Raw genomic sequence first — 71,304 nt, forward strand, 5'->3', positions numbered from 1 at the left:
TTCGCCGCACCGCCCTGGTGGCCCACCTTGCCATCGGGTACCTTCATGGGCCTCCACCTGGGCCGTATAGGGTAGAGCAATAGTGGTTACCCGAAGGGTAATGCCCACGTCAGTAGCCCCCGAGTGTCTAGCCGAACATAGTTCTGGTAGAGACTGAAGCATGTCTTCTTCCGAACTCCTTTTCCTTGATCGTTCTGGCATTTCTTCTGTCTTCTATTGGGTGCGCGTCAGCGCTCCCGATGGGAGTAGCCCCCGAGTCTAGGTACGGATGCTCGCAATCCGTGCGTAGACTCAAGTTGTACCACTCGAATATCTTCTTCTGCAAGCCTCTTGTAGTGCATCCGATACATTTTCTTTATGCAAGGGATACCGAATAACATGCCCAACTTTTGTTGGTTAACTGCCGATGGCAAAACAACGTTACCCTACACAGAATCAAGTCCCCGGGCATGATCCTGGAGTTCGAAAAAAGTTCTGTCGGGTGCGCATCCAGCGCTCCCGATGGGAGTAGCCCCCGAGTCTGGGCGCGCGCGTATTACGCCTGGGCGCAGACTTGAGTCAATTATTTCCTTCGAGTCCTCATTTTATCGGGTGCGCGACAGCGCTCCCGATGGGAGTAGCCCCCGAGCCTAAGTGCGGATGCTTGCAATCTGCGCATAGGCTCAAGTCGATCACCCGATCTTTTCTTATCCCTTCGTATGCAATCATTCTCCATGACGTCATTGATGACGTTTTTCTGTCCCCTTGATTCTGACTGATAAGACACGACCTGCCAGCCTTGTTTTCAAGCGATTCCTGCTCCTCTTTACACGGTTAACAAGGCACCTCCTCGATTTCCGCGATCATTAGATGGGGAAAGGCCCATTTAACAACACGAAGCCTTCCTTAAGTTCCTTAAGAGATAAAAAAATCCCTTTTATTCTCCTCCATTCGTCTTCTTCGTCGTTCTTGCTCTTCTTGTTCGCAACTGGAGCTCGCGCCGCCACCACTGTCTTTCCGATTCGTTCAGATCTCGCAATGGTGAAGAAGAAAATCCCTAGTGCCGCCGCCAGCTCCACGAGCGTCGGTGCCGCCGCCAGATATTCTTCGATTCTTGTGAAGGAGGTCGCCCCCAATGCTCCTCCTCCAACTCCGGCGCCGCCGGCGCCACCAAGTTCATCGGCCAAGCCTGGTGATTGGACAGCCTCGACCGTCACCAAGCGTGACGAAAAAAGGTCCTGAAGCCTGGGACTGATCTCCTCCGATGAGGGGAACGTAATCTTTCCAGGTGCGATTTCTCGACCTAACCCTCCTGCCGGCTTTACCGTGATGTTCCTGTCGTTCTTGTACCGAGGCCTTTCCCTTCCTGTTCACGAATTCCTCCTCTATCTCCTGCGAACTTACGAAATCCAACTGTGGCAACTCACTCCCAACTCGATTCTTCACGTTGATGTGTTCATTACCCTCTGCGAAGCATATCTGGGCGTTGAGCCCCACTTTGGTTTGTGGAAGAAGATCTTTTACGTGAAGAGATACAGTAGTAGCAATGGATCTTTTGTCACCGGAGGAGTAGGATTCGTAGCTCGTTCAGATGTTAATTACTTCAATTTCCCGATGAGAGAGTCCGTACAAGGGTGGAGATTAAAGTGGTTCTACATCAAGGATTCTCCATCACCCGAATGCCAGCTCCCTCGCTTCGTCGACGTCCTTGAGGCCAAGCCTAAGAATTCCTGGAAAAATATTCTCTCTCCCGACGAAAAAACAGCAACCGATGAATTATTTGCCAGATTCCTTCGGATCAAGGAGGCTGACGGGCAAACCATGGTCGGTACAGAAGTAGCGGCAGTGTTTCTGAAACGTCGAGTCCAACCAATCATGGCTAGGGTTCGCCCAATGTGGTTGTACACAGGTTCCAAAGATCAAACTAGAATCAACGCTGCCGAATTATCGGAAAAAGAACTGCTTGATGAAGTCCGTCGCCTCACTTCCTTTAGTCAAGAGGATTTGATCCCGCTGATATCTCCATATATTCCTTTCGATGCTGATCATCCAGCACCAGAGGTAATTTCCTCCTTAAACTCTTGGTATGCTGCTACCGACATATATTACTGTTATCCTCATTTACTTTTCCTTTCGACAGACCTTCGCAGCCTCCGAGGATTTTCATAACTTGCCAAATGACACTTCCGAAGGAAGAGGCTCTTCAGAGCCTGTTAACTTTCGTACTGTCGAACACACAAGCCCATTCAACGAGCCTGGTGACCCGATAGATTCTGAAACTGCCCATGCCAATCTCCCCCCATCAGCCGGTGATACTTGCGACACAGAGGGATCAGTGCGCAATGACGACGCTGATCACAATGCCTTTGTTGATGCAGCTGCGGAGGAGACCAGGGCTTCTCCTATGAAGAGATCAATCGGCGGTTTTGCCGACGAAGATGACCTCCTTGATTTGTAAGTGCTTTTCTTCTTACTATTTTCAACTTTCTTGACTTTTTCAAGTTCTTCTGATAATCTTGATTAATCGAATCTTCCTTGCAGTGATGATACTTTCATTGAGCCTCCGCCCAAGAAGGCCAGATCTGATGCTGTTTCACCGGCTGCCGCAGCTTCCGAAGCTTCGGCTCTTAAAGCGGCTCCCGTGATGCAAGCATCGACAGCCTCCTCCCTTTCCAAAGGGAAAGATGCTCCTACTGCTGCTGCAGCTCATCCTTCTGTAAGTCTTTGCTGAATCTAACAAGAACCTTTCAAATCATGTCTTTTCTTAACGATCCTTGTCAAACATTTCCTTTTTTCAAGGATCTGCGAGGTGTGATATCCTCTTTAGAGGCCTTCGCCTTTCAATTCACCTCTCTAGAGGCGGACAAGATTCGGCTGCAGGAGGAGGCTAAGTCTTCCTCTTCAAAGTTGGAAGGTGCCATCAAAAAGGCCGCCATAGCTCGCCAGGAGGTCGACTCCCTGAAAGAAGAGCTAAACAAGCTAAAGGAGCGGCTGAAGGAGGAGGAAGCTCGGACGGCAGAAAAAGATGAACTCCTCCGCCAATCTGCCTTGGCCTTGCTTGGTAAGTTCCTACGTCCCACGTAGATTATTACTTCTTTTCTTTTTTTATGGATCTGCTTCTTCATCAACGATTTCTTTTGACCACTTGCAGAAGCTGCCGACATCCCTGCTACTGCCTTGGATAAAATTCCGAGCAACTTCCCGGCAAACGGTGTGTCGACGGTTCTCGCCGCTCACCAACTCACCCGGGGGCTCCTTGACAAGGGTGCTCTGGCGCGGATGCATTCGATGATATTCCCCAAGGCCACGCAGGAGAAGACTCTGGGGCAGCTAATTGATGCTTTCGCAGTCGACACCAAGGAGGTCATTGAGGTATTCAAGCGTACCTCGCGTACCTATGGCGCCCTACTTGCCTTCCAACTTATGATGGGTTATGGCTTTAAGGCTGACATTGAAGAAATGACTAAGGAGCTGCCGAAAGGAAAAAGATGGGCGATCTATTGATCTGAGCACTTTTACGGCATCTGCCCGTACTTGTGCTCGCCAGCTCCTTGATTTAGTCTTGAGAAAAACATCGGTTGGCCCTAGCCTGTCGACCCAGACTCAGGCTCCTTGATTGTTGTAACATTTTCACCCTTGGGCTAGCATGAAACATTATTCTGCTGCAAGAACTTTAAGTTTGTAATGAATATTATGCCGGCAATGTTGCCAGCATGTTTTTAACGTAATATCTTCACTTGTGCTTCTCCTGATAGGGATTGCTTATACCTCTCCCGATGGGAGTTTTGCTGAATGTCTAATTTGACCATATTATCCTCTTTAACATTGTTGCCTGCAGGTTTTCCCAGTGCCCTCGTTTGTTGATGACTCCTCTGGTGTTGTTCCCGAAAATGATCGGATCCAACGGATGAAGGATCGGATCACCCAGATGGAGAAAGACCTGCGCAGCACTTATGCCCTGGCCGCGATTATCAACAAGAAGAGCGAGACTGCAGCCGACGTGGACCGGTATGCCCTTACTGAGCTGCATAAGGCTACCGAGAGTTTGAACTGTGAGTCCTTTAATCTCTTTACCCTTTGGTTGATAGCGTTTTCTCTGATCCTCTTCTGCTTCTTTATCAGTCATAGCTCTGAATCGTGCGAAAGAGAGCAAACGGATTCACGAGCGTGTGAATGCCTTGGTCGAGTTATCCTCAGCCGAGGAAATTTTCTGGCGAGAGCACTCGAAGGCATCGGCTGTCGCACGGTTTCAGGATCGAGTCCATCAGGTCCACCATTTCTTCGACAAGTGCTATAGAGCCATGAGGGTGGTTTGGAAGACGATGTTTCCTTTGAACGCAGTTCCCCCCACGCTTCTTGCGTTAATGTCGGAGTTTGGTAACGCCAGGAAGATCCGGGACTTGGTGCGCGCGCAAGTTTTTGCAGGAGCCAAGTTTACGCTTGCTCTTGTACTTGCCCGCTATCCTTCAGCAGGTTTACTTTCGATTGCCAACGTTACTGGAGACTTGGAAGCGCTGTATCCGAAGGTGTTGTTGCCTGCGAACATAATTGTCGACAGGCTCGAGAAAGATTCAAAGGTACCTGAAGAAAAAGAAACTCCGCAAGGGTGATCTCAGGGTTTTAATAACTGTTTGTAAATAGTTTGACAACTTCATCGAAGCGTGTGGATGACGCCTTTTCATTCGGTAGATACATGCGTATGTACTTTTACCACGTTATTGCCGTTGGCAAGTTTCAATTTAGAGCGAATCTTGGTTGCTCGTTTTTAAATGTATGTATATTGGCTGTTTTAGCAAATCATGTGAGTGATCAGCTCGTGTTGCAGGTCTTGCTAAACCTATTGTATGCGCAACTTTGCTTTCAACCGTTTTAAATTTCGACAGGCACTCCCAAATATTTCGGGTGTAGTGATTCTGCCGATGAGCCCGTTGTTCCTTGATATTTCCATAAGTGAAATATCGAACGTGGGTTGTTGTTTGTGTGTATTTCCAAACTCTTGCTATTTACGGCACTCGTAGAGGCATCTATAGCAGAGGGAAGGGTGAACGTCTTTCCAGCGCTCGTAGAGGCTTTCTGGAGCTGGATCTTCCGCCCTGTACTATGTTTGTATAGTGATGGGGCTTAGAAGTTTGTGATCACTGCAATGCTTAACAAAAAATTGAAGCTTAAGTTCTTATTGATAAGGTAAGCACAATGCTGGAGGGCGAAAGGGAAAGCCCTGTTTATACTAAAGGAAAAACAAAAATAAATGCTGATAAACTGCTTAAGCAAGGAAGGGGTTCTTTTCTTCCTCTGGCTTCTTCACCATGTTAGGAGTAGCCGCGGCGTTGTTGATTTCACCAGGGGTTTGAGCAGTGACTGCCAGCGTCTTGCTTTTTTCTATGTCTTCTGCATCATCAACTGCCGAACCTTTGACTGCCGAAGCTTTTGTTGCCAAAGCTCCTGCTGCTGAGGCTTCTGCTGTCGAGGCTTTAAGAGCAAGGTCGGCTGGCTTCTTTTTGCTTCCCCTGTCATCCTTTTCTTCCTTGATTTCACGCAGCAACAACTTAGGTGGAGGCTTAATAAATTCTTGCTTGCTCCCAAACTTCGCCGCGGTCCTCTGGAAATCGCGGTCGCAACTGTCGGAGCGCAAAAAACTTCCATGGACTGTGATGTTTGTCCCTTTGTTGCCAGGCATCTTCAGCTTGAGATAAGCATAGTGTGGCACGGCCATGAACTTGGCGTAGGCTGGTCTCCCGAGTATGGCATGATACTGTGACTCCCAGTTCACTACCTCAAACTCGATCTTTTCCTTCCTAAAATTGTCGGATCTGCCGAAGACAACGTTCAGATAAATTCTTCCAAGGGAATAACCTGGTTCAGTTGGCAAAATCCCATGAAAGCAGGTGTCTGTCTCTTCCAGCATTCCCATGGTGATCCCCATACTCTTGATCGTGTCGACGAAAATCAGGTTTAACCCACTCCCCCCATCCATGAAGACTTTGCTCATCTTGAATCCCCTTATCTGTGCCTCAACTACCAGGGCGGCATGTCCTGGTTTTGGTATGGTCATCGGGTGGTCTGCTCGACTGAACGTAATGTTCTGAGAGGACCACTCGACATACTCAGGGATGTTTGCCATGATGCTTTCGGCCAGATTAATTTCTCGAGTGAGCTTCTTCATCTCTCTTCTCGAGACGCCTGTCTTGTGGATCATGCTCATCTGCCCACGTGGTGGTGGGAATGTCTCGTTGGGTTGATGAGGTTGGGCCTGCTGGACTTGGTGTTGTGGTGGAGGTGGAGGAGGAGGTGGTAACGGTTGCTGTCCTGACTGCTGGATGAGTTTATGCATGTCAAGGAACTGTCGACAATCCCTGAGAAGGTGACTTGACTTCGTTTTGCCGTCCTTGGAGTCGACATACGAGTGCAAGTAACAGGGGGCGTTGATCTGTTCAGCATAGGGTAACTCGGGAGCCCTCTGTTGCCGTGGTTTATAATTGCCGCGGTTTCCAGAGTTGTTTCGGTTGCCATCTTGTCGATCATCTCTTCTTTCATCATACTGATCATCATGTCGGTCGGAGTATCCTGCGGCTACCAGATTGTTGTCGTCGTAGTTGCGATTTTTCCTCCTTTTGTTCCGATCCCTTCGGCTGCCCGATTCGTGTTTTGGCTGGTCATCGTCTTCGTCATCACTGCGCTGTCGTGGTCTTCGCACGTTGTCCTCGCCATCAGCCCAACTGTTGGCGATTTCCATCAGCTTGGTGATGGTTTTTGGCTTTTTGCGTCCAAGTTCTTCTATGTAACTTTCGCGCCGGACGCCATCGCTGAAAGCGTCGATTGCTCTGTCTACAGATACATCTTCGGCAGCGTTTAGGAGTTTGGTAAACCTCCCTATGTAAGAGCGCATCGACTCCTTCTGCTTTTGCTGGCAGTTGCGTAACTCCTCGATCCCGACAGGTCTTTTATATGTTGCCTGGAAGTTAGCAACGAAGGCATCTACCAGGTTGTCCCATGACTTGATGGAACCTTTCGGCAGTCCTCTTAACCAGGCCCGTGCCGAGTCCTTTAAGTAGAGCTGTAGGCACTGCATTGCTGCTATATGGTTCCCTTTGTGCAGAATCACAGTCTGCAAGTAATCGTCTATCCAGGATCTTGGTTCGTGCTGCCCGTCATACTTGGCAGCGTCAGTGGGAGTAGGCTTGAATTTTTTGGGTGGCATCGACTCGCGGATTTTGTAACTCAAGCAATCGGCTCCCCTTAGTTCACCACCGTACTCTTGATCCTCGTCTGAGGAATCGCTGTCGTCATCCTTCCTGGCGGCGCGTCGTCGTCTTGCTTTATCAATTCGGCTCTGGGTGATTTCATCCCGAGCATCTCTCGCCCGATGTTTCGAACCACTGGCCTGTGCCGTGGTTTTCTCCTTCTGCGGGACTAGATTGTTTCCCAATATGGCGAGGCTTTCTAGGGCACCGCGATGGGCTTGCGCCATGGATCCTTCGGGGCGTTGGTTGATGAGGTACGCGGCGAGATTGGCTGTTGCTCCCGCAACGTTCTTCGGCCGTGGCATGCCTGCAGTATCCGTGGTCATGAAAGATTTGGTCAGATTCGACGTTATTTCTCTGGCATCGTCTTTTGAGAGCCTGGATATCCTTGATCGATGTTTTCCCGCCCCAAGAGAACTTCGGGGAGCGCTTCCTTGTGAAGCTCTCCGCCGCTCGCTGGATCGTTCTGCCGCGGATAGTCGTCTCTCGAGCGTGGCTTGCTCTCTCGACAAGTGCTCCCGGTTTTTCTCTAGTATAGAGCGGTATGCATTTAGGGTTCCAACCGAGGTTCCTGCAGGGAGCGGGGTGTTGTTGAGCACGGCTGTCCTAGCCGCAGCCCACTCTTCATCCGTGATGGTGTAGTCGCTGTCACGATTACTAGCGCTATTTTCGAAGCTCGCCCTTCTGCTGGAACGAGGCGTGCGGTCTCCGTCTCCTCCGTGCCTTGTATTTCCTGTGTTGTTGGCGACGTAGACCTGATGGTGTGCTGTTCTTCGGGTGGTTCTCGGGACGATGCTGCCGACGCTGTCTTCTCCTGACGAGTATCGGGCATTGCAGATGAACGGTGTGTCGCTTGATCCCAAACCGTGCCTGGCGTCACAGTTTGAGCAGTAGTAGGATGTTAGTTCTGAAGTCATGGGTTCGTCAGATCCCACCGACATTGAGGACGGTGAACGGGGAGTCGAAGGCGCGGGCGAGCCCATCGACTCTGCCAGGCCAGCCAATAGATCGGACGATGACGACGCACTAGGACTCATTGATCCGGAGGTGGGTGACTCTAGCAGCTGGAGGATTCCCTCTGCGTTGACGTTGTAGTGGACGCTGCCGATGGTCATCTCCATGTTTCCTTGCAGATCTGAGAAGTTCGAGTGAGAAGAATCGCTATGCGGGGTAAACTCGTAGGAGCCGAATCGGATCGGACTTCCCAGAGCTGGTGATGGCGAGGCCGATGAAGATGTCGACGACATGATCAGATATGCCGATGACTGATCTGGTGCCTGCAGGTTTCCCACAGACGGCGCCAATTGTCGGGGGTGTTCCTCGACAATGTCCTCCGATTGGGACTTAGGGTTGATGGAATCCTGCAAGCTGATACGAGGCATCGGTATACAGACAAACGGGGGGAGCGATTTACCCAGGTTCGGGGCCCTCGATGAGGTAAAACCCTTACGTCTTGCTTGTCTGTTCTTGATTATGAAGAAAATAGTGTTACAATGGGGTGCCGAATAGTTCGGCTGTGATCTCGTCGAGACAGCTAATCGCTAGGGTAACCTAGTTCTAAGCTCATGTTGGCTAAGATCGCTAAGATTGGTTGTCCCCTCGATAGCCCCTCTCCTGGCCTTTATATAGGTGGCCAGGTCCGAGAGGTTTAATCGAGTACGTGTAGGTTTACAATAGATCTATCTCTAATCTTTCCTTCTTCGGCTCTTTCCGTGTCTTGTACTTCAAGTAATCTTTCGCCGCACCGCCCTGGTGGCCCACCTTGCCATCGGGTACCTTCATGGGCCTCCACCTGGGCCGTATAGGGTAGAGCAATAGTGGTTACCCGAAGGGTAATGCCCACGTCATAGCTGGAAGAAAGATATCATATACAGTAACATATTACTTAGTATTGCATTGATAAGAACTAATCTTCCGTCTAGGATAGTAATTTGCCTTTCCAACTATATAATCTAGTTTGTAACCTTCCCTCCACCAATTTCCATTCTGCATTGGTACGTCTCCGATAATGTATCGGTATTCCCAAATAGTTGGTAGGAAATTGGCCTTGTCCGCAGCCAAATAAATCAGCATACAAAGCAACATGATCTTGGGCCTCGGCCAAAACAAAACAACTCGCTCTTATGGAAATTATTTTTCAGACCCGATAATTGCTCGAACGCTGAAAGAATTAACTTCAGGTTTCTTGCCTTTTCGATATCATGTTCCATAAAAATAATTGTGTCGTCGGCATATTGAAGAATGGACAATCCGCCATCCACTAGATGGGGAACAACCCCTTCAATTTGGCCTTCAAACTTTGCGTGTTAAATCATGATAGCGAGTATATCCGCAACTATATTAAATAGTATTGGCGATAATGGATCACCTTATCTCAGTCCCTTCTTGGTTTGAAAGTATTTACCAACATCATCATTGACTTTAATGGGAACACTTTCCCCGAGACAAAACTATGAATTAGAGCACGCCACTCTTCAGAAAAACCTTTCATTCTGAGAGTTTGTTGCAAGAAAGACCACTTCACCTTATCGTAGGCTTTTTCTAAGTCAATTTTTAATAAAACCCAATTCAACTTTTTTTCGATGTAGTTCGTGAACTGTTTCATGAAGGACAACCACCCCATCCAGGATGTTACACCCTTGCATAAAAAGCAGTTTGTGAAGGTCGAACTACATGGTCAGCCACCGTGTTCAGCCTAATTGTGGCAACCTTAGTGAAAATTTTAAAGCTAACATTAAGGAGACATATAGGCCGATATTGTTGAATCCTTTCTGCTTCATAAACCTTAGGCAGTAAAATGATCTCATCAAAGTTTAGGCGAAACAACTCATCAGCGAACAAATCTAGAAGATCAGACTTGATAACATCCCAAAAAGACTGATAAAACTCAGTTGGGAAGCCATCAGGGCCCGGGGCTTTGTTGTGTTCCATTTGGAAAACCGCCTTTCTTATTTCGTCCTCAGAATAAGGCGCAGTAAGAAAGTTATTTTCCTCATCAGAAACTTGGGAAATATCATATTTTCTAGCCTCATCCAGAGAGAAGTTTCCTTCCACTGTTGCGCCAAACAAACCTTTATAATAATTAGTAATATACGACTTAAGATGATCATGGCCTTCAATCGTGCTATCTTCTTGTACCAAAGAACGGATGAGTTTCTTCCTATGCCTGCCATTGGCAACACAATGGAAGTATCTTGTATTCGAATCTCCTTTAAGAATAAATTGAGCTTTAGATCGTTGGTACCATTTAAGCTCATCTTCTCGCAGAAGTTTTGCTATATCTGCATTGCATTGGCTTTTTAGCTCAATATCCTCTGCGGATAAAAGATGAACTTCTGAAATAGACTCGAGGTCATCTATGATAGATGTAAGTCGTTGTTTTTCTTTCTTAAGTAAACATGTTGTATGACGAGCCCAACCAGACAGGTGTTTGCGTAAGGCACGCATTTTATTGTTTCACCTCTGTATCGGGGAGCCATGTGCGACAGGTCTTTCCCAAATCCTTTTAACCATAACCTGAAAACCTTTCCGTTGTAGCCATCCGAGTTCAAATTTAAACCGGCAGGTAGACGGTGGTCTAGGTGTTCCAGTGGTCAATAGGATGGGAGCATGATCCGAAAAACCTACGATACGTTCTAGAGCACGTACTGTGACCATTGGAAATTTCAATTCCCAATCGGTGTTCATCAATACACGATCTAGTTTCTCGTGTGTAGTTTTCGGAAAACTATTTGCCCAAGTAAATTGTCTTCCAACTATTAACACCTCTCGTAAATCCAAGCTGTCAATGCCAATGTTTAGTGAAGAAAATGTCAATGCATGTTATCTCTAAATGACTAAGAACAACCTGGTAAAATGAAGATGGTCAATGCATCTACAAAATTTAGACATTAAATGTATGAATATATAATTCGCATTTTCTATATAACAACGGACTGTGAATACAATACATACGTATTGTTATGAACTGCCTCTTTGAAAAACAGTGAGAGTACATGTACAAAAATAAAGTCCGAGTTAAAACTTACACAAAGCATGCACGTAGCTCACTCTAGCGAGCAAGAAACCTCACAAAGAAACCTAGTAATTCTCGGAACAGGATGGAAAACCCTGCTCATCATAAACTAGGTCATTAGGTTATTCTAGGAAGGTATAAAATGCAGATATTTCACACTCTTTGACAAAATTTTATTTCCTTTGCTCGCCTATAGCCAGAGGGCGCCTGCGTTCCTCAGCATTGGGACCAGCTCGCCGGAGAGATGCAGAGACATGAGCCTGTTTGTCCCGCCGACAAGCTTCCCGCCGATGAACACACCGCCGGAACAGACGGGCCTTTCCCCAACATTTTGAGGAGAGCTCTCTCCATCTCCTTTTCCCTAGGGTCCTGGTCCAGCTCGTGCACAAGCGCATTGACACCGAGGTCACAGAAGAGCCGCGCCACGGCGTGGCACATGCAGCAGGAGCTCTGAGTGAAGACCACCACCGCACGCTCCGACGCCAGCTTCATCACACGGTCCATATCTGTCTTCTAATTGGTGATGTGTATGCGCTATAATTGAAGAAAACAGAAGGGGAACTTTGAAATGTGCTCTGAGTACAGCTATAGCTTGTTGTTGCTACCGGAAGAGGAAACTTGGATGGTTTGATAGAACAAGGGTTGGCTCCCTTTTATAGATGTGCAAAAGGTGTGTTTCTATCAACTAGTGCGTCCTTCACGAGTTGGAATCTCCGGTGCAAGTACGATCAGGAATTGTTTGGAAAAGACTAGTGTGATCTAGCTATCCATCTTTAACATCGTACACCAGTACTTTGGGTTTTTCTAGAGAAAACAAAACAAAGTTCTTAGCTATAGGCCCAGGCAAGACAGCATGCATACCTTTGGTTTTGGTTGAAAGCATATTGGTCTGGAGGAGATCAGATTGGATGATGCCTGGACCCGTCTCTTTTCATCAACAGGGCCCAAACACTACTGGAATAATTCCTTTGTGTTGACCTAGAGGAAATCCCATATGCATATGGTCATACATATGCCTATGGAAAGATCTTTTTCATATTAATTTGGCCGTTTAAGCTTTCACTACATGCATGTGCAAAATCTTGAGGATAACTAATTAAGAACTTCCAAGGAGTGGTCCATCTTTAGTTCAACAACTTTGTCAATAGATGTATATATATGTCGTGAATTGAATCGCGCGTAAAGGACTAATCTACTCGGAGTTATGTGCACACATTATAAGTTTCTCAGATATACTGTCATTAACACATGGTTGAGATCGACGGTTCAAAGAGTTCAATTATGTACTTTTTTAGATAGACACACAACAAAATAAAACCAAGTGAAAAATAGTATATATGATCATCAGTCCTCACGTAGATCACCGTACAGTCAGCATCGGCAGAAACTAATCACCCTAGCGAGAGAAATTGAAATATTCATACCATACCAGGGTGGTTGCTATTGGTTCATGTGTTCACATATACATCAACAAGTTGGTTTTTGCCCGGTTTTTCTTAATAAACAGGTCCACACTTTTCTAGATTAAAGCTCTTCCTCCTGCAACCTTCGTCCACCTCCCCCAACATAACCCTAGCCCACCTCCGCAAGGCGGTGCAGAGCCGCGCCACACCAAAGCGCCCGACGACCCTTCCCCAAGACCCCCCACTCTGCGCATCTCCCCTCTCGTTGCTCGGTCTGGGCCCGTCTGGGCCTGGATAGGCGGCAGGCGTTCATGCAGTTGCTCTCGTTGCTACTATGTCGGCCGTCGGCGGCGAGCGGAGGCACCCTTGGGCTACTTCCGCAACACTAAGGATGCCTGGGGGAGCTCTCCGGACTCCGGGCATGGTTGTGGTGGTCTCCTCCTTCACGAGAGGCGGTTGGCCGGTTTGCGGCTGGGTGTGGCGGCATCCCACATCTAGTTCCGGTGGCGAGATGGGGAGGCACGGCCGCCGGTGAAAACCGAGCTCTGATATCGGTCATGGTGAACGATGGAGACGTCTACGCGTCGTTACCTTGTTGAAGGCATCTCCATCATATCTGTTGTCTACTCACTCGTCCTGCTCTAGGGAAAACCCTCTTGGGGCATCGCCTTTGGAGCAACAGCGGGATGGTCGAGGAAAGAGGTGGTGTCGTGTGCATCTTCCGAGTCAATGTTTGTAAGTCTCAGTAGCGTGGCGCAGTGGGGCCTCGGTGGAAGATGTGGCTTGATGGACTCACGTAGCATGGGGATGTTGTATTGCGTCATAGCGGTGTCGACGGCAGGTCTAGCAAGGGCTATGCAGATCTCTGCTCTGAAGGTGGACCAGCGGCTGATGGGGGTGACTGCTGCTGAAGCAAGTGCATGAGGTGCTCATCGAGGGTCTACTAAACTGGATGTTTGCTCCTGTTTTGACCATAGGGTGAGTTAGTGAAGCCCCCAATATTTAGCTAATTGGGTGTGGTTTGTGTTTTTAGGGCATAAGGCCATGACTAGATGTTCTTCACCCATCGTTGGGCTTGTAGGTGTTGAATTATATGCGCTACAGCCTAGGTAGGAAGCCCACATAGCCTACAAAGCCTCAAATCTCAAGGGCCATTAGGATGGCAGCTTGGACTAGCTTTGGGGCCTAAAGGTAGTCTCGCATTGTTAGTTGGGATGGACTTGGAGTTGCTTATAAGGGTTGATGTTCTAGTCCTTGTAAGTGATTGAGAAGAGAAGAGTTCACGCGCACTCCTCCTTCTCCGTCGCTCGCCTCCCCTCGCCATGCATCGCACGCGTGTCGCCTTTTGTGACTCGAGTTCGAGTTCAAAACCGCTTTTGTGGAAGCCTAAAGTTTTGCTTGGTGCACCACCTGAGTTGGGTACATGTCAGCCTTGCGTGCCCTGACTTCCTATGCGTGGTGGTTCGATCGCCACTTCATTTCAAGGCTATACCAAAAGATGGGAGAGATAGAACATATCTAAAGTTCTCTACTCGTTTATGTCTCTCTCTCTCTAGCACAGTTCCTTTTGCTACACCGTCCTCTAGTCTTCCGCATCCTAGCGACTGCGTGCATAGCCCCTCGGGAGAGCATGCCTCTGAAAGCCCATCCGTCGAGATCCTGCACCACGACCCGGGAGATAAGGGTTTTGGGGAACGTCTGGACGCGACTGCTTGTTGTTGTTCGTCTTCTTTCCTCGTCGGCGTGTTGCTTCACTGATAGATCTGATGTCTCTCACAACACCATGTACGACATCAACAATAGCCGTTGCGATATTGCTATTGGAGCGACCTTCTCGGTCACGATGTATGTGCTTCTCATCTCAAATCTTGTGCTACTACTTATTCCATATTCAGATTTGCTTAGTTTGATGTGTATGGTTAAATATGTTAGCATTTCTGTGATGTTACTGTCGGTAATTAAACACACTCGAAAATTACCTAATAATCTAACATTAGGTATTGAGTGTTGGCTTCGGATTTTGTGATGTACCTTCTTAAGGATCTTTGTTGAATAAAATATAAATAAAGATCGTATGCATTTCTTCAATGCAGTAGCCGGGTCTCAACCTGCATTTCGAAAAAAAAGGCAGATGATCAGCATTGCATATGCTAGAAAACTGAAGATTGCATTCCGTGGCTGTGTAACTGTGAAGGGGTACTAATGATTTGCCATGGTGAAGTCACTGCGGAACGACAAGAAACCATGCCGACAATGATGCAGAATGCCCATACCGTACGGCCAGTGTATTGCTTGTATGGAACCAATTCCCTCGACCAGCTATAGCGCGGCTTGTTTCTGGGTAACCGGCGATGAGTCGCCACAGGTGCAGAGAATAGCATCGGCAGAGCTCTCAATCTTTCATCAGCCTATCTGTAGGTACCGAACCTGTCCAACTTGCCTGCTTTTGCTCTGAAGATTTAGCATCTTCGAATTTGAAAAAACCCCATCATCAGCAGCAGCCGCCCAGCTCGTACTACCTTCGTATAGGATTATAAGATCAGAGAGCTTTTTATATTGTTAGGGATTATAAAGCCTCTCTCATTTGTTATCTTAATCCGCGTGATGTAGTTTACTTTTTTTTCGCAATCTCCCAATTCATGTTGGTTCTTCTCCTAAGACTATCCACAATAGAAGTATTACAGGTAGTATCATGCATGTCATGTAGGCAAAAATGCTTATGTGGCACATCAATTAATGAGGAGAGAGGTATATCATAGGTAGATACCGTATCATGGCACGTAAAACTAGAAATTTTAGTGGCAAACACATCATGTACACATATTTGCATTGAGATTCTACAAAACATTAAATATGATGAAACTATGATACTGTACTAATTCATGATATTATGCATTGTAGGTGTTGTATCATAAACTAGTATCATATGTATGATACTAGTCTACGATACTTCCCATTGCTCTTTTTATCTCTCCTCTCATGCATTTGAAAACTATTGGTGCATGCAAGAATTAATTAGAATGAGTAATCGATCTTTTTGGTCTTAGCGAATTGGTTATCTGGTCTTATAATCCAATCCCATACAGAGACGTCACGATGCTGACGACGGTGCAATCCTCTCTCTTTTTTTGACGTCCTCGCCTGGATCATTCCTGCGGAGAGGGAGAGACGGAGAGGAGTAGATATGCTGCATGTGTGGCACCACACAGTTGCGAGTTGCAACATGTATGGTGTTGGAAGCACCTACAGAGAGTCAGGTATATTTGTATTATCAGATTCTCTTCATTTAATTTTTTCTTTAGTTTTAACGCATGACGTAAACAGTCAGGCATGTACGAATGAATATATGCTTGCTAAAGATTTCCGTATCCTTCAGATCTGCCTTGATACTCTTCACCTGGAAAGAAATTGCTAGTGTTCTGTTACTAGAGAAATGTCCATAGATCATCAAGAATCTCAATGGTTCTTTTAAGGGTTAATTATTGGTTTGCCACTACAGCCCGCGCAACACTTAGTTTTGCCACTAGAGCAGAATGGTTCTCAGTTTTGCCACTAGTATGTGTGCGACGGCTCGTTCCGTGAGCCTGCCGTTTCATTCAAGTCAAACGTCCATGACTCGGCTGTTTCAGGTGGGACCAGGCGGAGACGCGTTTGAAAAGAGGACCGTTGCTGGCCGTTTCACGTGGGACCCACAAGGTTTGGCTTTGGGCAGATGAGAAGGGTGTTTAAAAAAATGGTGAAAAATGAACAAACAAAAAAAGGGTGCGGCTGGGACTCGAACCCAAGACCGCTTTGTTTGGTAGCGTGAAGAATTGCTCTGGTAACCAGTGGGGCAGATGGAAAGATATTGAAAACCGAAAGGAAGAAATCTAACTATAGTTAGTTCTAGTTCGTGACTTGGTTTATGGTGTAAGGACGTATATGTTTGTTCTTTGTGTTTATGCACGCTGCTTAACCAAAAAAAAAGGGTGCGTCTTTGTTATTTGAAACATTACGTGTTTGTGGTTTAGGTTGGAAAAATAATCAAATAAAAAAGGGTGCATCTTTATATTCTTGCGGGGAAAAATGGTGCATTTATCTGATTTCAAGCATTGCGTGTTTGTGATTTTTTGTTTCATACTATGGGTACCCTACTTATAATACATCAAAGTTCATACTTGGATCCATGTTTGTGATTTCATGATTCATACACCCTTGATATATTACATCGAAATCATAGAAAACTAAGATATATGAGATGCAAATATTGGTAGCCAGATCATCACGCAAAATAACTTAGATAAATTCGATACATAAGATGCTTAGTTCCACCATTACACGGAAATAACTTAGATAGATAGATAAGTTGAGTGACACACGACTTGACACGACTCAACACGGAACCACATAGAAAATGAAAACGTAAAGCTAAAAAAACATGACGATCGAGAGGTTGACGAGAACACATCTTGGCCGCACCACCTGCCGCAGCACCTGCGCCGCACCACCGTCTTCACCGGCGTCTTCACTTGTTGTACGGGAGGCAGTGCATAGGTTTCCCGGAGAAGAAGATGGCGTCGCAATCGGTGAAGACGTTGTAGGTGGTGAAGAAGATTGACTCGCAGCCGCACCAGAAGACCTCACCGAGGAGGGCGTACGCGTCAAATCGGTTGGCGAAGGTGACCGTGAGCAGCTTGAGGGCGACGCCTTCACGAGACTCGTTGACGTAGTACATGACGGGCGAGCCCGGTGGGAGGTGGGAGAAGCCCTCGTCGAGGAAGTCTCGAGTGAGCTCGACCTCGGTCCTCCACCTCGACTTTGCCCACACACGGAGCGTCTTCTCGACGAGGACGTCCGCCGGATAGAGTAGCTCCGTCCTGGTGCGCGGACGGCGGAAGGTCGGTCCCGTGTACTGCATCTTCGGAGAGGCAGAGAGGCTCGCTTGGGTGCGTGGTGCTTTGGAGAGGGAGAGGAAGAGAGGCTCGCTCGGTTGGTGTGTGGGAGAGGAAGAGAGGCCCCTTATAAAGAGGTTGGCTCATAATTGGGTGGTTCCTAATGAATTAACGCGTGGCTAGCCGTCTTCCCAAATAATTAAGCGTATTGACGATGGCAAAACTGATGCCGCTGCATCGCTGCGAGAGCTGAGACGATGGCAACGCTGAGACGCTGCGTCGATGCATTAAAAGGCGTCGGCGAGTGAGGTACGTGGAAAGGGCCGTTGGCGTGGCGCCTGCATGGCGCATGCATGGCGCATGCATCGCAGGCCTAGACACGCGGGACGGCCCAACGGACATTTCAGTGTTCTTATAGCCCACCGTACGCGTGGAGAAAGGAACCAATGAGGTTGAAGAACGAGGGTGTCCATGGATCGGCCCCGAAACCTTCTAGAAGGCTAGATCGGACGGCTGGCGTTACCGCAGTGAACGGTCCACAATGCAAAACAGAGCAACCCACGGATCGGTCCGGTTTCCTTCTAGAAGAATAGGGTTAGCTGGTCAAAATTAGGCTTTGACCAAACTTGAAATAAGCATAAAAAAATCAAAAAAAATCAAAAAAATGGAAATCCTTCTCACATAGTCTTCTTATGTCATATAGTACCGATTCTAGTTGATAACCATGGTCTACATGCTGTTCAACAAAAAAACCATGTGTCTAATGTGATATCTCAAACACTGGGTACAAGTTCGAGGGTGAAGACAAGAGGTTTAGGGTTTGGAACATGAAAAGTTTCAAAAACCTCACCAAAGCTTCATTTTGGAGTGAATAACAAGGATCCATGCTTAGTTTTACAATTCCATGTTTAAAACTTGATAAAATGATGGTCAAAGGTAGGTTTGACTAAATTTGAGATGAGCATAAAAAATTCAAAAAAAATCAAAAAAATGGAAATCCTTCTCACATAGTCTTCTTATGTCATATAGTACCGATTCTAGTTGATAAACATGGTCTACATGCTGTTCAACAAAAAAACCATGTGTCTAATGTGATATCTCAAACACTGGGGTACAAGTTCGAGGGTGAAGACAAGAGGTTTAGGGTTTGGAACATGAAAAGTTTCAAAAACCTCACCAAAGCTTCATTTTGTAGTGAATAACAAGGATCCATGCTTAGTTTTACAATTCCATGTTTAAAACTTGATAAAATGATGGTCAAAGGTAGGTTTGACTAAATTTGAGATGAGCATAAAAATTCAAAAAAAATCAAAAAATGGAAATCCTTCTCACATAGTCTTCTTATGTCATATACTACCCATTCTAGTTGATAAACATGGTCTACATGCTGTTCAACAAAAAAACCATGTGTCTAATGTGATATCTCAAACACTGGGGTACAAGTTCGAGGGTGAAGACAAGAGGTTTAGGGTTTGGAACATGAAAAGTTTCAAAAACCTCACCAAAGCTTCATTTTGTAGTGAATAACAAGGATCCATGCTTAGTTTTACAATTCCATGTTTAAAACTTGATAAAATGATGGTCAAAGTTAGGTTTGACTAAATTTGAGATGAGCATAAAAAATTCAAAAAAAATCAAAAAAATGGAAATCCTTCTCACATAGTCTTCTTATGTCATATACTACCCATTCTAGTTGATAAACATGGTCTACATGCTGTTCAACAAAAAAACCATGTGTCTAATGTGATATCTCAAACACTGGGGTACAAGTTCGAGGGTGAAGACAAGAGGTTTAGGGTTTGGAACATGAAAAGTTTCAAAAACCTCACCAAAGCTTCATTTTGGAGTGAATAACAAGGATCCATGCTTAGTTTTACAATTCCATGTTTAAAACTTGATAAAATGATGGTCAAAGTTAGGTTTGACTAAATTTGAGATGAGCATAAAAAATTCAAAAAAAATCAAAAAAATGGAAATCCTTCTCACATAGTCTTCTTACATGGAATTGATGTGTTGTGAACTTATTTGGCCAATTTAGACAAGATCAAAAAAACTTGCTTAGAAATGAGGCCATTTACCCTACCTTTGGAGCTCTTTTTTAGCACATTTTGACATGAGTTTCTCAAAACATGTAATCTCATCATTCCAACATCATTCAAACATAGTTCAAACATGTACTCCAATAATTCCAACATCATTTTGGGAATGTATCTGCCTCTTTTTGCTTGGCCACATTTCTATGCATAATTTTGGGAATACTTCAGAATGATTATTCAGAAGCATGTCACATTTTGGGAAATCATTGAAGAAAGCTTTAATCCATGTATTTGCCTGCAATTCCTCCACCCATGCCCAAGCTTCTGCACTGTCCACTTTCATTTTTTCCATATTTCTTTCCCAAGTTGGAATATTTGTAGACCTTGCAACTGCCCATAGATCATTCGTCAGAGTTTGCCCGTTGTGTTTCTTGTGAAAATTCTGGTAAACGTGTCTCACACAGTGCCTATGTTCTGAATCAGGGAAAACTTTCTTCACTGCATTGATGAGGCCCTGTAATATAGAGACAATGTTAATCAGAGAATATTCTTGTGAATATGGCAGGTCGACTGAAAAGTTAATTATGCCCAAGCCCAATATAGAGAATATTCTTTTCCCTTTTCTGGCTAGACACTACAGATCAAACTCAAGGACTTGTCTACATGTGTTCAGCTAGTGTGCCTTCTGTTCAGCTCGTGTGCTGATGCCATTGTGCTGCATTCTATAAATGGCATCCATCTACTGAACCAGAAATGCAAACAAAGATGGACAATGCCATGAGTTGGAGGAGGAGCACTGGCTCTACTGGTGCCTCTGGCTCCAGAGATGCCTCTCTGTCCAGAAGTGCTTCCATGGCTAGGGCAGACAAGCACTTGCTAGTTTATCGTAGGAGAACCTTGGAAGAGAGGGAAGCTGCTGCTGCAAAGCGCAGGGAGGAGGAAGAAGCTGCTGCTAGGCTGAGGGAAGAGCAACAAGCAGCTGTTACCCTGAACCAGCTAGGTGAGTGCTTTAGGACTACACAGGTCATCCAACTTCCAACAGACAGACCAAAACCTACTCCCAAACCGAGAAGGTACCATGTGTCACCAAATCTTGAAGAAAAGGTGAAGGCTGGAGTTATGTTGTGCTGGCTGAAGAAGGGCATGAAGAAGATGAAAGAGGCACTGAAGATTGGTAGAGGCAAGGACAAGGGCCAAGTTTATCATAGGAAAGGTTAAGGGTTAAAGCATGGCATGTAGTTTGTTGCTGTTTCAGTCATGTAGTTTGTCTGAATAAGAATGTAAGGCCGTCGCCGCCACTAGCCATTTCGTCGAGCAGGTGGAGGGCGTACTGGCGGAACGAGCGACTACGTCGCAAGACGGTGGGGCAGAGCAGGTGCTCCTGGAGGTGGTGGCGGAGGAGAAGGTGTCCACGCGGGACGGCCGCGCGGCGGCGCAGGTGGTGGCGTCGCAGGTGGTGCAGGCAGGGGCGCGGATGGTGGTGGGTGCAGTGGATCGGTGTGTGGCTGTGTGGCGGGAGCAGGGGTAGTTCGGTCTTCACGTACACCTATTTGTCATTGTGCGGTCCTACCTGTAAGATCCGGCCCCACTTTCAGTAACGGCAAGAGACGGAAACGTTTGAAGCCTGGCCGTTTGGCCTCGATGGAGCAGCTGCGCCAGAAGCGGTGGCAAAACTGAGCACCATTCTGTTCTAGTGGCAAAACTGAGTCATGCGCGGACAGTAGTGGCAAACCAATAATTAACCCTTCTTTTAATTCTTGGCTCCTCGCCTTCTCGAGGGCTAGGCTTGGCTTCTACGACAAGCGTGTAGTGCAGTTTTTTTTCGAACCATGCAGGAGATCTGCATGTATATTAGAAGAGGGAAAAACTGACCATAGCCCATTAAGTTTCAGATACAACAACCATACAACAATTAGAACAAAGTCACTTGAAGTGTATTATCCCCATTGTATGAGGGGTTCTCTGTGACTATATTTACCTCCTTGTACTCCAAGCCATGTGTTCTATATATTTTCCCATTGGGCTAGGCAATAGAGATAATTTGCATCTATGTCAATGGCGATGATGGATGCGAACAACAATGGTTGAAGAGTCTCCGTAGGCTCAATATGTGTTATGTTGTGGAATATATTGTCTTACGCCGGGTCCCACTCAAGCCTTACTTGACGTGTTGACAATGTCAAATCAAGTTAACGGTAGTCCAAGCAAGAACATCATGGTCAATAGGTCACTAAGAAAACATTTTAAAAAGTCAAGTATATATGAAGATTCAAGTAAAGAAGCCCAAGTGAGGAACCCCACCAAGAACCAAGTGAAGAACCCCACCAAGAACCAAGTGAAAATCCCATCAAGTAGAAGGGAATGTGGGCTAGTCTATCATGAACCAAACAATGCATCCCCTCGTCCATCATGGATTCATGGACCAAAGATTACCAGCACTGCTCTTCCACCTCCACATTTACAAGGATAGTCTTGGTTATCTGTTAAGGAGCACGAGGCTATAATTTCCCCCCATCCTCATGGGGTGAGTAACAACTCACTCCCACTTGAATGGATTCAAGGGGAGGGTGCTAGAGCTCCAAGACCAGTTTGGAGAGCCTAGTACCGAATTTGAGAAGACCAGTTCTGCCGAACTGAAGTTGCAGGAGAGTGATTAGGAGTCATATTTGGGAATGTCAGCTCGTCCCAAACCTTCTACCTAGCCTCCCCAACGCCTTCCTAACATCGGAGTAGGCTGCACTCCAGCAAGGCATCTAAACTTACTCAAGATAGCATTGGAATTGTCTCTTACGATGACATTTACCATAAAGCCATCATACATGCTCTTACTCGGATTGCATCTTTACTACCAGTTGTGGTGTAGTTTCTACAACTTCAACAGTGGCTTCTTCGATAAGGGATTCATCCGCTTGTTGAAAGCAAGCGAAGCCAAGAAAGCTATATGGCCCCATCAAAGCAAGCCTATAGCGAGGACAATAAGGCAGTACCTCTCTCACTCCAACGGCAGCAAGAAGCGGACTTTCCAACAACCAAGAGGATGCCATAGTGGAGGATATCAAGAGTGGAGCAATGAACATCACTCTGAGCTTCTCCGGAGTCATCTTGCTCCTAAAGGTCCTCAAAGAAGTGAACCCCAATAAGACGTCATCTCGCCAAGAAGTTCTGACCGTTATAGTCCTTGAGGAAACCGAAGTCCTGTTGATGGTACCAAACTATGTGTGTACCAGCATGTTAGAACTCCAAACACGGGGTGTTGTAGCAAGTGGCTCTTTCCCCCACAAAAATGACTCGAGGTTGAATATCGATCACAGGGACTTTGCGAGCCTCGACCCTCCTTCTCCCTCTTCAGGAAATACCTACAAACCAATAAGAAGTTGATTTGTGTCTCCAACTTAGTCATGGTGGTTCTCAGACAACACGATGTATTAGAATGAGATGACAACATTAGGTAAGTATAGAAAACAATAAATTTAGATGAAGTAAATGATTTTGTATTTTTGGAATGTTTATTCTAAATGTGTTCTCATGATAAGAAGTTGACCGGGTTCATGGGTTCAGTTGACCATTTTCTCTCTCATAAACATGGTGGCGCAAATATAGCACTTCTAAACAAGATAATTCCAATGCAATTTATGTGTCGTGTTTGATTCGTATTTATATGGGCATCATGTACTAATGTAGGGATGATACAACACACTATAATGTGATGGCGAAGAGTATTGCATTAAGTGTTGACATGATGTTTTTATTGACTCGTGCACTACCTTGAACAAGCGAGACCGTGTTTGTTGTCACTAGATGGATCTATAGTACAACACATCCCATTATATCTTATGAGGAAGACATAGAAATTAAAGGTAAAAAATATAGTAGCTCCCAAATTTTCGGTCACTATGAAGTTGCTTACTAGTAGTCTACTCCAACTAACACACATGTCTACCTCACCTGTAATCTTGAGACTCGGCCCTTAATTGGCAGATGCAGATGTTTAATGAAGAAAATGTCAATGCATGTGTTATCTCCAAAAATAACTAAGAATAACCTTGTAAAATGAAGATGGCCAATGCATCTACAAAATTGAAACGTTAAATGTATGAATATTATTCATTTGCTATATAACAATGAACTGTGAATACATATATTGTTATTAAGGGCCTCTTTGAAAAACATTGAGAATACACGTACAAAAATAAAGTGTGAGTTACTACTTGCATAAAGCATGCAGGTATCTCACTCCTAGGGAGCAAGAAACCTCTTGTTACTGTCTGCTTCACAAAGGAACCTAGTCATTCTCGGGACAGGATGAAAAACCCTGCTCGGCATAAACTAGGTCATTAGGTTATTCTAGGAAAGTATAAAATGCAGATACTTCACAGTCTTTGACAAAATTTTATTTCCGAGTGGAAACCCTTTGCTGGCCTATAGCCAGAGGGCGCCTGCATTCCTCAGCATTGGGACCAGCTCGCCGCTGAGATGCAGAGACATGAGCCTGTTTGTCCCGCCGACAAGCTTCCCGCCGATGAACACCACCGGAACAGACGGGCTTTTCCCAAGCATTTTGAGGAGAGCTCTCTCCATCTCCTTTCCCCTAGGGTCCTGGTCTAGCTCGTGCACAAGCGCATTGACACCGAGGTCACAGAAGAGTCGTGCCACGGTGTGGCACATGCAGCAGGAGCTCAGGGTGAAGACCACGACCGCACGCTCTGACGCCAGCTTCATCACACGGTCCATATCTGCTTTCTAATATATATGTCGTGTCTGTGAACAGATCGATCTCTAAGCGTTCTTGGCTTGAAGAGGATAGCTATAGCTTGTTATTGCTGCCTTGCAGACCTTGTACCGAAGAGGAAACTTGGATGGTTTGATAGCACAAATGGTGGCTCCCTTTTATAGAGGTGCAAAGGTGTGTTTATATCCAACAGGGCGAGTTAGAATCTTCTGGCGCAAGTACGATCGGGAATTGTTTGGAAAAGACCAGTGCCAATTGTGCAAGAGTACTTTGGATTTTTCTAGAAAAAAATGAAACCTCCTAGCTATATAGGGCCATGCACACATTTGCATGCCATTGGTTTCGTCTGAAAGTAGTGTATTGGTATGCAAGAGATCAGATTGGATAATGTCTGCATCCGTCCTTTCATCACCAGGAACCAAATAAACACTACTGGAATAATTCCTTTGTGTTCAACAAGAGGAGATCTCATATATATGGTCCTTTTGATATCCATTTGGCCCTTTAAGCTTGCAATACATGCATGCAACTTGATCTTAAAGACAACTAATAGAGCTTCCAGGGAGTGGTCGATTGACTACTGCAACTTTCTAAGAGTCAGCTATGCATATAACTGTGAATTACATGCACGTAAAGGACTAAATTCGGCGTTTTGTGCACAGAGTTATAAGTTTCTCATGTATAGCCTTCTATATATTGTTGAGATTGAGGGCCCAAAATGTCCAAGTTTGATATTGCCATTTTATTTAGACTTCACCCCCGTGACTAATGTAATGTCCAACCATCCGCGTCTCAAAATCGCTTACTTTGCCCCCTCTGTGTCAATTTTGTAGCAGAATTAATGGTCATGCCGAAAGAAGAAAGTTGAGCCAGCTTAAACTGAGCTTTTGTGGAGAAGTTAAATATACAAGAATAGATTGAAGAAAAAACAAGATTAATCAGGCAAATTTTGGGAGAATGTGAAAAATCAAGTGGAAATAGAGTTTGAAGAATGCAAATTCATCAATGTATTAAGAAAATCATCATAAATTTGGTGGTAGAAATAAATAGTAGCATTTCAAAACTACTATAAAATCATGTTATTTGGTCAAGGACGTAAGTCCAAGGAATCATTAAATGAGATATATTAATTTCAAGTTATTCAAAGGTTGGTAGTTTATTTCAAACTTTTAGTAGCTTCTCTGACTATTTAATTGCATTTTATGTTCTATGAAAAAAAATCACTTAGGTTTTTTTAAAAATTTGTAGGTACTTTGTTTACCATTTGAACTATCTTTTTAAAGAAAACAATGCAAAGATGGGAGCCACATTAGATAAAACGTTGCCTTCTTGGTGCATGTGCGCAAAGGATTGAATATTAAGCTCGAATCATAGTTCAGGAGGCAATGTTAGACACACACACACGCCGCGCGCGCGCACACACACAACTTGCTTCTCTGGCCATGTCTAAGGACAAAATAAAATGCAAGTGAAGTATAGTAGAGATGCTCCTCACATAAATCACCTTACCATCAGCGTCGCCAAAAATAAAGCACCTTACCAAAAAAAAAATCAAACACAAACATACCATACCATTGCTATTTATTCATGTATTTATCCAGTTATCCTTTTTTTTTGCGAAAAAATCCACCGATCTATTAATAACCATCAACGGTAGTACAAATAGACCAAAAAGTAAAGAAAATTACAAATTGACACTCAGACCACCTAGCGATGACTACAGACACTAGCATGAGCCGAAGACGCGCCGCTGTCCTCACCCCTCCATCACCAGAGCCGGGCAAAGCTTGTCGTAGTAGAGCTTGTTGTAGTAGACAGAAGGGAAGTAGTCGAGCTAAGGTTCCAAAGGACCAGCGCACCAGAGCAGCAACCATCGCCAACGATGAAAACCGTAGATCGGAAGAGGCTGCATGAAATCACACCAACAAACATGAAAACCGACCGGATCCCAGGAGATCCGACGGGCACACAACTCCACGCGCCCTTCGTCAGCGCTAGATACACCACCAAAGCGAGGATAGGGCGGGGAGGACTTTATTCTGACTTCAGGATGTAGCCGCCGCCTCACCATCCCAAAAAAGATACTTAAAAGCAAACTAAATTAAGAACGGAAACTCCCGCCAGCGAAGGGCCGTGGTCCACCACGCCTGCAAGGCCCTAAGGCCATGGAGACGAAGCGGACCGATGGTATCGCCGGCGAGGAGGATGGAACCCTAGATGGGTTTGTGGCTTCCGCTGACTGTATCTTTTCCAGGTACATTCCCGGTTATCCTTGATAAATAGGTTTAGGCTTTTCTACTTAACTGAAAGGCAGTGGTCCTGACAGTTTCACTGAAGTATATAGATGATCAGCACTACATATGCTAGAAAACTGAAGGTTGCATTCGGTGGCTGTGCAACTGCAAAGCGATTGTTAAGATTTGCCCTCGTGAAGTCCCTCAACTTTCCACCAGCCTGAAAAATTCCACTCAAACTCTGCGGAACGACAAGAACAGTGTGAACAACGATGCAGAATGCCCATACGGTACGGTCAGTGCTTTGGTTGATAAGGAACCGATTCCGATCGACAAGCTAGCACAGCTCTTTTACTGGGTAACCGGCTGTGAGTCGCCACAGGTTCAGAGAATAGCATCAGAAGAGCTCTCAATCTCTCATCAGCCTTATCTGTAGGTACAGAATTTGTCCAACTTGCCTGCTTTCCCTCTGAAGATTTAGCTGCTTCTGCTTTGCGAAACCCCCCATCATCATCAGCAGCCTGGTCGTATCAGATATGAGGCGTGGCGATACCGACGACGGCGCAATCCTTGCTTTTCCTTAGACAATTGACATCCTCACCGAATCGGTCAGCTCTGATGAAGGAAGGAAAGTTCAGAGAGCGAGAGAGGGATGCTGCATGTGGCACCACCCAGTTGCTACATGTTGCAAGCATCTACAGAAAGTCCGCTTTTTTTATTTATTTTCTCCAGTTTTAATGCATGACGCAAATGGGCCGGCGCGTACGAAAGGATATATATGTCCTAGTAGAGATTTCGTTATCCTAATATCCTATAGATCAGCCATGATACTCTTCGCCTGGAAAGAAAAGGCTAGTGTTCTGTTACTAGAGCAATCTGCCAATCTCCATAGCTCCTCAAGAATCTTATTATGGTTCTTCATTAATTCTTGGCTCCTCGCCTTCTCAAGGGCTAGCTTTGGCTCCTACGGTAGAATGTATAGTGCAGCTCTTCAGATCAAATCTATGATGTATCCTTACATAAAGAGAATATTCTGAATTTTACATGTGTGACATGCTGACAGCAAGTCTCTACCACTGCATTTTGTGTAAAATTTAGTCCAAATATTTTCACAGACATAAGAAATAATTTCTAAATATGACTAGAGAGGGGCGAAAGTGTGTGCATTTTAACAGCACTGTCTATACACGATTAATTCTTTGGCAATATGCTTTTACATGTGCACCACAAGACCTAACCTAGCTACATTGCTGCTGTACATATGCCAGCCTTGATATGCCGACACCTAAGAGGATCTTATGCCTTGGCTCTTTATTGTTCGATATGCATGAGCACGATGGGCATGCCTAAATTACCTGAAACCATGACAAAAACCAATACCATCCATGTCAAATCAGTGTGCGGTCTCATCAGATACTAACATATCATGTTCTGTTCTCTATTCTCACCCAGTTTTTAAGGATTTAGATCCCTGTTATGGACATGGACAGCAACTGATGCCAGGTAATATCTCTATCTGTCGCTATCATCATCCTTTCACCTTCCCCATGAGAGGACACCCCAAGTTTGCATACATGTCTTTCTTGCAAGATGTCATCACGATTTCTGTGCTATTAAGAATTGCATCTCTCAATCTTAGTCAAATTTGTGGTAATGATTTGGATTGGTTCCACAATGTGTTGCATACAGAGGAAATTTGATGTTCATGTAGATATCATACTTTTCTCGAATTTTGAGATTGATACAACCAGAGATCTTACGGCAGCAGTATACCAAAATTCCATTCATTGCAGTAGCGTCGAATTCAACTCCTGAAGAATATATGATGCTGGGCATCGCCCACAGTGATATATAAAGTGGTGGTGTTGTTATACATATATGTAGGACATACATCCAGGTGATCACAACAACGACTGTTCTCTTGCGGCAGTAATACACTAGTAGCTGCGATTCAGGAGATGAATTGAATCTTGGTAGAATGGTAAAGTAGCAAGAGCCCAAGGGTGGACCTGACACTAGTCGGGCAATGCCGCAAAACAATGCTTCTTCTTCTATGTGTATGTGGTCTGGCATTGCTTGCGCAGACCAGGTAAGACACCAACAGGACATAATCTCTCTACAAGTTGTTTTCAGATGAGTCTGTTGTCGACGGGGAACTGCTTTCTGATAAATCTGCAGGCCGTGACGTCGATCGAGTGTTGTATGAACTGCAGTGGCTGCACTTGTGGCCAATCACGTGGAAGTCCACCTCTGAGACTTTATTGCAGTCATTGCAAAGAACCCAAACCTAGACATGCACAAGGACAGACCACTGTTAGCCTAAATCGACTAATGTATCCCATAAAAACTCTGACTAATGTATGAGAGTTGGCATGAAAATGGTCTTCTCATGCTTTCAAAGGGGATATAACTTCTGTGTAATAGCTAATTTGTAAATATAGCCAGTGGCAGAAAAAAGTTTCCAGGTGGGTTCTGAAAGTGTGGCCAGTGAAGATGGTTTGCATGCATATATGTATATATCAATGACGAACATAGCATTGGCTTGTGCGCTAGCATATACCAGTTTGGCAATGCAAACCATATCTGTTGGACTATATAGTTCAGTAACAAGAAAATACCTTGTAACGGTATACAGGAGGCATAATTGTTGCTTCAATCTACAATAGAAAAAAAAAATCTGTTACTCAAGCACGCTCCAAAATATATCCAAATATTAAGAGCTGTCAAGCGCATCAATGCATCACAAAGTCCGAATATGATGAATACTTGTGGAGTGACTGTCATATGTATTCTTCTATCTGTTTCCTGGTGGAACAAGTTTTGTCTTGCACAGCAGTGTGCTTTCGGAACACACAATGTTGCTTCTAACGCACACCTGTAATATCTAACACTTAGAAAATAAATGGTATACCTCTTGATCCAACATGCCCCAGGGAAGCGTCATGTCAAGAGCTGTCTTCGAGCATATTGGACAACTGTATCTGTAGCATCATAAGCCAATAAAAGTTACTACAAATGCCATAGCATCAGAGGTTTAAAAAAAGAATAACTGAGCACACAGATACGTCCAGATTAAAAGAAGCGAAGGGATTTACTTATTATGTTCCACCATCTCAGAAAAACAATCCATGTGCATCGTGTGTCCACAGGTAAGAACTCTTGTCCCTTTTAATGAATCGAATAGATACTACACAGGAAATTCCACTTTTAACATCTCCACAGTTCCAATAAGTGAAAAGGTACAAGTTCTGGATGATACCTCATAACAGATTGGGCAGTTCTGTCTCATTGAGTCCTCCACACACTGATGGTTATCACGCAATGCAACAGCGTAGCAAGACCCTATTTATTGCAGAACAAATAGTTGAGGAACTTAACTTATTGATATGAGTATTACACAATAAGAATTCTTAATACACATCGTATGTATGGCCCACAGGTTTCCAAGTGAACCAAGACAACTTTGCAACTTATACAGGGGTCAGTTTGTTCATCGCCAAACTTTCTATAACCAAGACATTACAAATTAAGAGTTTAGGACTGATAGTGGACTCATAAATTGTATACTATTAGGGTCATTCGATTATCATCAGTTGGTCCACATGATTATTAAGGCATGATCCATTATAGATACAACAAAAAGGTCAACTTCCAGTTCCAGCAGGAACAAGAACAGCTTCAGGAAAAGTAATTACGCTACTGCATCATGTGTCAGGAGCAACAGTTACACAAAGCCAAAATAATCAAAGCATACCACACTTTGCACAGTGGAAGTAGTTTTCCTTGCCACCAACCCTGGTTGAATTAAATAGATACAGGGTTAGTACTTTGCTTAATAATAATGTGCACGTGAAAGATGGTATTTAATGCGCACCTGCATATGCCACAATCATAGCAATGGTACTGCCCTTTCTCTGTCTGCAGCAGAAGACAATGCATCAGCTCACAGGAACCACACTAAGTGCATAACCATAGTAAACAAAAATGAGACCTACGTCATCATCATAAAACTTGCATACATCACAGAAGTATTCTCCCATATTGACTCCACAGCTTATGCACACTTGTGACACCTGAACAAGAAAGAGAAAATTAGTTTGAGCAGAATGACATCCCATGTGACATGTTTCACAATTAAAATAGTTTGTAGTGTTCAAGTCATACCTGTTGTTCAGTATTACAGAGCAGACATACTACCTGTAGCAAAGAAGGAAACCGATCATTCATAATTTCTGAACCTAATGAAGTCTACTGATTGAACAGAACAAGAAAGGTGGTGAGAGGTGTACTTTTTCGACATCCTGGCGACATATACTATGCCGATCCCCCAAAGCCTGCAATGAAGACGACACCACTAAACTTAGTTAAACACAATAAATGCAGTTTATTGCTCATTAGCTGCTCTATGCAAACTATCGATATCAAACAGTTTGTTTCCAATGGAAAATGTTAAAACCCCAACACTATGAGTAACTGTCAAGTCAGAAGTACCAAGTTCCCTGTTGCTAACTCAAAATTTAATCTATTAAGAAGACTAGCTTTATGTTTCTACAGTGGTGTCCATTGTGCTTTCGGTTTTAGCAATGCACCTAGGTTACTTGAGAAATTGAGTAACGGCTGGTTGCAACAATTCCAGAGCAAGGAGAGACGTATGGTGGCAAAAGGAGTATCTGCAATTTGTTGGTCTATTCACAAAATGAGAAACAGAGCTATGTTAAGCAAATTGCTCTACGAGAACCATCTAACATTGGTTTCTCCTAGTGCCGGTGGCTGGAACACTGGCCTGGGCTGCAGAAGGGCATGTTGTCGGGCTGTGGCATCTGAAGCCTTCACGCAAAACATGGCTGGTGACAGTGACCCGGAGGCTGGACAGCGGCTGAAGGAGTTTGTTTCACATGACGCTTTCAAAGTTCCTTGGATGTTTGACATGTAATTCTGTAACTCGTAAAGCTAGGTTTCTGTGCTGGCGTGCCGGTTTTTGGTGTTCGACATGGAGTGGTTGCTGTTTTAATTTCAGACTGCTAAAACATGATGCGATACCCTGGTTTTGTAAATGGAACTGGGAGCTGGGCTCCTTCAGTCGGAAAAAAAGCTTGTGTTTCTACATTTGTTTTGCCAGGACCCTGAAGATTACATCATACCAGTCACTGAAATTTCACGCGGCGACTTAGCATGCACACAGGTTTCAACCAAACTAGTTGCTCGAAAGGATTGAAAGAACAAAATCAAAATCAAAAACCACCACAATCATGTAGCCGTACTAAACTACCGATTCAGTATCGACCTAACCAACTTAACCTGTGACGGTGCCATGGAAGACTTGATGTTCCTTTTGGGCACGAACTACTAACCCTATATTTTCCTTTGGCTCGGCACAAACGAAAGCAGGCGATAATCACAGTGCGACACTAAACGGAGCGAGTGGTGATAACCGCACGAGCATGGTGGGTTACCTTCTACCTACATGGACGAACAAGCTAACAGTCACGCACGCGACGGTGGTGAGCAAAACAGAACAGAAGCAGTAGCGTACCGTGGCGTCGTTGTGGCAGTGGCGGCAGGGGAAGACCTCCTCGCAGCACGGCGCCACGATTTTGCATCTCCGCCGATAATGCTCGCACCTGCGCGGTAAAAAAAAAGGGGGGCCCGGGGTCAGAATCGGCGCCGCCGTACGGAACTTGTCGGAAGGGAGCCCGGCGACGGATCACGAAACACGGGAGGAGCCCCGCGGACCACGCGAAGGACCGAAACCGCAACAGCGGGACGCGGCAGACGGCAGGGGGGAGACGGGCGCGGAATCGAGCGAATTGAATCGCCGAGACGAACGAATCGCGGCAAAAATGGGGGGAGGGTGGGAGAGGGGGGATGCGGCCTAACCCGTGCTCCAGCTTGCCCACGTCGCGGCGGTCCCCGTACGCGTCGACGGGGAGCTCGTGGGCGGCGTCGTCGGCGGGGAAGTGCGTCCCTCCCATCGCCGGCGGTGGCGGCGGCGGCGGCGGCGGCGAGAGGGTGGTGGTGGTGGGGAACGGGGAGGAGTGGATGGCAGGGTTGTAAAAATGGCGCAATATGATGGGGAAGGCGGCCAAAGCTAAGGCGCCGGTTTTTGTCGAGTTTTATTATTGGTCCGACTCCTTGGGAAGAGGAAAGGGCGTCGGCGGCAAGTCCAGGGCTGCGCCCGCTGCCTTACAGCAAGTTCAATAGTATAGCCAGCTGCTGGCTATAAGCAAGGTGCCATGTCATCTATAGTTAGTATGTAGTTGACATGTACAATAGTTGGCTATAACAATGTACTACTTTATCTATACATGGCCCACCTTTCACTCTCACAAGATGCCTAGGAGCACGTGCTAGAGTTGGCTCTTGCATGAGAGCCCACTTACCTTCTCTCTCCTCTTCTCTCCCCTCCAACTAAGCACAAATACTATATTTAAATCCTTATAGCCTGCTGACTCAGCCTTATTGTACTTGCTCTTAATTGCTAACTGCCCACCTATGATCTCATAAATTTGTGGATAAGAATTTTGGTATGTTTTTTATGAAATTGATGTAACCAGAAAAACTTCCAAAACTTGGGAAGAGTGGGGTGCCAATATTCCGCGACTAGTTGGGCCCACACCCTATTATCGGATGTCGCACTTTTCGTGTTTTCAACAAATGTGAAATAAAATGGTGAACATGGGTTATGTTGTATCTTGTTCATATATAAGTTTTTGTTCCAAAATATGATCATATGTGACTTGTGGAAGAAAAAAAACATCAAAATGAATAGTGTTAACTATTCACATATCATTTGTCTTTTTTATGCAGGCCAGACATTTTCAAATATTTTGATGAAACTTCGCAGACGCATGATACACAACATAATATATGTTCTAGATTTATTTCCGTGCTTTTTGGAAACTTCGGAGTGCAACATCTGAATGGGTGCAACTAGTTGCAAATGAGAGTTTTCCGGGAGGGTGAGAGTGTGTACTTCCTCTCGCCAGAATTAATTGACACAACTCCCGATTAATTTAGATCGGAGGAAATAGTAAAAAGAATATGTTGACAATGGACAGTGACGGAAACATCCACACCCATGCGTGCAAGTGCAAAAGTATTTCCCTTTTAAAACTTGAATATGAGAAGGTGAACTTGACAATCTAAAATTTTAAGTAAATAGATATGTATGAATATTTCACGTAACATATTTTGTGAACTTAAACACTTTAAATTGGGAAAAGTTCAGATCCAAAAGATAGAGCTAGGGAGGCCGGCTTGGAACTTTGATTCAACTTTTGGCTCTCTCAGATATCTTTATTGTTCGTGCTCTTCGATCTAATTAGTTCGTTTAATTAATGAATAAAGCATGATAGTCCCTCAAGCAGAGCTTAGGCACCACCAGAAATATACACTAATCTACACACACACAATGTATGGATAGGATAGTTCACATAACCTTTGTTATGAATTTGAACAGAACAAGTAGGTGCAAGACACGAACAATACGCCCTACACCCTCTCATTTATGATACATCGCACGCTTCAAGCCAATGTATCGACAAAAAAGGATTAATACACTTTTTTAGTAGGGACGATATTCAAGCGCTCTCGTCGGTGCCAAACCCCCGTATGCATTTCCTCGATTCAGGACAGAACGGATTTGAACAGCGGAAATCAGGTGGCGAGCACTGTTAGGTTAGGCCAGTCCTAGGCAGCTACCAACTGCAATGTTGTTTGTCAAGATTTATCAAGGGGCGCCATTACGACGCTGATTCGTTGATCAGTCCATGTCCAACTTGTCAATGAAGATAAAGGGGATGATGAGGTGTGCGTGCACATGGCATGGGCCGCACGCACGCCTTGGTACTTGGTACCGGCCGGCACGCCAGCAGAGGCGGAGATCCATCTTCTTCCTTTTTATTTTTCTTGCAACTTGCAATCGCCATTCTTCCTCATGTAACCGCTTCTCTTCTTTATTCGCCCATTGAGATGAGATTCATTTGCTTGCACTCTTGCACCTCCTCCCCTCATGTTCATCTTAAAGGCGTACAAATTTTGACTGAGATTTTTTATTAAAAAAACAAGAAGATACAGACAACGAAGTGAATATTCCTCCCAAACCGTTACATAAATTGGATTGTCCCGCGCAATATTTCTTTGTTCCAAACAGGTTGCCAAGAAAACAGCCAAGCCGGCTCGCGGAGCAAAGGACCTTCATGACCAAATGTGCAGTCAACAACGGGAATTCCTCAACAATGTAGGGCACTCGCTTGATATTATAAACTTATTGTCGTCAGTATGAAACAATCTTCCATCTACAACACCTAGGTATGGGCTAGACATGCACAGCTAAAACTTCAATGGTGTATTGTACAGATCAACACCAAACAGTCTGAGATGAGATTCTTGTGTACACTGTAAGACCACGGGCAAAAGTAAGAACCAAACTGTCGAAGATAACCAGGACTTCGATAGACCCGTGAACGAGGTTCAAGCTATGCGTTTGTGGGTACATCTGTTTGTGTGTTAGCCCCAGATGGTGCCACAGTGGCTCCGGCATTGCTGGTTACCTCTGGCTCTGGGCCATCCGTTAGATGTCCATTCTCGGAGGCCGCAGTCCCAGCACTCTCAATCGACTGCCTTCTCTCGATGCCTCCCGATTGCTTTCTATCGATGCCTCCGGACTGCTTCCTTTCGATACCTCCAGACTGCCTTCTTTCGATGCCGCCTGACTGCCTTCTTTCGATGCTGCTGCTGATCGCAGAACCTGATCTTGAAGGTACGGTCAACAGCTGGCTGACAGCATCGAACGTGCTGCGGCACTCTGTGATCAGCGTTCCTCCATTGGGATAGCATCTTCCAAAACATGCAGCGGAATACGGATATGCAACCTGAGATGAGATGAGCAGTTTATATTTCAGACTTCTCTAAGTTGAAAGAAAAATATTACCGACTGTAATTTAGGTCTGATGAGTTTGGGGCCTTGAACATATTCTGTTTTCTTTCCTTGCATAAGTGTACTTTTTCTTTCTTTTGCTATTTCCATAAGTAGTTCTTAATCATATATGAAGCTAAAGTTACCTCAATAAATGCCTGGCAAAGTGAGATGAAAAGGGATGACTCATTTCCCCGCAGCATCCGCATGGCATTGTATCTGACTAGGGACTCAGAAACTGCTTGTAATCCTTTCACCACCTCCTGAGCAAGGACATGCTTCAAGCTTAACGGTGCGCATGGTTTTAGCTCATTCATTGCTGCCGAAACACCTGCATCCAAGAGTTTGAAACAAGAACATGTCAACTTGTATGCTCACTAGCACCATTCGAGTCAACACATGATGAATACAAGTTAATTCCTGAAACAAGTTAAACTTACCATTAACAAACACTGCGAGAGGTGGATGTTCCATTAACACAGAAGGTGGTGTCACATCATCAGAAGTATCATCTACAACTCCATTTGTGACAAAGCCAATAGATGGCATTGGAACCCAACGATGTGAATCCAAGACAACCTAGCATGATTAGAAAATATTATAGTGGCATCAGTTATGGTGCTAGACTAATATTTGCAGGAGAAAGCGTCTAGAGAATCACGAAGTATAATGCGAAAGAGCAAAAACCACTCAGTAAAGTACCAAAGACCTTCTAATATGAATCCATGCTATGGATATCTAGAGAAGAACGAAATAGCATAGCCACAACAGTTAAAACACGTAGTATGCAAATGCTTACCTGAAAATTCTCAACCGCCGTACCCATATTCTTGGAGAACAGATTCAAAACCGCACTGCAAGAAGCAGACAACATCAGCAAACACAACCCCTTTCCAGCAAAGACAACATATATTCTAATAACTAAATACCAATTACTTTTCGAAAATTGGTGGAAGCAGACCACGGAAATCCAGTCCAACCAAGCCAAGACCCATTGCACAATACTGCGAGATGATCCAGTGAAAAGAAATTACTAGAATATTCGAACTGTTGGTAATAAAACTTGTATTATGAACTGTTACTCAGCTACAAAAACAAGCAAAGTTAGATACTCACCATGCACTGTTCAAGAATGTTTGACAGCGACCCGCCTTCTGTTATATTTGGCAACATAACTTGAAGAGTGGTGAGGTGATTACTAACTTGGTGCATTGCCCAGCTGAAAAGCAGCCCACCATCACTGTTCTCTTCACTTCCCGATTTGTCATTGTTAAATATCGCTCGATATTGATTGACAACATCAAATAGATGCGTCCTGTGGCAACTCACCATGCCTTTCAGATAATCATATACATTCCTTTGGTCCAGATCATCAAGAATCCCAGAAAGCCATGCTTCCCTGCATCTCAGGAACTAGAGCTTATATCAGAGTTAGGAGGTGAAAGTGACCAAATTGCATTCTAACTACTGTTATAACCTACAAAAAGAAAAGTAATGAAATGTCATGACCAAAATGTCCTTAATATTCATAGAAATCAGATTCTACAACACATGTACGAACTGCAAAAACTAGGATACTTGGAGACATGTTAACCAAGAAGAGTCACTCGTACATTTGACAATAAAGCAGTATCTAAAGTTGAACCAGAATTGTATCAAAATCACATGAAACATTCAGAATACCTGTAAGCGCAATTCAGATTCACTGAACACCCCAATACGACGCAGATGTGCAACAATACGGAGGCATTCTGGTAACTGTAGGCAATAAAATGGACCAGACTTAGATACATATGTGCTGAAGAGAGTAGACAGATCAAACAATTTGGGGCAAGAAATGACACAACACAAGGAAATACATTTACCACTACATTAAAATACTGTAGGCAATAAAATGGACCAGACTTAGATACACATGTGCTGAAGAGAGTAGACAGATCAAACAATTTGGGGCAAGAATGACACAACGCAAGGAAATACATTTACCACTACATTAAAATATAATACTCACAGCAAAGAAGACAGCACAGCACAATCTGTGCCAGTGAAAAATATGAAAATGGTGCTAGTCATTAAAGGTTTAGTTGATCAACATCATCACCTGAATATTTGATCGGAGTTTCTGGAGAAGCTGTGAAATTAGTGATTGTATCGTCTTCTTGACTTCGGCAGCTAATCCTTGGATGACAGGTAAACTTCATATGAAATGGCCAATAGTTAATTATAATTGTATTGAATGATGGGCAACAACACGTATTCTGCTACTTGACTTACTCTGGATGCAACTTTGAAATTTTACTAACAAAAGCTTCTAGATCAAGTGCCTCGTCATAGTTTCCATTCCGTATGCATCTGTAAGCGGTAGCGTATTAATTGATAGAACACTTCAAACTATACAGCACGTCAGCACAGCACAAGAATATAGGTATATAGTCTAAACAAGTGAACCAAAGACCAAATGAAACATCAACAACATCAGTCAACTCAAATATGAACCAAATATCCTACGGAAAAACTAACAGAACATGTCACATACGTGTCCATAAGTTGTGGTATTTCAAGCAGGTCAAGCAAGGTACTGTGGTTGGCTAGTAATGTCTGATTGAGCTTCCTCTCTTCCAAAATTTGATGTGCGGACTCAACAAACTCGGTGCAACCAGATGTTAAATTTGGTATCTCCTCTACCTACAATAATTAAAAAAACAATATTGTCAAATATTTCATTTTCCTACTTCCAGCATGGCCTAAATCTTCATCTTGTATGAATATAGTATCACACTGGAATGAAGTAAAAGCTGCATAACAAGGAACATGTGATTAATTTCACCTTTTAGTGCTGGTAGTTCGAAATAAATACCACTTACATCATTTCCCTTTTGTAGTTTTTAGTGAGAAACATTGATTCAACAGACAAAACATATTGTGGTGGTTTTCAGATCAAGGTGATGCTAAAATCAATAAATCTGTATGTGGACTAGATCATTTTTTTCTTGCATTGCATATAAATGTGATCATATGAATACAATAAAAGTCAATCACACAAGGAGCATATATGCAAACAGTTTATGGAAGAATATTAGAATATATAGCTTATAAGATTCAGTTAAATTTCTCAACCACACAAGAAAGCAGGCAAACAAATGCCTAAAGCGAACTTTTGGCATTTAACAATGGAGTCAATTCTACTCATAAGCAAACAGCTAGAGGTACTTCTCCACACAGTTATAAACAGGCAATAAAGTGCTGTAAAATGTAATGGATGGCTGATGGAAATAAGATGAAAAATCCCCCATGTGAATAAGTGAGATAAAAAAGAAACTAACAAGCCAAGGATTCAACAGTGGACAGACTTGAAATGTTTCATTACGCCTTTCAACTAACTAGCACTGACAAGTTGAGATCACGTTTCCAGAAAAAAATAAACCTCATATTTCTTGTTGCAGTGTCAAAATGAGATCTACTACTGTAGCTATATGCCTAGATCACTCCACCTCAAAATTGCAGCATTCATTGGATCGCTTAACACCACATTGTTCGATTTTGCACACAACAAGTTGAGATCTACTTACTCGTCTACATAAACCAGCAAACGAGTCTAACGCTAAGGGGCGTAGAGAAAGGTACAGGTCAGGCTGCTACGAGGTGAGATGAGCTGACATTACCAGTGCCTCGAGGTGCCTGTCGAAGCCCTCGAGCTGCGCCCGGACGAAGGAGAGCGCCTCGGAGGCGGCTATGAAGGCGGCGTAGTTCTCCACCGCCACCTCCTGCATCTGCCGCCGCACCCGCTCCCCGTCCACCCGCAGCAGCTCCGGCTCCTGCGCCGACACGAACACCGCCACCACCAAAACATCATCAGATCACTACCACCGTCGATCGCAGTAAGGATTATATGGAGCGCCGCAAGCGGGAGTGGACTCGCGGCCGCGGGCGTACCTTGTGGAGGCGCTCGATGGAGAAGGAGAGGAGCTCGGAGACGTAGGGCTGGTAGGCGGCTCCGGAGAGCGGGAGCACGGAGGCGCCGTCCATGTCGGCGCCGCCGGCGGAGAGCTCCGACGAGTGGCGGTGGCCCGCGTCGAGGAGGTCCATGGCGAGCGAGATCTGGAGGGAGAGGAAGACAGAGTGGAGATGGAGGTTGTGGATTTTAGCGGTTGAGACCCTCGTTCGGGGTTTAGTTTAGTTTTTCAGTTTAGTACTAAGAAAATTCAAAGAGTTTTTACATACAGTACATAGTTGCAATGTTTTATTTATTACCCCTCCATGCAGAAACGTAAGATGTTTTGGTTATTTCACAAGTACACCCACTTTTGTTTGTATATAGTTTAGAGTGTTGGTTTATTCTTTTTTTGTATATTTAGTGTATACTTTAATAATATCTAAAACATCTTACATTAGTGGACGGATGGAGTATTACTTATTATTGGTTGTGTCGAATCTGCATAACTTATATGAAAGGGAGGAAGTACTCCCTCCGTTTACAATTTGTTAGTGTTCTGAATTTAGTCAATGTCTTTGTAAAATTTGATTAAACATTTAAAATAATATCAATATCTACAATGTAAAAGTTATATGAATCACCATAAGCTCTATTTTAATATTATGTGCATTTGTATTTGATATTTTTCACTACAATTTTGATCAAAGTTGATACCGCGTGACTTAAAAAAAAGCCAGATCGCGATCTAATAAGAAAACAGAGGGAGTACTGAACCAATCGGTGTTTTCATTTTTTGCTTAAAGTCAAACTTCCCTTAGCTTAACCTAAGTTATAGAAAAATACTTTAATATCCACAAACAAAAATTGATAGTTTAATAACCACAATATCAAATCTATTTCGTATCAAAATTTATCGTGGAATGAATGTAATAAAATTAATTATATATTTTATATGTATATGTCTTTTTTCTACAAACTTAAAGCAATTTGACTAAGAACACACCTAAATTTTCAATTATTTTGGAGCGAATTGTTTAACCCACATCAGCTATAGCTATAGTGGACTGGTGTTACAAGAATCAAGAAAGGCAATTTAATAGTTGTAGGAGAATTGTCCGTTTCCCCTTCCTACTGCCCCATTGCTAACAATATGGGTATACGAAAATCCCAACATATATAACATAATAGGAATTGCATATGATAATCATCTGATAAATAGCGACCAGCCATCAAATAAGTAATCAAAATAGGGCAACTCATGCGGTCTACAAAGGCCCCATTGCTAACAATAAAGGAAATGTGGAAATGATTTCAGTAACGGATACCCCTTCTTTAAAAAGATATACCCCCTCCATACTAGTTTGTTAGGGTATTACAAATTTCGATAAAAAACTTTCACTGCTAATTTGGTCAACAGAATATAAGATATATAACCACTATAGGTATTGCATATATCTCATATTTACAACCAAACTAATGATTAAACTGGCATGGAGGTATTGCATATATAATTATTACTAATAAATTCAGGAATTTTGGAAAGAAATTAATGGTTCATTCACAAATCCCAAAGGCAAAAAAAAAAAGAATAAAAAATGATGAATTAGTCATACTGGGCCAAGCAAGCTATCGTATCTGGCCCAGAGACACCGGATAACTCTTTCTTCTTCCCTTGAGCTGGGTTCCCCGGAGGGATCGAACGCCTAGGGTTTGAGCAAGCACACGAGCCACAATACCAATCACACGCCACCATGAAACGGCCACCACCACGCGACGACGCGGCGGCGGCGGGCAGCAGCGAGGGCGGCGCCCGAGGAGGGTTCAAGAAGGGCAGGGGGATGTGGGGCGGGAAAAAGCGGAACGAGCAGCGGCTCGGAGGCAAAGGCGGCGCGCTCTCCCTCGCGGCCTTCGCCAACGCCAAGTCCAGGAACACCGGCTACAACCCGGCACTCATCAGTGAGTAAATGCTGTCTCCATGCCTTGATGTGGGCGCAAAAAGCTTTCTTTTTGTCTTATAATCCCAATCAAAAGCTTGTTCCTCTTGGCGTCCTATTACGTCGAATTTCCCCCCCTTCCGGGTTATATAGGAGAACATTTGTCTTGGTGGTCAGATGCTCGAGGCTCGTTATAATTTAGAGTGCATAATAGAAGATCAATTGTGTTGTATGCTTCTTCATGCCTTCACTGATTAAATCCTGTTTTTATTAGACTGTGATGGTAGGAATAGTTTGTCCCCCTGGATTTATTCTGCTAAAGCTTAAATAATCGTCCTTCCATGCTTCAGTTTGACATATTGATGAAATGGAAGAAAAAGAAAGGGCGATCTTGATTTGGGCACAAACTCTGTTTTCAGTAGTTTGGTCTTTCAGCAATAATAGTATCAAACAATGGAGTATCTGTCTTGATGCGAAATTTCCTATTCTTCAAGAAAGTTTCATGGTGTGAGATACCGAGATCCAGTTTGAATACAAACGTGGATGTCAGTTGAATTGAAAGTTTCACCTTTCCCTTGTACAAGTTTTATTCTTGTACTAACTCTGTCCATGAAAGAATGTCTTAGATTTGTCTAAGAAAAATCTAAGACATCCCTTTATGGGCGGAGGGAGTTTGTTTCATGTGCTCTCTATAACTTCTAATTATTACTCAAAATAAGCCCCAGTTACCTCATAATGCAAAGAATGTAATGAGCGTAAACATGTTTGAACTCATGCTGGTTGGTGGTGCTTAATACTAAACGTTGGTCATAGCTTGAGGTCAAGTCGCTATTAATACTTTTGACTTGTTTATCATAAACGTTCTGTCCATTTATCATGTCTATTATAGTATTATATTTATATGTGCTTCCTTTGCCATATTCAGTTACAATAATGGCCAGAGTCAGCAACATAACTATTCTAGTTTAACCCTTGCTCTCATCTACAGAGAAGCAGAAAGAGTTCTACAGGAATGCTAAATTGATAAGCAAGTACAAAAAGTCAAGTAAGCAACAAGACCAGTCAAACCGTCCTCCATCTTTTCCTATCCATGAGGTAAGTCCTCTGAAGTACCAAGACTGCTTTGACTTCTTAAAGTTATAATTTGACCAAAGTGGATGAAATGATGGGGCTGAAGTTGCAATTGGCTTTTACATTCTTTTATTTCTACATGTTGGTCATAACTTTACATATACGCTGTTAGTACTACAAAGTAGACAGAGAGATAGTTGCAACATCTTATATTCTATGCAATTTTGAATTATAGGAAGCAGGTGATGATGCAAAGGATGCACCAAGGCCACATGACAAGATGAAGAAGCGCACTTCACAAAGCTTGAATGTAGAGTATGAGAAGAAACGTGTGGAAGATGAGAAGGCAAAGAAGGAGCGTGATGCGATGATCCAGGCAAAGAAGGAGGAGCGGGAGAAGTCCGAAGCGAAGCGAAAGGAGCTGAGGGAGAAGATGTTTAGGAGGACGAGATCTGGGCAGCCTGTTATGAAATACAGAATTGAGCATCTCTTGGAGACTGCAATAGGAAGCTCAAGCAAGTGAGTGATGATATGCTCTAAGACTCATGCCACACTAATATAAAGTTTCCAGTTCAGTGCAATGATAAGTTTGTCTTCAAATCTTAATTGACTTATATCGCTTCAGTTTATACATATTTGGCTCTTGGTAATGCATATTTCGGTTTGATCATCTTGGTTCGTTTGGTGCATCGATAGTTTGATACCATCATGCTATAGCAAGTTGTGATTCCTATGAGTTCAAAAATTATTGATACATGAATCATGACACTGGTGCTTAGTCCCACATCTATGTTTCCAACTGCCATGCAGGTTAAAGAGAAGAGAAATGCAGAGAATATACATGTTCATAAAACTGGACCATTGTTTTGGATAATAATGTGGGTTGAATGACAGTTTCTACTGTTCTGGTTTCTTTGAACCCTAGTCTCTACATCTTTCTGACGCGATAGTGCACATCAATCCTCGATCTACTGAGGCTTGGCTGACTTCCAATCGAAATCCTGTAGGGGTAACGAGGCTGGCAATCCGTGTGCCCTCGAATCTTAGTGGTAGCTATGATGTGTCCGTGTTGCAGGTGCTCCAGCCCTGATCTATGCTGGCCATTCTCATAGGAGACCGAACTCTGTATACAGTTGTTTACTTAATTGTCAGACAAATCTTTTCACCATTCCTTGCACTTTGTTCTTCTTGCATCAACCCCTCGCCGCGTTAGGCGTTACATACTTGATAAGAATGAGATGTCTGTCTTGTCTAATACAAAAAGGTATTCTTACCAAACTGATCAATGCCAAGATAATTGGGCCAACAAACACAACCACTAATATGAAGTTATGAACCACCGGTGTTTTTGTAGATAGAGAAAAGAAGAATTGCATGGAACACTTGCATAGATGTTTGGGTTCTGAAATCTCATTGAAAGAAGTATCTCTGTTCGGAATCATGAACCCATTAACAGGTACACACACAAGAAGCATGGGTCTATTTGTACAGCAAACTGTTCTAGCACGTGCGCACCATTTTTTTTGAAATTTCTTTGAGGCACAACTATGCAATTCGAAGTTACAAACACTCATCCACACAAACATATATTGTTTGCTCTTTTCTTAGTCTAGAAGTTGTTATTGAGTTTTTCTTTGTTCTGAGTGCAGTAGTGCACATGATCCAAAATTGCAATACCCAGTTGCTCAGTTGCATGCAAAAACATCTAGCAAAGACATGAAACTGTTGGATAACTAATTCCAAACCAGGTTCAGGAGTACATTCTATTCCTCGTTGTCCGTTGTGAGTGCAACAACAGTAAACATGATACTGGTAAAATCATCATTATTTGCATTGCAAAGCATAACATAAAACATGATACATTTGCCTCTTATTGTTGCGAGGCTTTCATCTAGGCCCTGATAAATGTGATCCCAATGGTACATAGGAAGAACTTGACCCTGCAGCACCAGTGTGGTTTGATGCAAATAAACTAGGGACAAAGCTGTAGTCAGGTGAAGCCTCCAAGCTCGTCAAACCTTCCAGCACCTTTGCGACTGTTGACATCAAGGGCCTTCTGCTGCTATCAACCTGCAAGCACCACATTGCAAGCCGCATCGCTTCCATCACCTCCTCCAAATGAAATTGCATATCATTGCTGCCACTGTCCACTAAATCAAGCAGCTGACCAGACCTTGCCTTCTCTTCAAGCAGGCTTATGAGATGGACGCTCTCCTCAGGCAGCGATTCATCCAAATTCTCTCGGCCACAGATAATTTCCACCACCACAATGCCAAAACTGTAGATGTCAGCCTTCTCGGTGATTTTTGAGCCCAACCATTCGGGAGCTAAGTATCCACGAGTGCCTCGCATTCGAGTCATAACTTTGCTCTGGTCCCTATTTATCATTTTGGATAGTCCAAAATCAGAGAGCTTTGCATTGAACCTATCATCAAGGAGAATGTTCTGTGGCTTGATGTCCAAGTGGGCAATCTTTTCCTTGCATTCTTCATGGAGGTAAGACAAACCCCTGGCAATGGCCATTATGATGTTACGTCTAGTTTTCCAAGACAGAGTGAAAACTGGACGTGCATGAAATATCCATTTATCCAATGAACTGTTGCAAAGATACTCATAGACAAGAAGCCTGTGCGATTTCTGAGCACAAAACCCTATTAACCTGACAAGATTATGGTGATGCATTCTGCCAATTGTCATGACCTCTGCTAAGAATTCCTCAGTTCCTTGCGCAACACCTTCCAAACGTTTGACAGCTATTGTTTCACTTCCTATCTTGCCTTTGAAGACTGACCCAAAGCCACCACTTCCAAGCTTCACAGAGAAGTTGCTGGTAGCTACCTTCAACTCGTGAAAGGAGAAACTCTTTGGTGTCCCAGGTATGCTATCAAAGAGTTGTTCTTCCTCTTTCTTACACATTTTCCATATGATAATGGAGAATAAGATTGCAAGTGCAGAAAACCCTGCAGTTATTGAGCCAACTATAATTCTAATCCTCCTTTTTATAGATTCTTTACCTTGTATCTTGATGTATGCTGAAAGGAGGTACAGCGAACCTTCTGCAAGAGAAATTAGCTTCTGCTCAGATAGCAACAAGCAGTAACCATCCACACTTGTATTACCATAATACTGGAAAAGGGCAACCCTGCAAGAGCAATCTGTTAAGCAAGATTGCTTGCAGACCATTTTTGATGGACTTGAAGTGGCTAATGACTTGAACATGTTGTCACTGAAGTAAGAAACATTGTTGAGCGCTTGCAACTGGTGGTCGTGTGCGTGGTCGCATGAGATAGTGGTTAAGAGCGTACATCCATCATCTAGATGACGTTCATTTTGGGGCCTAAAATAGCGCAAACTAGGGCAGGAACACTGTCCATCACTGCAAACACCATAATCACCGCAGGCCATTGGGTAATCACAGAATTTCATGGCTACACTTAATACATCAAACAGTAGCCGTGCTTCGGTGTAGCCCTGTATCTCGTAAAGTCTCAAATGCCCATCAGGCTCTAACCTCATGTATTGTATGAATTCCGATGATCTTGCTGGCGGCAGTGAGAAGACCTGATTTGGGAATCCAAAGCTGCCATTGAAAAATGCATAACAATTCGGTGTCGTGCTAGCAGTTACGGCGAACAGTTTTGAATAGGCTGCTGGTTGGTATGAATACCGCAGTCCTCCAAACTCTGCAGAGAGATAAATTCGAGCAGATGGCCATTTTGTGTTTGATGGTCTTACGCTAATATTCATGCCCCTACAGAGTAATTGCCCCATGACCAATGTATCCGTCGGGTGGTCAAAGGACTGCCAGAAAGTGGAGTTGTTCTGATCAAACAGCACAAGATTTCCTGAAAAATCTAGGCGCATGCCTGCAACTGAGTTGCTCTTCGTATCTGTGGACCAGATAATGGTGCCATTGCCGTCGTTGAGCAGCAGCTGCCCTTCTTTGGTGAAGTTCAAGATGGCGTATTGGCTTACAGGATTATCAGGGTTGGCAGACCAGATGACTGTATCCTGGTGCCCGGGCCGCCAGAGAGAGACAGAGAGAGTGAATGCATGGCCGTCCATGGTGTGGAGGCCAAAAAAGATTGGGAATAAGGCGCTGCCACTCTTGAGGATGGCAAAGTTACTAGAGTTAACTACCATGGCTGGTATCCTTTCCATATTAGAGGTATTCCAGATATTTGAGGGAGTTGCAGTGGAAGAGGCAACATCTGTGGGTAGAATAGCGAAGGCAAGAAGAAAAATAATGGAGTTCACCATGTTAAAATGATGCACAATCCTTTGGTGTACTTGTGATGGAGAAGAGCCTTTGCAGTCTGCAAGGGAGATCCTGGCCCTCTCCCTCTCTCTGAACTATAATCAGATCGTGATCTAGACTCCGATGTACTGATACTGAAAGGCAGAAGAGGCATGGCAACTATAAGAGAACAGATTTGGAAAACAAGAAGGGCGCAAGGCGAAAAACTTAGAGAAAACAGAAGGAGTTCGATGGATCAGGGAGGGGACTTACCATGTGAAGGATTGGTAGTTGCTAAGAACAAATGAAGACAGCAGGGTTGTCGACTGGTGATGTGAGCAATCCAGTATTTTTGCTGACATGCTTTGAAGAACAATTATAATCTGGATACAACACAGGACACGTTATTGACTAGTTGAATGCAGGAAGGCCATGGAAATGTGATGAGGAAAAATCCAAAGGTAGCAAGATGGTTCTGGATGTTGACTTGTGCGCTCTCCATACAGATGAGCTACTCGTTGGGAGAAACACTGTCGGAACAAGTGGAGGGCACACTGGAGAATACAAGTCACGGTATTGACTTGTTCAAGCAGGAAGGCCATGGAAATGTGATGAGGAAAAATCAGGCGTAAGTGCATGAAAAATGATTACTCTTGAGCAGAGGGCATGCTACCCAGCTCGGGATGATGACCCTGGGCTCTCAGGAATGCGCATGCCACAGGAAGGCCAGTTTGATGCGCTCCATTAGCTGGTGTACTGGGAGAGGTGATCTGGTTGTCTGAGAGTGAAGCTCTCTGAGTACGCAAACAGTTCTGCACTTGGGGTGTACAGATGCCACTGCCAGTAGCTGTCGATCGAGACGAGATGACCAGGCCATGGAGAGGAGACAGCGAAGAAGCACAATAACCATAATAAATTTAACGAAGAAAAATCCAAATGTAGTAGTACTAAGATGATTCTTTGGCCAGCGTTGAACGGAGAATGGTGATGCTCTTTGACTAGTGCTTTGATGATTGATTTCTGAGCGACCTAAAAGCCCTGGCTCTGACTTGTACTAGTAAACGTCAGGTGTACCTACATCCATTTCGTTTTCAGAAAAGGGTGAAAACACTGATTACTCTTGTGCAGAGGGCACGCTGCCCTGCTCTGGATGAAGATCCTCTGCTCTCAGCTGCCTCATCCCTATGGCCTATGTGATTGCTGAATTCGGCATTCATGAATTTCTGCCCGATTTATTGAATCGCTTGCCAACTTTGCCAGTGTGAATTCAGCATCTGTAAATGTCTAAACTCACAACTTGTTAGGTCAGATTAGTGAGCAGATGGTAGAAACGCATGCAACAGCCGGCTGCTATAATTTGTGGAATTTAATTTCCCACGGCTCAACATATATCAATTCCATTCCCCACCAGATTTTAGGTGTGTACTGTGTGTGGGCGTAAAGATAGACCACAAATAAATACTAGAAAACAATATGACATCAGTAAGACTTGACGGAGTACTAAGATTTCTACTCGCCAAAAATGTAATGCTGACTTCAATCTCATAGTTCTAACCTTAGTTCGGACTTTTGACGAGAATAATATACGCAATGCGACAAAAAAAGACATACCCGTAAACTGTGATCTCCTTCTGTTCTGAGCCCACACAGCCCACCCCAAAATCATTTGTATTTCCCCTGGAAGATTTAGCCTTCCACCGTCACCACCCCCACTTCGCCAGCACCACCGCTAGGGATGTAAATGGATCGGATATTGCTATTTCTATATCCTTTATTATCTATTTTTTACGAATTCGAATCGGAGCAGATAATAGCTGGATGCGGATTATGTTGGATTGTGGATATGGACCAGATTCGGATAGGACTCAGATCGAAAGCGGATATTCGATAAAATAAACACATAAAATGAGAAATATGATTCTTTTATGTAAAAAACAGTAAGCAAAAAAAACGTGTAACACTGACTATATCCAAAGTTGCACACCTGTTTATACAGCAAACCAAGTTGCGTATCGAGACAACATGCATATTTGGACTCATAGACTAACTGCGTTGTCCTGATATTTGGGTTGGAGAATTTTTATCATACTATCCGAAAAAAGTGACGGGTAATCATTATCCGACGGGGCCTGGTGGTTTCTGATCAAGATTCCTAATCAATAGGGCAAAAAGCTCTTCGCATGTATCCACTACCGTATTTGCCGGTATCAGCTTACCAATATCCACATCCACATTCGTATCCAACAGATTCCTAAAAATGCATATCATATCCTTAAAAACGTGTGTGGATAATTATCCGTACCATTCCCTAACAGTCTAACACCAACCACCTCTTCATCTTAAAAAAAAAAGCACCACCACCACTCCTTTTGCTCCTCCCCATTTGTTCAACGAAAAAAGGACTTTCAAGAAAAAACAAAGGGATCTCTGTAATGTCCCAGGTTTAGTGACGATCGAGGGGTAGATTTTAGAAAGGGATGTGCATTGCATAGTAAATTCTGGGGAAATTTCGCGCTTTTAAACAAAAACTACATCGAAGGGGGACAAGTTTCTCTCTCGACACCTTACAGGGTTAGGGTTTCGAGAGTGCGACAAACTTGTATCTCACTTCATTAGTTTAGGGTTTTGAGAAGAGAGGGGAGAGTTTACTTGATTGGATTTTAAATGATATGACATGGTTGAATTCTAACCAAGGTTGAATTTGAATTTCAAATTCAAACATTAAATAATTACCTTAAATAATTCAATTGAGGAAATTCATTAAGTATAAAAAATCAATAATAAACAAGATGAACAATTATAATAAAATGGAGCTCATGAGGGAAAACCTTGAGCTTTATTGAATAACACACAAGATACATTGTTTTTACATTATTCATAATAAATGAATTACAACACATTACATAAATAGGCAGAATAGAAGAAAGAAAAATAAAGAAAAATTACAAGTTAATGATCCTAGTCTAAATTCTACAAGATCATCTTCATTTAATCTTGAACTTGAAGAATTCCAAATCCATTTTGAGCCATGATTGATCCCTGCACAAAAACACAACAAAGAGAAGTTATGCCAAGTGGCAAAGCCACTTGGCAAGTTAGAAATCAAATGGAAAGGTGGATTGAGCAGATAAGCTCAATGTGGCCGAGCTGATCCGGGCCAAAGTCAAGTTCCAGGACCAAGTGCACAGCACTTGACAACACACACACACAGCCTGCTCACAGGGCTGTGTGCATGCTGCACACACTGACATAGGCACCCCAAATGGGCCTGCCATAGATGGTACCCGGGATTTACTGAAGGCCCACTATCCGAAGAATAAGAAGATTCGGGAGCCCAAGATATATTAAGGAAAGCTAGAGTTGTAATAGAAAGTATATTTTGTAATCTGGCGGGACGAGTTAGAAACCGTCCCGGACTCTGTAACTTGTACAATACGAAACCCTCGGCTCCACCTCCTATATAAGGGGGAGTCGAGGGACAAAGAAAGGATCGAATCTACTGTCAACATAACCCTAGTTTTCATAATCGCCGAGTACTTTTCGCCTAAACCTTCGAGATCTACTTGCCCTCTACTTCTAGCAAAACCCTAGTCTACAATCTGTAGGCATTGACAAATTAATCCTTTGTCAATTGGCGCCGTCTGTGGGAACTAGAGGCTGCAAGGATCTGATCTCGATGGCACGTTCAAGATCTTCGACTTCATCGACAGCAAGCAACGCGATGGATCGAGGTAACAAGGGAAAAACTGATCTATTCAATTTTATTACTCACCCGCCCTCCCGTATGGATGCATGTGCCTATCTGGAGGAGCCCATCGTCATGACGTTCGGAGAATTCCGATTTGGCGTCAACAAGGAAGGATCCTACCGTCTCGAAGTTCCGATCTCGTCGGAATTTTCAGCGGTCGACTCCAACTTTTCGTCGACTGACGAGGAGTTTTCGTCGACATACTTCGTCGACAACAAGGCAAGCGGAAAGCTCGCCAAGATCTTCAGCAACACATCCTTCGAGTCATCTGCGGACTCTTTTATAAGCAGCGACTCTGACAGCGTCGACAGCTTCAACTTCATCGACAAGTCTGCTGCCATTGGAAAGGTCTTCACCACTCTATATGATGGTGTCACCAGTCCCGACAAAAATCAATGCACAAAATATCATCAGATCTATGTGGTAGAAGGGGCAGGCACATCAGACCCGCCGACATCAGAGGCTTTCGACGAATTGGGAAATCCATACGTCGATCCCGCTGATCTCAGACATGGTCTAGGCACCAAATACCCTGGAACCACAACTCGCGCAAGAGTACAGCTCCCGCAAAGTGCGTGGGATAGGGCCGCGAAAGCCATGGATGGTTCAGAACCCATGACCAACACCGCCACTGCACAGGAACTTCAAGCATATCAATATAGACTTGCTCGAGTAAGCAGAGAGTTGGAAAAACAGACAGCATCCTTGAATAGGAGAAAAGAAGCAGCTTCTGCATCAAGCAGACGCCAGGCAGATTTAAGTCGCCTTTCAGGAAATACAGGAGATAGTCACAGAGAAGCTCGGAGGAGAGCAATGTCTCGACTGCAAAACATACCTGAAGCAGAAAGAGGAAACATAATCCAAAATCTCGACATGTCCTTTATGTCGATCGACGAAAGAGGAAATATCATCCCGAAAACGCCAGAGGCAGGTTACATGGCAACACAAGCATACATCTTGGCATCCAGACCACCTGCTGGAGACCCGAGAGAACCATTGTTCAATATGGCGATGGCTGGAGTAGGAGTTATGGGAACAGCGTTTGCAACAACGCCTCCCGAAGAAAATCCCAGACAAAATAGTCCACGACACACCGCAGCAGTTCAAGACCCACCACGAGCAAGTGGAGCAAGAGACACAGCAGTCCAAGTAAGAGTGGACAGAGCGCGACAAGAAAGGAGGGACCGTCAGTACTCGCCAGAGCTTGCCGACGAAGATATGTGTGGGCTCCCATGCTTTACGAGAAGAGTGCGAAAAACTCGAGTCCCAAAAGGGTTCAAGTTACCCGAGAATTTCAAGAAGTTCGACGGCCTGCAAGATCCCGAGGATTGGCTCGTGGATTATCTCGAGATGGTGAAACTGGTAGGAGGAACCAGAGCAACAGCTATGCAAAGTATCCAAGTTCACCTGAGTGGTGCCGCAAGATCTTGGATAAAGAAACTCCCCTTGAACTCCATCGACAGCTGGGAAACCTTTGAGGACATCTTCGTGAAGAACTTCCGATCCACCTGCAAAAAACCCGCGTCGTTGGAAGAATTACGAGCGTGTCGACAAAAACATGACGAGTCGATGAGAAAATATATACAGCGGTGGAACATTATCAAAAACTCGGCAGAAGATATATCTGACGAGAGGGCAATAGATGCGTTCGTGGCAGGAATCCGACGAGCAGACTTCGTCGAGGACTTGGGAAGAACTAATCCCAAGACAATCTCAGCGTTGATGGAAATCGCTAACAAGTGGGCAGATGGAGAAGACGCAATATACAACAAACGACACAGGTCGCCAGAAGAGGATCGTAGTCGAAATTACCAAAATAGAAGGCGATTTTCTCGCCAGTTCTACAACAACGATGCTCCTGGCCATATATCGGCTGGTTTTCGGGGAAACCCTGGAGGAAATAGTCGAGATGATTATCAAAGGAGCAACGAGCAACAAGGCGACAATAGAGGTGATTTTCGCGGCAACAGACAAAATAGTGGACCAAGGATTCAAAGACCTTACGTGTCTCCCGAGGAGATGATGAACGGTCCGTGTCAAATGCACTTTTACCTCGACAACAATGGAAAGAGACAGTCAGGACATCTCCAGAAAGACTGCCGCAATTTTCAGGCAATGTTGCGAGCCGCGAGAATCGCAAATGCCCAAGCAAATAACATAATCCTCGGGAGCCAAGGAGCGAGATTCACCTTCCACCTCCTCCCGCAATAACCGAAGAAAATCGACACCAGCTCGTAATAGCGGCAGCACCACAACCACCCCCATATGTCGATCCCAATTCCAATGGCGCTTTGATGATTCGTAAAGCTAGGCCGTCCAACGGGCGCGAGAAGGTCATATCTCGACAAGTGTTTATGGCAGAAAAGATGCCTCCACCAACAGTCGAGTATCTAAATTGGTCAGGGCAAGACATAGGCTTCACAATTGCGGATCATCCGCAGCAAGTTCCTCGACCAGGACAATCAGCACTTATTCTACCCGCAGTAATTGCTGGGTTCGACGTGTCGCGAGTTTTCATAGATGGCGGCAGCAGTCTAAACCTCATGTATGCAGACACATTGAGGAAGATGAACATATCCCTGGCAAACTTGAAACCAACTGACACACGTTTTCATGGGATCACACCAGAGAAGCCAAGTTACCCATTGGGCAAGATCAACCTCGACGTTCAGTTTGGAACCCGAGAAAACTACAGGATAGAGAACCTGGAGTTCGAAGTTGTGGATTTCCCGTCGCAATATCACGCTTTGTTGGGACGACCAGCTTACGCCAGGTTCATGGCAGTGCCGCATTATACATATCTGTTGTGGAGGTTGCCTGGGCCTAAGGGACCTATCACAATCAAAGGAAGCTTTGCACTGGCCGATAAATGCGACAAAGATTTCCATCGACTGTCAGAAACTTTCGGGATGCAAGCAGAATATGCGGCACCTAGGCTCACTGATTATGATGTGCTGCCAGAGGTAGGAAGATCTAAGGAGCCAACTTTCAATATAAATAAAGATTCAAAAGAGGTACAGATCCACCCGACAGATCCAAAGAAAACGACGTCCATTGCTACAAACATGGATGTCGCATAGGAAAGCGCGCTCGTCGAGTTCCTCCGTGAGCACTGGAAAATCTTCGCATGGTGTCCAGCCGACATGCCGTGGGTACCTGTGGAACTTGCCGAGCACCACCTCAATTTGGATCCTCTTGCACGACCAGTAAAGCAACCTTTGCGGCGTTTTTCGAGCCTAGCCGCAAAGCTATGTTATCGTAAATAGATCGACTCAAAGATGCCGGTTCATCAGAGAAATATCTACAGAAGCCACATGGGTAGCTAACCCAGTGATGGTGCCGAAGAAACACACAATAGTCCTTCGCATGTGCGTCGACTTTACGTGTCTCAATAAACATTGTCCCAAGGATCACTTTCCCCTCCCAAGGATCGATCAAATCATCGACTCCACGGCAGGATGTGAACGTCTTTCCTTCCTGGACGCATATTCTGGTTATAACCAGATCAGATTAAAAGAAGAAGATGAAGCCAAGACAGCGTTCATCACACCTTATGGCGTGTTTTGCTACAAAACAATGCCCTTTGGTCTGAAAAACGCGGGAGCAACATATCAGCGGATGATGCAGAAGTGCCTAGCAACACAGATCGGGAAAAATGTACAAGTCTACATCGACGATGTCGTAATAACATCAAAGAAAGGGTCAACGTTGATCGAAGATTTGAAGGAAACCTTCGACAACCTCGACAAGTTCTGCCTCAAGCTGAACCCGACAAAGTGCTCTTTTGGAGTACCCGCAGGAGAACTTCTCGGGTTCTTAGTATCAGCAAGGGGGATTGAAGCTAATCCCGAAAAAATACAGGCCATCGTCACTATGAGAAAGCCAACAAAGTTGAAGGAAATACAACAGTTAACGGGGCGAGTCGCAGCTTTAAGCAGATTCGTCGCCAAAGTTAGGAGAAAAGCGGCTGCCGTTTTATGCGTTGATCAAGCAAGGAGAAAAATTTCAATGGAACGAGGAAGCAGACAGAGCTTTCGAGAATCTCAAGCGAGCAATTTCGACACCGCCAATATTGGTGGCGCCAAAAGAGAAAGAACCTCTCCTCTTGTACATTGCAGCTACACCTCAGGTGGTCAGCACGGCCTTAGTGGTCGAAAGGGAAGAAGAAGGTAAGCTTCATGGAGTTCAAAGGCCAGTATATTTCATCAGCGAAGTACTGTCGCCGTCAAAACAGCGGTACCCGCAATATCAAAAGCTAGCATATGGAGTATTCACGACAGCAAGAAAACTGCGGCATTATTTCTCGGCTCACCCGATAATAGTGGTCAATGAAGCTCCCTTATCAAATATACTGAACAATCCAGAGGCTACGGGTCGTGTCTCCCTTTGGGGAATAGAACTTTCCCCTCGGGACATCACGTATGAAAAAAGAAAAGCAATAAAGTCGCAGGTCTTACCAGATTTCATTGCAGAGTGGATGGAGCTACAAAACACAGGACCCCCAGATTTATCGAGGACTTGGACCATGAACTTCGACGGGTCCAAGAGATTGGAAGGTGCCGGAGCAGGCGTGATATTAGTTTCACCTGAAGGCGACAAGTTGAAGTATGTTCTGCGGATGACGTTCCCAAACGCATCTAACAATGAAGCAGAATATGAAGCTCTCATACACGGGATGAAGATGGCGAAAGCTTGCGGTGCAACCCGATTGAAAATTTTCGGCGACTCACAGTTGGTAGCTCAGCAAGTAATGAACCAATGCGACGCTGTCAACGAAAGTATGATAGCATACAAGGAGGTGTACAATGAGCTGGAGAAGCTATTCGATGGTTGTGAAGTAAACCACATCAGCAGGATGAGCAACGATGAAGCCGACGTTCTCGCAAACATCGGGTCACAATGCCTCGCAATCCCTCCAGGTGTGTTCTGGGAAGAGATTAGCGAGAGATCAACAAAGCCGGCAAAAACAAAAAAGGAGAAGAAAGAGAAAACATCGACTGTCACCAAGGGCACAGCAGAAGAAGAAGAAGAAGAGCAAGAACTAGTCATGATGGTACAAGTTCCATGGATGCAGGCTTACATATCATACATCCTAAGGAAAGTCATACCCGACGATCCAGTCGAAGCAAGGCGAATAATTAGGCGATCAAAAACCTTCACTGTGGTAAAAGGGGAACTGTACAAACGCAGTATTTCGGGTGTGCTACAACGGTGTGTTACACCCGAAGAAGGAAGGATCATCCTAAAGGACGTGCATGAAGGAATATGTGGGCACCACGCGAGTAGCAGAGCTATCGCGGCTAAGGTTTTCAGAGCAGGATTTTATTGGCTAACAGCAATCGAGGATGCAAAGGAAATAGTGCGAACTTGCGATGCGTGCCAAAGATTTGCGGCAAGACCTCACTCTCCTGCCGCAGAACTTATGCCAATTCCATTGTCTTGGCCTTTCGCTCAATGGGGTCTCGACATGGTAGGTAAATTACACAAAGCTTCGCCAGGAGGTTATGAGTATATGCTTGTTGCTGTCGACAAGTTTACAAAATGGATCGAAGCAAAGCCGATAAATTCACCGGACGGCGCGTCAGCGATTAAGTTCGTGAAAAGCATTGTCTTCAGATTTGGAGTTCCTCACAGTATTGTGACAGATAACGGCAGCAATTTCACGTCCAAGGAGTTCAAAGCATACTGCGCAGAAGTGGGCATTAAATTAAGTTTTGCGTCTGTTGCACACCCTCAGACCAATGGACAAGTCGAGAAGGCCAATGGCATCATCTGCAATGGCATCAAGAAACGCCTGCTAGGACCATTGGAAAAAGCCCGGCATACTTGGCCGGAGGAGTTACAAAGTGTGTTGTGGAGTATCCGAACAACACCAAATACGGCGACACAGGAAACACCGTTCTTTCTGGTTCATGGCGCCGAAGCAGTCCTGCCGATAGAAATAGAGCACGATTCTCCAAGAGTCACAGAATATGACGAAGAAACATCGAGAAAAGCTTTGGAGGATGATGTCGATGCACTCGATGAAGCTCGAGACGAAGTCCTGTCAAGAGTCGCCAAATATCAGCAGGACCTGAAAAACTATCACAGTCGACGATTGCGGCCAAGGTCTTTTCAAGTTGGTGACTTAGTTCTACGGCTCAACCAAAAAAGTCACGAAAAACTCGAATCACCATGGCTTGGACCCTACATCGTCACAGAAGTAATCGAAGGAGGAGCATACAGAATCAAAGACAAGAAGACAGGGATTGACGAGCCAAATCCCTGGAATGTGGCACAGCTCAGGCGTTTCTACGCCTAGGTGTCGAAAATATAGTCCTTTGTAAAGCTTCAATGTACTGAAACGCCCACGAGTTTTCAGACGCACTCTTTTCCTTTTTCGGGGCACCGAGTGGGGCCGGGAAAGGTTTTTAATGAGGCGGGCTCGTGGTGCTGCAATATAATAAAGATAGTGGAATTATATATCTTCTTCTCGACAAAATCAGGGGTCTTCCCCTACATGATACAATATATATATAAACACAGTATCGACAAATGCAAAAGAAGCATCCGGCCTTGGTAAAAATACCGCGCCAAAATAAAAAGAGATATCGACAAAATAGTGATCAAACAAAAGCTCGGGGGCTTATACCCGTACAAAATAGTACACAATGTATATTATCTTGCCTTGGGACAACCTCGCATTATAATACACAAGTTATTGCAATCAAAACGCCCGGGGGCTTGGCGATAAAAATAAAATACAATGACTTTACAATATAGCTCGTCTATACAGGATACAAAGTTCGGAATAAATGTCAAGGATTTCCCAATATATTATCTATGGTTAAGCGCTCGTTATTTACAGCGCGAGTACTATGCTCAGCATAGCTACCCTTCACGAAGAATTCGGAATCCATCCGAAGAAGTTCATCCATCATATCTTCAGCAACGGGAGTAACTATGTCATCATATTTGCCGAAGTTCCTCTTCCTCTTCGACATCTTCTCCAGGCACTTTGGGACAATTTGCCCTACATCTAACTTCGGGTAGCAAATCTTTATCATAATCATCGCAAACCTTGCACCAGCAGCTAGTTGGGTTCGTACAAAGCCGTGGATGCGCGGAGCATCTCGAAATTTGTCCATCAATGCGGGAAGGGTTTCTGGCATCTTATTGCGAGGAAACATGGTACCATACACCAGAGACAAAGTTCTTGTACAGAAGTCAAGATATTCGCGAACCTGAAGTGCACGATCTTGAAATCTCACGATTTGGCGGGTCCGCTCAGGTGTACCCCAAAAAGTCGATCCGTGTTCATGTGCAAGCCGAAGGAGAACATTGGAACGAGCCTCGACACGTTCATCTTCAGTTACAGGGTCCAAAAAAGCACCTATGGTTTCATAAAACAATTCAGTGGGCAATGAGGAGGCAAGCAGCAAAGGAAACGAAGAAGTGAGATAAAGACAATGAAACTTACCCGCCATATCCAAGCTAGCATCTGTTAGCAGCTGCAGCATAGAATTCTCTCGAGATGCAGCCGCGCCAGCTTCAGCAACAGCAGCGTCCCTTTCAGCCATGGCATCCTGAACTTGTTGAAGCGCAACTTTCTCCCTTTGTGAAGATTCTCGAGATTGTTCCATCAGCATAAGCGATTGTTTCTTCAAGGACTGAAGTTGTTGTCGAAGTTCTTGCAAGTCTTCCGACAAAGGTATGCTGGAAGACCCTTCAAGGAGATTGTCGTTGTTTCTTACTTTCTTCGACAAAGAAGACGCGGGGGCAGCATCGGGAGGAGAAGAATTTGTTGAGTAATTATCAAAAATCAACTGGAACAAGAAAAACTCCGAATCAAAGATAGCACCAAAAGAAATTTCATTGATTGCAGAATATTTACATAGCCATTACAAAAGAAGTTCTCCTAGGGGACTGGTAGAGAATTTGTCGCCAAGACCAGAATGGCGACAACAACAAAAGAAGTACAGAAAGCAAAAACTAGACCTCCGGCTTTGATGAGCTAGGAGTCGAAGATGGCTTGATCCCGATATAAGCCAGGATTTTCCTCGTGTTGGGCTTAGCTGCCTTGATTAAAGACCTCCACCTTGACTGTTCTATCTGATCAGTGTCGCCAACTTTCGACCAGTCGATAGATTGTTGGCTATCAGCAACCAAGGCGACAGTATTTTCCACGGCAATCTTCATATTCTCATGGCGCACCCTTAACCCAAGATCTTCAGACGGATTGAAACACTTGGCGAGGTCAAGGAAAGTTGCGGGTTCCTCTTTCTTTGGGAAGAAATAAGGAAAAAGCCGCGACAACCCCGCTTTAGCCTGATCAATGCCTCCGCGTGCCTCTGATCCATGAACTTCAAGGAGTGAAAGGGCGTCAAGAAGTGAATCATTGGCGGGTTCATCAAGTTGAAATTCTTGAGCTGTTCTAGCTGTCAAGAAAGAAAAAATTGAGCAACAAACGAGTGCAGAGAAGAAAATACAAGAGAATAATGAGTGGTACTTACCTACGAAGCGGCGACTCTGCGTCGTTAAACGCTTACGGATCGCCTCCTCGCGAGCAGATTGGGCGGCTATGTGATCGCTCAAGGAAGTTTCAGCGGTGTGAAGCCTCTTTCTAAGGTCTTCGACACCAGCAGCGTCAGCCTTGGCTTTATCAGCCTCTGCTCGTGCATCAATAGCATCTGACTCAGCCTTTTTGCGAGCCTTTTCACTTTGCTCTAATTGCTGAGCAAGTGTATTGGCACGATCATTGGCTTCCGCCAGTTTTTCTACAATGGAAGATAAATATAGTTACAAATCTCGACAACAAAGAAGGAACAAAAGAACAGAGGCAAAAAGAAGGAGCAGATCATTACCTTCAGCTTTATTCGCATATTCACGGTACCCAACAAATTGGGCACCGATGCGAAGAAGATCCTTGATCACAGGCTGTTAACCAAAAAGAGAAAACAAAGAGAAAATGGGGGTATGAGAAAAATATGGTGATGCACAGAAGCAAACAGAGAAAACATAGACACTGACAAAAAAGTAAAGAACTTACATCTTCCATGAGAAGGTTCGAAGAGCTACTCAATTGGAGAGTAGGCTCCGAGACAATCTCCGTCCTTGCCCTTTTCGGTGAAGGGGCTCGGGGGCTCGAAGGAGGAGTAGAAGCGCCGATGTTTTGTTGGGGAGGCGAGGATTCCTCTCCTTCAACTCGTGGCTCTGAAATAACTAGGGTATGTGACATACTCGTTCGAGCAGCCACATCCAAAGCTGGCGTTTCCTCGTCATCATCACTATTGCAAAAGGGTGGCAGTGTAAAAAGCAAGGCAAGCAAAAATTCTTCGAATAGGAAAATAAAAGAGGGAACTTACGAACTGATGATACTCGCAAGATATGGGTCGTAAGCTGCCTTTTGCGGTAAAGGAGCAGCTTCTTCGGGTTTAGAAGTCCCGGAATCTTCGACATTACCCCTCTTCCTTTTGTTCTTTGGAGAATCAGCAGGAGGAGGAGATTGGGCCGATGTAGTGTCTTCAGAAGCAGCATCTTTTTCAGCAGATCCCGCAGATTTACGAGAATCTGCGGGTTCATTCACAAAAGAGGAGGCCTCTTGGTTATCATTAGAGATAACAGTCCTTTCTTCGACTTCCCCACCTTCAGGAAGAGGAGGAAGTGAAACAAGATTTGGATGATTCTGTCCAAAAAGAGGGAAGGATATCAGAACGGAGCAAACAATGCAAAAAAGCAAAGGCAGTAAAAAAATTGCGCGACAATGATTACCTTAGGAAGCGCATGGGTGGCGCTGTATGGTTTTACGCGACAAGAAGAAGGGATGGCATCTTTTTTGCTAAGGGAGGTGATTTTTCGGACAAGCCTCTCCAGGTCCTTGACTTCCAAATCCACCGACAGCCGGTCCACGTCTTCGTTGCCAGTATATTTCCAGAGAGGGAATTTGCGAGCTTGAAGAGGCTGAACTCTACTCTTAAGGAAATACACTATAATCTGGATACCTGACAATTCTTTGCCGCGAGTATTTTGCAACTCATGGATGCGAGCCATCAGGGATTCAGTCGAAGTTCTTTCTTCCTCGGTAGCCTCTGCATCCCAGGAACGGCGACGAAGAATTTTCTCGGCACCGTCAAAAGGAGGAATATTATCCTCGAGGCAGCCATCGTTTTCTTCGCGAATGTATAGCCACCTCTTGCGCCAACCTTGAACGGAGTCAGGGAGCTTGACGTCGAAGTAATCAGCAGTGGAGCGAATAGAAATAACAACGCCGCCTATATTATAGGCGACATTGGGAGAGCCATTGCGGCGACAGAAGAAAATGCGCTTCCAAAGCGCCCAATTGGGTGAGACGCCAAGGAAGGCTTCACAAAGCGTGATGAAAATAGAAATGTGGAGGATTGAGTTTGGTGTGAGGTGGTGAAGCTGGAGACCGTAGACATAGAGTAATCCACGGAGGAAAGGATGGATGGGGGTGGATAAACCACGGATGAGATGGTCGACAAAACTTACCCGGTACCCCATTGGAGGGGCTGGGTAGCTTTCTTCACTGGGGAAGCAAACCGCTTTGGGCTTCGCGGTGATTCCCAGTTTCTTCAGGAGGTTCAGGTCTTGGTTTGTGATCTTGGACCTCTCCCACTCCGCAGTTCCTAGATCTGCGGCGGCCATGGAAGAATCAGGAGTGCTGTGCCTGGTTAAGCGACGCGGTGGCATCAACAACGGCAATGGCGAGCAGCAGCGAAGAGAAGAGCTTTGGCAGCAGTGGAGCGCAAGGGAAGATTTTGCAGAGGAGAGCAGAGAACGGCGCGAGCGGAAGTGCTCGAGGAAGAAGAAGGAGATCTTATATAGAGGTGCGGTGAAGCGACGGAACCGTTGGATGAAGAAAGAATGCAGGAGATGATTACCACGTGGCAACGAGGGCAAATTAGTATTTCAACATTGACGAGGTTACAGAACGTGCGCCAGGAAAAGCGGAGGACGTGTGTCCCCCACTTGCACGACGTGTCAACGTGGTGAGAAAAATGGACCCACGAAGCAGAAAAATTTCGGCTATTCATAGAAGTGAAGAGATTTTGACAAGGGAAAATTTGTCGACAAGAAAAATAATAAAAAAAGAAGAGAATGGCGACAGGACAAATCATTTTGAATATTTCTGGAGCCTTTGATCAAACACAAGTTTTTGCCCAAATGCTCGGGGGCTACTTTGGAAAAATAGAAAATTTCGAGTATGACAATATAGAAATGGCGAGAGCCTATGACCAAATCCAAGAATTTGTTCATAGCCTCGGGGGCTACTCCCATCGGGAGCGCTGGTCGCGCACCCGATAAATATAAAAATATCGAGAAGGATTATAAATATAACGGCAAAGGATGCTAATCTGTGGAGCCTACACCCAAGCACAAGTTCTTGGCTGTAGCCTCGGGGGCTACTCCCATCGGGAACGCTGTTCGCGTGCCCGATGAATTTGATCAGAAATAGAGAAAAAGAAGTGAGTATATTTCGAGTTACACAAATAACTCTACATACACTCCCATCGGGAAGACAAAATAAAGTCATCAAATATGACTCAATAAAATGTGCTATTCCAAAGGCGAAAAGTACTCGACAATATATTCTCAGAACGCCAAAGTTGCGATCAATTTCTGAATGCCGCAAATTTGCGAAGGTAAGACCCCAGATCCGTTCTGCTGGGCGTGGCATCGCCAAAGACTGCGCTCTGCTACTTTTATCCGTATCAACAGATACGAAGAAAAATCCTAACGGACGCGTTAGGTACCCGATAAATTTGACTGGGACTCGACAGAATGGTAAGACCTTAAGCGGCACCTGTCGAAGTTTACACCAGTATCCCGAGATCATGTCCGGGGACGTGATCTTGAAGTAGGTTTTTGCGGATTGCCACTAGAGCAGTTAACTAGTACCTGATCCGTCAGATGAACTAGCCCCAACCACCATTATCCCTGTACAATATAGAATTTTATAAAAGCTCTTGAACAAAAATAAACGGGAGAGATTTTCCCTGACTCTACGATTCAAGCAAAATCTCGGGGGCTACTGACATAGGCACCCCAAATGGGCCTGCCATAGATGGTACCCGGGATTTACTGAAGGCCCACTATCCGAAGAATAAGAAGATTCGGGAGCCCAAGATATATTAAGGAAAGCTAGAGTTGTAATAGAAAGTATATTTTGTAATCTGGCGGGACGAGTTAGAAACCGTCCCGGACTCTGTAACTTGTACAATACGAAACCCTCGGCTCCACCTCCTATATAAGGGGGAGTCGAGGGACAAAGAAAGGATCGAATCTACTGTCAACATAACCCTAGTTTTCATAATCGCCGAGTACTTTTCGCCTAAACCTTCGAGATCTACTTGCCCTCTACTTCTAGCAAAACCCTAGTCTACAATCTGTAGGCATTGACAAATTAATCCTTTGTCACACACACTCAGTGAGTCACAAGGGTGGCAAGCAGGAGCTGTCGACCAGTGATGCAAGCAGGGGCGGGCCCAGAATTGTGATTATGGGTATTCAAAATTACTATAAAAATAATTACTGTATAAATTAAAGTTTATAAAATAATCTGAGTATGAAGTAATGATCACACATATCTCATGTTTTCTTGAGAAACACTCACAACGAAAGATAGTTGTGCTTGAGAAACATGTGAATTCACCAAAATAAGTGTATCGGAATGTGTAAGTTCTTACAAATTACTAACGGTTGCAGTTAATATGAAAAAGTAAGAGTACAAGAAGCTCTATATGTGATCTTCCTATAACAAAAATACATGCGCAGAAGTTATTTTGCAAAAAAAAAAGGAATAAAACGTATACAACAGGGATTGAACTCAAGACCTGATGAATAGATAGTTCCCACCAAACCATTTGAGGTACTTCAACCATACTGTCGTAGTAGGGCCGTTTTGCTTTTTATATATTTCTTAGAATATTATATATATCAATATATTTTTCAAATTATTTGGGTATTCAACTGAATACCCTTGAATTGAAGTGGGCCCGCCCCTGGATGCAAGAGAGCACCATATATAAACTTTCCAGAAGCAAACCCTAGCTCATTCATCGACAGGCTTCACTGGTAAGAACACAAGAACTCAAGAACACATGAACAGCTACTGCTGTTCAATCTGCTCACTCACAACCACACTGAATCAAGCCTCACAAGATCACCAGGAGGAGCAGGGCAAGTAAATCAACCACAAGAACAACACAGAAGCAATCCTCTACACCAACACTCATTTTCTAGGAGCTGGAGTGAGGTATAAACAAGATCAACCTGAGCAAAACTCTGTTTTGCTCATAAATAAGCATGTGCATAACACATACACAAGCCAGAGGGTATGGTTACCCTGTGTGAATCATCATTTGGTGATCAAACCATTTGATGCTGGCAAAAGGGGATTTAAGCCAGAAGAAATCATCCCAGGGAAGAAATGGTCAAACCCACTGTGTTAACACTGAGGTAAACCAAAGCATCCAGCAGGGGAAAGATTCACAGCTAGCCTACCCAACTCACCTAGCACTACATGGTTTGCCAACCATCAGATAGATAGGCACTTGTGCCTATTCTAGTTTGTCAACAGCAAAGAGCACTGGAAATCCAACATGGATTGCCCAGAGGTTTATCCACCAAGCCACAACAAGCCACAGAAGGGGGGAGCTACCCTTGGCAGCATCACAGTGCTGCCAGGGCTACCTCAACCCACAAGCCAACACTTAGAACCACCACATCATCACCAGATTTGTTCAGTAGTGGGCTATGGTACCCAACCAGTGGTTGGCATCCATATAGCCCTAATAAATTCATTGAAATGATCATCACTGAATCACAGTTCACATCATTTATCCATATAATCAAGCAAGGACAAACAGATAAATGAAACAGACAAGCAATTGATGCCCCAGGGCTTTGTAGTGATCCAATGGACCACTGCAAGCAACAGCAGTTGTTTAAACCAGCACCAGCACATACCAGAGCAAACCTGTGTGACACACACACATCACAGGTTGTGTAGCATGAAGCACAGACACAACACAGCAGCATTTACAAGCAACTGATGATCATATGATCATCAGGTGTTGGCTAGAGCATGCCAGAGCATGCTAAGGCATCACTGGCATCAAGTCATGAACCATTTAATTAAACAATTGCATCACAGATAAATGAATAGAGCTCCATAATTATATCCAGAGCACTGGCACTTGCCAAAGGCAAGGATCATCACAGAATGATCAAGCCAAGGGCCATCCATGGCATATACACGAAAGGAATATTATACAGAGCAGCAACAGGAGTTACTAAAATCACACAGAGCATCACAGCATGCTCATGAGCAAGAGACCATGAGTTGCAACAGTCAGCTACAGAGCACAATAGCATAGCACAGCAGCCAGAATCTATAGCAATTGCACAGCAGCAGCATACGCATGGCAACAGCAACGAGCATAGCAGCATACGCACAGGCAGAGCAAGCAAGCAACATCACGGCACGGCCACACCTCTGTGAGTAGAGGCAGGCCAGTGACCAAGCTAGGAGAAGGAAGAGAGGAAGCAGAGCAAGGAGAAGAAGAGGGGTGGCGCACTTACCGTGGTCGAGTACACAGGCACGGCCATGGCGACCAAGGCGGCGCACGCCGGAGCGCGGCGGCGCCAGGCCAAGCCAGGCCATGGCGGCACCGTGGCAACACCCGCACCACGGCGGCGAAGCCAGGGCGGAGTCCAAGCACCAGAAGCGTCGGCGGCGACGAGCTCGCCACAGCACGCCACGGTAGGAGAGCAGAGGCGATGGGAACGAGTCGGGGAAGCGGCGAAGCACAGATCGGTGCGGAAGATCTGAAGCGCCGTTGAACGGCGGATCAGATGCACCGCATCTCGCCGGCGGCGATGGCCGGAGTCGGCCGGATCAATCCGGCGAAGGGGGCGGCGACGCGCGCGTGCCAGAGCGAGTGGGGAATTAGGGTTAGGACGAGCGGCGCGTGGTGAGGGAGTGAGAGACCGACCGCTCGGGTCGGTTGGACCCGAGCTGGTCTAGCCAAACCACTGGGCTCCACTGACAGGTGGGCCCAGGGGCAAAACAGACTTTTCCAAATTTCATTAAAAACCAGGAAATTGGAAATTCAATAGAAAATTCATAAAAGCTCTAAAAAAATAATTAAAAATATGAAAATTAATCAGCATAAAATTCCCTATCTAAATAAAATATAAAAGAGAATTTTTGAAGATAATCAAGAATAAGTCTTAATATGATGATTTAAATAATCATTTAAATCACATATTATTTTCTATAATCAAAATTAAGACCATTAATAAATTTGGACCTCAAAAACACCTTGACAACATTTCAAGGTTGTATTTTATTTTGAAAACATGTATCCCCAAATTATTCTTAGTATTAACCTCTTACATGAAATAATAATGACATCGGAAGGGGGGAACAAACCCTAAAAATGGAATCATGCATAATTGCTTCTTTAACCATTGCCCTTATCGGACAATGATGCTATTTTTCAGAACAAGAGGACAAGGGTCAGTCCACACCATCCAACTGCAACACTTTGCAGTATTCAGGCAAGTTCATCGCTTGCTCATGTCATTTGAGTATTTTTATCAAATTACTTGCAAAGTACTATGTTTATTACTATTGCATAAAAAGCAAAACCACTATTTTCATAACTATGAATATGACTATGTGGTGGGCAATGGAACCATGGATTGTGTTGATATGGTGGAGGTTCCATTGCAAGGGTTTATATCCATCTAGGATTAAACAACAAATGTCGTCCAGTGATTCTTGTGCCGTATAAACCGTGTTCACCATAAGATCTGGAATGGGACGGTATAGTCGATTGTGTTTCCACCTCTTGTACATCAACGGACTCGCTTTACCGTAGACACTTGTTATCCAAAGGTGCATTTGGTGGCTGGGGAAGCCTAAAGTCCCCACGGCTTTGTCCGTAGACACTTGTAGCCCGAGGAGCATTTGGTGGCTGGGGAAGCCTAAAGTCCCCACGGTATTGCGGTCTATGATGGGTTGCATCTACCGGCGTAGGAGTGTATGGTAGAGCCCTGCATTGTCGTCGTGGTCGGGGTCCACCCTGAAATTTATGGGAATAATGGGACCGGCGTGGACCCAGGGTCGGGGAATGCAACAACGGGTGGGTGTGCGAGGTAGCGGAGGAACATGATTGACTATGACCTTATACCGGGCCTCACACCAAAGGAAGTGTGGACGGGAAAGCTGCCCGGTTGGCACCAAGGTTAAGATCTCTTATGGGTAAAGAAACACACCTCTGCAGAGTGTAACGAATCGTGACAGTCACTCCTTGTTCCGGGATTTGGAACTGCGAACGCTGCCGGAAAGGAACTCCATGAAGTTCTAGTCAACCGGTGAAGGCTGACGGACATAGTTCTTCTGAATAAAAACAACCTTTTGAAGAAATGGTTATCAAAACTTGCATGATATCAGACATTCTGGTCTGGTGTCGTAGTTAGAGCATTAAACACCTCTTTCCTAATATGAACTTGTTGAGTACGCTCGTACTCATACCACTCTTAAATCACCTGCTTAGATTGTCTGAACCATCTGGAGGAGGACAACGACAACCCTGAAGGAGCCGACATCATCGGCTATGAAGAACCTGACCTCTCAGGAGGTGTTGAAGGTGTAGACTATCTGATAGTCTACGGAAGCGGAGAGGGATCCGGAGGAGCACAGTCTTAGAACCAGACATAGTAGTAGTAGTACCGAGTAGTCCGAACTTCTAGTATTTAGCTGCTCGCGGGAATAAATGTATAACCTAGTAAGCCTTCTATATTGTAAGCTTAGTCGGGTTCGCCTCGAACCCAGGAGTAAACCTCTTTGGACCCAGGAGGAGCTCCAAGTTGATATGTACATATGGTTTGTAATAATGTATGAATGAATTTGGACCTGCTATGTTCTGTTGTACTACTCTGAGGGATGTAACATTTGCGGATTGGTACTTCGCGAATGTTATATCAACGACTGGCATACTACAACATGCAGTGGTATGCAGGGTCACCACAGTTGGTATCAGAGCAAAAGCTTTGACCTTAGGTTGGAACCTAGTAAATGGGACGAAAACGTTAGGAGTCAAATAGGACTAGTAAAGAATTCTCTAAAAATATGGTGTATATTCACTTGAGAATACAACAATCATATGTTTTAGTGCGATAATTCTTTATTATCTCTATTATGATGCATTATTAATACTAATCTTATATTCTCTCTATTTCTACAGCCAACAATGGCAAGTTCACGCCCGGGACGAAATGTGAAAGTGAAGACTTCAAACTTGAGTGAATACGACGGAGGACTTGCAGACATCCTACGGGCCATGTTACTTGAATTGGGGTGCGATCCCCAAATCCAAGCGACGAAATACTGGTTCTATGATGGACCAGTATTGGCAAAGTGTAGAGTAGGGCTACGACTTCCCGAATCTTTGGGAATGAGCGTAGTTATGCCCGCAGGAGAAGCCCGAACCATCAACACAGCCTATCATATTGCTGTTATGAGAGCCATAACAGACATCCGGGAACATAAGACGAAAGAGCTTATGGGTTCCGAATTCACCCACATTCCTCACCTTGAGGAAGAGGAAGACCTCATGCTGGACCATTTTAAATACGCCAGACGCAAACCAGCCGAAGCGGCAAAATACATGGACAATAGCCGTAACTTGCTATCATTGTTATTTCAGTTGAACCGTCATTTGACGGGAGCAATTGATACAATGCTAGAAGAGTTCACTGAACCCAAGGAGGACAGTAGGGGGAAAGAACCTATGGAGAATGTGGTGCAGACACCAGTTTATTCAGCTGGTGACTACATCAGTATTGATCCACTTGCACGTGAAACTACACCTGCTACACCTGGGAACTACCTGAGTAGTTCCTATGGGGGATACGAGGGCGGAGAGGAATCCCGGAAACATGCAGCGTTCCGAGACTCCTATTGAGAATTCCAGGGGTTGGCGTTGGGGATGTGATACTGGAACCCATAGTACTACTGAGTATTATGGTGGGGAGATGAATGATGACGCAACAACCCAGAACCAGAGCTATCCTAGTAATGAAGGAGTGGATGAAGGATATCCGACCCAAGTTGAGACGGGTATGGGTTTTGGTAACCCTTATGGTGTGGCTACAGGAGAGTACACCCGATGGGTGGACTATGATGCACTCAATGATCAGTTTGTGAACACTGATTTCTCCTTAGGATCATCATCGGATTCAGATTACAAGCCAACGGGGAGACCTTATGTTCCAGGGTCTATCAGGAGGACGACACATTCGACCGGGTGGAAGCCTGGGATGTACCGGGAGTGAAGCACGACTAGAGTCCACCAAAGGAGGCGAGGCTATAATACACTAGTACCATGTGTATTATAGTTTGTAATATTTGTATAAATTTGTACATATACTTTAATAAGTGAGTTTGCATACTCACATCGCTACTGAGTATTGTAATAAGACCACTTATGTATGTATATACAGCGTATATGTTTTGTATGATTTGGATTTGCTTCTTGATTTCCATTGCGTGACTAGTTCTGTGCACAATGTTGAGCTCAGAAAACTTGCGCATGGAGTAATTATGAGTATCATCTTGTGTTGCAGAACTAGGGGGACATGTCGGGAACGTCGGGTGAGGAGAGTGAAGAACAGCGCATTGAGCGCGAGGCCAGACAGAAGGCGGAGGCTGATGAAACAGCCAGGACTCAGTTTCCACCACCACCACCACCCATGACGCAGCAGAACTTTGTCCAGTACATGCAGATGCTGGAAGAGAGACAGCGTGTGACGCTGGAGCAGCAGAATAGATTCTTCCAAGAGCTGCTGCAACAGAACAGAGCTGAGAGACATGAGAACCAGGGAGTCACTTTGGCAGACTTCCAGAACACAAAGCCAATATCTTTTGCTTACGCGCCTGAGCCAATGGACGCGGAAGACTGGCTTATGGACACCGAGCGAAAGCTCAATACTGTTGGTTGCAACGATCTGGAGAAGGTCCGTTATGCTACGCACTTGTTGTGTGGACCTGCCGCATCATGGTGGGACAATATAGTAGCCGTGTATCCGGCAGAGAAAGTATTTACCTGGGAAGAGTTCAAGAGGAAGTTCAGGGAATCCAATGTCCCTGAAAGTATTGTGGAGTTAAAGCGTCGAGAATTTGAGAGTCTTGAGCAGAAGGACAATGCTATTCTGACTTATGTCAGAGAGTTCTCAAAGTTGTCTCGGTATGCCGTTGAGGAGGTCAATACCGAGGACAAGAAGAAGAAGAGGTTCTTGCGGGGATTAAGTCCCCAGTTTAAGGTACAACTCCGAATGATGAGAGCAACAGAGTTCCAGGAGTTGGTGGATGCAGCCATCACCTTGGAAGATGACTTCAAGCAACTGCAGGAAGAGAAGCGGAAGAAGGCCAAATATGAGCCTAAGAGGTTTGGCAGCAATAAGCCAAACATGAGTTTGAGTTTTAAACCAAGGTACAACAACAACAACAACAACTATAACAGAAGGAACCAAGGATTTCAGCAAGGAAACCAAATTAGTTGCCGACTCTGTGGAAAGCCAGGACATCTTTCCAAAGATTGCAAAAAACCAAGGATAATATGCTTTGGCTGCCGAGAGGAAGGGCACATGTTGAAGGATTGCCCTAAGAGAAAGAATGGAGGAGGTCAGTCAGGAGGAGGAGGAAGCCGAGGAGGTAATACCGGAGGGAGCTGGAAGAATAAGAAGCCCTTCGGCAAGCTGAACTGTACCAGTCTGGAGGAGGTGGTCAACTCTGACCAGGCGGTGATAGGTACGCTCCAGATACTCACTCATCCTGGCAAAGTACTTTTTGATACTGGTGCAACTACCTCATTCATTTCCCAGCAATTCATCATCAAACATGGGATTAGATGCAATAAATTAGATAAACCCATAACCATACTCTCTGCGGGGGGAACGATATTAGTAACCCACACTAAACCTGGACAAGTCATCATGATCAATAAGTGTGCGTTTGACGCAGACCTGTTCATTTTACCGATGAAGGACATTGATGTCATTCTTGGTATGAACTGGTTAGAGGAAAATGGCGCACTTATAGATTGTACCCACAAAACAGTATCCTTGAAAAGCCCAGGTGGAGATAGAATCATTTATCAAGGAGATAAGCATACTCAGATTGAAGTGGAGTTAAGGCTGAACAGCATGAAGGAGGTGAAGTTAGAAGATATTCCAGTAGTCAATGAATTCCAAGATGTATTCCCTAAGGAATTACCTGGAATGCCACCAGATAGGGAGATAGGATTTACTATCGACCTAATTCCAGGAACAGCACCCATTGCTAAAGCACCATACAAGATGGGGCCAAAAGAGTTGAAGGAACTCAAGGAACAATTGGATGACCTAGAACAAAAAGGATTCATACAGGAGAGTGTCTCACCATGGGGATCACCTGTGATCTTCGTGGATAAAAGAGATGGAGGTCGACGGATGTGCGGAGACTACAGGAATTTGAACAATGTTACAATCAAGAACAAGTATCCACTTCCTAGAATCCAAGATCTTTTTGATCAAGTTAGAGGCGCGGGAGTCTTTTCCAAGATTGATCTAAGATCCGGTTATCACCAGATAAAGATTAAGAAGGAAGACGTTCCGAAAACAGCCTTTGTCTCGAGATACGGACATCATGAGTATCTCGTAGTACCTTTTGGACTAACCAATGCCCCAGCAATATTCATGAATCTCATGAATAAGATCTTTATGCCATGTCTTGACAAGTTTGTCATCGTATTCATCGATGATATCTTGATCTATTCCAAGGACAAAGCTGAACATGCTGAACATCTTAGGATAGTGTTGCAAACACTAAGGGAACACCAACTGTACGCCAAGTTCAGTAAGTGTGAGTTTTGGCTTGATCAAGTAGAATTTCTTGGTCATGTCATT

At 44.5% G+C, this 71,304-nt stretch overlaps 4 protein-coding genes and 1 pseudogene across 6 annotated transcripts; 1 reads left to right on the forward strand and 4 right to left on the reverse strand.

Annotated features, from left to right (window-relative positions):
• Nucleotides 1-11,197: 11,197 nt before the first annotated feature.
• Nucleotides 11,198-11,804, reverse strand: LOC127304699 (putative glutaredoxin-C14; annotated as a pseudogene).
• Nucleotides 11,805-23,867: 12,063 nt separating this feature from the next.
• On the reverse strand, nt 23,868-24,414 carry LOC127304701 (putative glutaredoxin-C14). Its single transcript, XM_051335308.2, has one exon. It carries the CDS (start codon nt 24,274-24,276, stop codon nt 23,965-23,967), a length of 312 nt encoding a protein of 103 aa, XP_051191268.1. The 5' UTR covers nt 24,277-24,414; the 3' UTR covers nt 23,868-23,964.
• Nucleotides 24,415-28,278: 3,864 nt separating this feature from the next.
• Nucleotides 28,279-32,590, reverse strand: LOC127299387 (E3 ubiquitin-protein ligase MIEL1). The gene is made up of 12 exons (XM_051329342.2): nt 32,386-32,590; nt 32,042-32,129; nt 30,798-30,842; nt 30,673-30,705; nt 30,504-30,581; nt 30,383-30,426; nt 30,263-30,303; nt 29,768-29,850; nt 29,604-29,695; nt 29,420-29,489; nt 29,127-29,165; nt 28,279-28,795 (listed from the first exon to the last, which is right to left on the reverse strand). The coding sequence occupies exons 1-12, from the start codon at nt 32,478-32,480 to the stop codon at nt 28,625-28,627; spliced, it is 879 nt and encodes a 292-aa protein (XP_051185302.1). The 5' UTR covers nt 32,481-32,590; the 3' UTR covers nt 28,279-28,624.
• Nucleotides 32,591-34,735: 2,145 nt separating this feature from the next.
• On the reverse strand, nt 34,736-39,587 carry LOC127299386 (conserved oligomeric Golgi complex subunit 8). The gene is made up of 12 exons (XM_051329341.2): nt 39,359-39,587; nt 39,088-39,240; nt 37,962-38,110; nt 37,700-37,777; nt 37,527-37,620; nt 37,109-37,183; nt 36,542-36,838; nt 36,362-36,429; nt 36,225-36,279; nt 35,866-36,004; nt 35,572-35,756; nt 34,736-35,381 (listed from the first exon to the last, which is right to left on the reverse strand). Exons 1-12 carry the CDS (start codon nt 39,509-39,511, stop codon nt 34,986-34,988), a joined length of 1,842 nt encoding a protein of 613 aa, XP_051185301.1. The 5' UTR covers nt 39,512-39,587; the 3' UTR covers nt 34,736-34,985.
• Nucleotides 39,588-41,057: 1,470 nt separating this feature from the next.
• On the forward strand, nt 41,058-44,903 carry LOC127299388 (uncharacterized). Of its 3 annotated transcripts, none has more exons than XM_051329343.2 (4): nt 41,058-41,315; nt 42,282-42,388; nt 42,600-42,883; nt 43,175-43,282. In XM_051329343.2, the coding sequence occupies exons 1-4, from the start codon at nt 41,111-41,113 to the stop codon at nt 43,236-43,238; spliced, it is 660 nt and encodes a 219-aa protein (XP_051185303.1). In that variant the 5' UTR covers nt 41,058-41,110; the 3' UTR covers nt 43,239-43,282. The 3 variants fall into 3 exon arrangements, with proteins under 3 accessions (XP_051185303.1, XP_071676010.1, XP_071676011.1); XM_071819909.1 differs by lacking the exon at nt 43,175-43,282 and adding an exon at nt 44,558-44,903 and having other exon boundaries at nt 41,059-41,315; XM_071819910.1 differs by lacking the exon at nt 43,175-43,282 and adding an exon at nt 44,292-44,470 and having other exon boundaries at nt 41,059-41,315.
• The last annotated feature ends 26,401 nt before the right edge of the window (nt 44,904-71,304 follow it).

The sequence above is a fragment of the Lolium perenne genome, chromosome 5, assembly GCF_019359855.2.
Source record: "Lolium perenne isolate Kyuss_39 chromosome 5, Kyuss_2.0, whole genome shotgun sequence".
NCBI classification, from domain to species: Eukaryota; Viridiplantae; Streptophyta; class Magnoliopsida; order Poales; family Poaceae; genus Lolium; species Lolium perenne.

Bases quoted from the DNA above. Each gene is read 5' to 3' on its own strand.
- LOC127299388 (XM_071819909.1), top strand. From the start codon at position 41,111: ATGAAACGGCCACCACCACGCGACGACGCGGCGGCGGCGGGCAGCAGC. The intron at 41,316-42,281 runs GTGAGTAAATGC...TCTCATCTACAG, and splicing joins CTACAACCCGGCACTCATCA to AGAAGCAGAAAGAGTTCTAC. The intron at 42,389-42,599 runs GTAAGTCCTCTG...TTTGAATTATAG, and splicing joins CATCTTTTCCTATCCATGAG to GAAGCAGGTGATGATGCAAA.
- LOC127299386 (XM_051329341.2), bottom strand. From the start codon at position 39,511: ATGGACCTCCTCGACGCGGGCCACCGCCACTCGTCGGAGCTCTCCGCC. The intron at 36,430-36,541 runs GTGAGTATCTAA...ATCATCTCGCAG, and splicing joins ACATTCTTGAACAGTGCATG to TATTGTGCAATGGGTCTTGG. The intron at 35,757-35,865 runs GTAAGTTTAACT...TCTTGGATGCAG, and splicing joins TCTCGCAGTGTTTGTTAATG to GTGTTTCGGCAGCAATGAAT.
- LOC127299387 (XM_051329342.2), bottom strand. From the start codon at position 32,480: ATGGGAGGGACGCACTTCCCCGCCGACGACGCCGCCCACGAGCTCCCC. The intron at 32,130-32,385 runs GTTAGGCCGCAT...TTTACCGCGCAG, and splicing joins GTGGGCAAGCTGGAGCACGG to GTGCGAGCATTATCGGCGGA. The intron at 29,696-29,767 runs GTATCATCCAGA...TTTCCTGTGTAG, and splicing joins ACTGCCCAATCTGTTATGAG to TATCTATTCGATTCATTAAA.
- LOC127304701 (XM_051335308.2), bottom strand. From the start codon at position 24,276: ATGGACCGTGTGATGAAGCTGGCGTCAGAGCGTGCGGTCGTGGTCTTC.